At 44.7% G+C, this 72,089-nt stretch overlaps 1 protein-coding gene across 6 annotated transcripts; it reads right to left on the bottom strand.

Annotated features, from left to right (window-relative positions):
* Window positions 1-20,648: 20,648 nt before the first annotated feature.
* LOC124013266 (CMP-N-acetylneuraminate-beta-galactosamide-alpha-2,3-sialyltransferase 4-like) lies at window positions 20,649-69,535 on the bottom strand. 6 transcript variants are annotated; one of them, XM_046327550.1, is made up of 12 exons: window positions 69,364-69,535; window positions 58,409-58,494; window positions 43,482-43,553; window positions 42,666-42,741; window positions 37,383-37,457; window positions 36,626-36,723; window positions 36,144-36,207; window positions 35,834-35,929; window positions 35,520-35,709; window positions 33,787-33,930; window positions 21,696-21,848; window positions 20,649-21,251 (listed from the first exon to the last, which is right to left on the bottom strand). In XM_046327550.1, the coding sequence occupies exons 3-12, from the start codon at window positions 43,501-43,503 to the stop codon at window positions 21,162-21,164; spliced, it is 1,008 nt and encodes a 335-aa protein (XP_046183506.1). In that variant the 5' UTR covers window positions 43,504-43,553; window positions 58,409-58,494; window positions 69,364-69,535; the 3' UTR covers window positions 20,649-21,161. The 6 variants fall into 6 exon arrangements, with proteins under 6 accessions (XP_046183506.1, XP_046183491.1, XP_046183484.1 ...); XM_046327535.1 differs by having other exon boundaries at window positions 43,482-43,581; window positions 69,364-69,534; XM_046327528.1 differs by lacking the exon at window positions 69,364-69,535 and adding an exon at window positions 61,511-61,655 and having other exon boundaries at window positions 43,482-43,581.
* Between the last annotated feature and the right edge of the window lie 2,554 nt (window positions 69,536-72,089).

Below are 72,089 nucleotides of genomic sequence, written 5' to 3'. Positions count from 1 at the left end.
AGGGTATGCAGCCACAACTGGCAGAAATGATGAGGCATCTGGAGAGAGATTCATTCTGCACAACACACACACACACACACACACACACACACACACACACACACACACACACACACACACACACACACACACACACACACACACAGACAGTTAAGACATTATTTAAAATATTAAATTACATTAACAAGGATTCAAACATATTGTAGATCACATACTCTCTTCTTAAACTCTAAACCTATCTTAACCCTTGTAGAGCGATAGCACACAAAGCTATTTTGGTCAACCTATAAACTATTGTATGTCTGGGAAATAAACATGCTGATGAAATGTTACTGAGCTAAAAGGAAGAAGCAAAGCTACATAGCTTTTAATAAAGGTGACAATAACATGTCATTAACAGTCAGCCCTGTACACTCAACATATATCCTTATCACAAGTACAGCCGTAAAGAGAAGCTCACTTTCAAAAAATTGCACCTACTCACACCACTTCCACATCCACACAGGCACTGCCATGGCCATGCCCCTGTGTGGTGCCCAAAGTGCAGTTTTGTAGTCGCAGAATGTGTTTGATAAAGCAGATCAAGCGCCTCTCACATGTATGTGAAAATGATTTATGAATTAATTGAATCAGTGAATTAAGACTTAATTTTAGATCGTCCACTGTGAAGATGTTTGTGGACACAATGGCCAAATCCTGCACTAAAGTCCACTGGGCAAAAACTGGTTGAATCAACGTTGTTTCCACCTCATTTCAACCAAAAAAATTCAATGTGATGACGTTGAATCAATGTGGAAAACTGATTGGATTTGAAAAAGGTCATCAATGAGGTCCTCAAATTTAAATCTAAATCCAATGACATGGTGACAATTTTTTTGTTGAATTCACCTTAGTTGACAGGTGATACCAATCAGACAAAACCAAAGGAACACAGAACAATGGATCGGTGATAGCTAGTAGACCGGCGACGACGACCGCCGAGCGCCACCCGAACAAGAAGGGGAGTCACCTTCGGTAATATTCGTGACACTTAAAGCGTTGTTGGTTAAGGGCTTGTAAGTACGAATTTCACTGTAAGGTGAAATATGACAAAGACATTTTGATTTGATTGGCTCAAACACATTAAGAAGGAAAGAAATTCCACAAATGTACTTTTAACAAGGCACTGCAGTTCATTGAAATAGATTCCAGGTGACTACCTCATGATGCTGATTGAGAGAATGCCAAGAGTGTGCAAAGCTGTCATGAAGGCAAAGGGTGGCTACTTTGAAGAATCTCAAATATAAATATATTTTGATTTGTTTAACACTACACTTACATGATTCCATATGTGTTATTTCATAGTTATGATGTACTTACGCTTACTCTACAATCTAGAAAATAGTAAAAATAAAGAAAAACCCTTGAATGAGTAGGTGTGTCCAAACTTTTGACTGGTGCTGTAAGTAGTACTGCAAGGTTTTACATAGTCAAATGTAACAAAAAACTAAATTTTTAATAAAGAATTGTACAAACGATACATTTGTGACATCAATAGTGTCACAGGCCGGCTCATAGCCTGTGGCAAAAATGAGGGGACACGAACAACAGCCAATCAAAAAGGATCTTTATTATAAACCAAACTATTCACTTTAAACAAAGATAAAGGAATGAGGTGTGAAAGTATCATAATGTAAGGTGTATGTAAAGTGCAGGGATGCGTGAGTCTGTGTGTGTGAATGACTGAGTGAAAACTATGCAAAACTACAAAGGAATAAACAAAACAGGATCATACCTGGAGGAGCAGAGAGAGCGAGAGAGAGACAAGAGTGATTAGTGAAGCTGTCCAAATACCCTGAGCCCAGGTGACTCCAATCACTAACGACCCTCCTCTGCCTGCAGGAGGTACCGCCCCTGCACTGCAGAGGAGGGGCCGTGACAATATTTTGTAAAGAAACTTCAAAAACAATTCAATACAGTAATTTGTGTGTAACATATTTACAGTCCCTTCAGAAAGTATTCAGACCCCTTCACTTTTTCCACATTTTGTTACGTTACAGCCAAATTCTAAAATTTTAAAAACTACACACAATGCCCTATAATGACAAAGCAAAAAAATATTTTTGAAATCTTTGAAAATGTATTAAACTTAAAAACAAAATTATCTTACTGACCTAAGTGTTCAGACCATTTGCTATGAGACTTGAGTGCTATGAGACTTGAGTGCTCAGGTGTATCCTGTTTCCATTGATCATCCTTGAAATGTTTCTACAACTTGATTTCGAGTCCATCTGTGGTAAATTCAATTGGTTTGACATGATTTGGAAAGGCACACACCTGTCTGTATAAGGTCCCACAGTTGACAGTGCATGTAAGAGCAAAAACCAAGCAATGAGGTTGAAGGAATTGTCCGTAGAGCTTTGACACAGGATTGTGTCAAGGCACATATCTGGGGAAGGGTACCAAGAAATGTCTGCAGTATTGAAGGTTCCCAAGAACACAGTCGTCTCCATCAATCTTAAAATGGAAGAAGTGTAGAACCACCAAGACTCTTCCTAGAGCTGGCTGCCCGGCCAAACTGAGCAATCGGGAGAGAAGGGCCTTGCTCAAGGAGGTGACCAAGAACCCGATGGTCACTCTGACAGAGCTCTAGAGTTCCTCTGTGGGGATGTGAGAACCTTCCAGAAGGACCACCATCTGTGCAGCACTCCACCAAACAGGCCTTTATGGTAGAGTGGGTAGACGGAAGCCACTCCTACGTAAAAGGTACATGACAGCTCGCTTGGAGTTTACCAAAAAGCACCTAAAGACTCTCAGAGCATGAGAAACAAGATTCTCTGGTCTGATGAAACCAAGATTGAACTCTTTGGCCTGAATGCCAAGCGTCAAGTCTAGAGGAAACCTGGCACTATCCATACAGGGAAGCATGGTGGTGGAAACATCATGCTGTGGAGATGTTTTTCAGTGGCAGGGACAGGGAGACTAGTTAGGATTGAGACAAAGAGGAATGGAGCAAAGTACAGAGATTTCCTTGATGAAATCCTGCTCCAGAGCGCTCAGGACCTCAGACTGGGGCGAAGGTTCACCTTTCAACAGAACAAAGACCCTAAGCACACAGCCAAGACAACGCAGGAGTGGCTTCAGGACAAGTCTCTGAATGTCCTTGAGTGGCCAAGCTAGAGCCTAGACTTGAACCCGATTGAACATCTCTGGAGACCTGAAAATAGCTGTACAGCGACGCTTCCTATCCAACCTGACAGATCTTGAGAAGATCTGCAGTGAAGAATTGGAGAAACATTCCAAATACAGGTGTGCCAAGATTGTAGCGTCAAACCCAAGAAGACTCAATGCGGTAATCGCTGCCAAAGGTGCTTCAACAAAGTACTGAGTATAGGGTCTCAATAAACTCAGCAAAAAAAAGAAACAGCCTTTTTTAGGACCCTGTCTTTCAAAGATAATTCGTGAAAATCAAAATAATTTCACAGATCTTCATTGTAAAGGGTTTAAACACTGTTTCCCATGCTTGTTCAATGAACCATAAACAATTAATAAACATGCACCTGTGGAACGCTCGTTAAGACACTAACAGCTTACAGATGGTAGGCAATTAGAAAAACTGCTTCAGAGATTCTGAAGGATGCCATGCTTTCAACAGGAAAAAGGCACTTCCATTTCATTTATCTCATTGGGTACATCATGGGCAAATGTAAATAGTTATTTTCAGATTTTTGGTGGAATGACACACAAAGAAAAATGCAGAGGTGCCCTGTGGCTCCATACCTTCCCTGTGTAAAGACACCCTGTGACAGATTAAGCGTACACTGTTGTTTTTGCAGCCAGTTACCTGTACGTTTACAGTAATGTAATGTTAAACCAAAGTTACTTTGTAATTTATGCTAACATACAGTACCTTTTTTACAGTAACTTACAGGTAACTGGCTGCCAGTAATCTACAGTAAAAACTGCTATATTTTGTACAGTGTAGTCCTGGACTTTAAACAAAAAATATCCATTGAACATGCTTCTTATTCCAGGACTAAGCTTAATAAAACTGACCCCTCAAGTTCAAGTACTTTACAGCATGCAGGGTTTTGTTGTGAACATCAATAAGTGCATCCAGAGCAAATGTCAAAGGAACTAACCAAAGTCTCTGCAATTTGCAGTGAGGAGCCATAAACCTATAAAAAATCAGTTCAGCATTTTTCTTTGCTCATTATCACTGACATTCAAATCCTCCAACCTAGTTTGGTTTGATCTGATCACTGAGGCCAGACCCTCACAAGCCTGTGCGGTTAGTCTACACCTCTCCAGTCTTCAGTGAGTGGAGATGAGGAGGGAAAGGATAGAGAGAATTTGAAGTGACAGTGCACATCCAAACAATCAGGGCAGTTCACCTTGAAATGAAAATTCTCTCTGGATACCTTTACCCCTACCCAGTCCATGGATGTTGATTTGAGCATCCACAGACAGTGATTTTTGGTCCAGTCCAGCCTGGAGTTGGCCTAAAAATAGATGTCTATGATTGGTCCCGATTTGGGCCGGAATGGCTTTCATTTGGCCTAAAAATAGACGTCAATGATTGTTTTAGATTTGTTTCGGACCGGCCCAAAAATCAACGTCTGTAGACGTTCAAATCAAAGCAAGGGCAAACCGACCAAATTCGGGCCTTGTTTGGGGGCAGATCTCATCAGAAATATACCCAGTGTGCTTTGCAAGTGTTCGTTTTCACATTTACATTCTGGTAATTTAGCAGACACTTATGCAGAGCGACTTACAGTCTGTGCATTCAACTAAGGTAGATAAACAACCACATATCACAGTCATGGCAAGTCAAATGTTTCCATAACCATTACTGAGAATGTTGTTGTAGATTGTTAAAGTGTTCTGTTGATTGTGTCAAAAGCCCTAGAAAATGATCACTACCAATTCTGAAGGATATGAAATGGCTAACATAAGTATAAGTGATATGTGGGAGCAATTATATATATTTCTTACTTCAATATCTGTTTTGCTCCAATTAGCTTTTTATTTAGTATGTTTTATATTTGACATAATGCTTTCCTCTAACATTATAGGAGTGGCTCTTTTTACTGAATCCTTCGACTCATTCCGTTAATTTGATTCAGTCATGTCCAGAGTACGCAGTATCCATTACCGGCTGAGCAATGAACAAAAATCTCAAAATAATCATGATTCTACCACTCTCTCGTTCACCATCCATGGGCTTATAGGAGCTACCACTTGTGACCGAGACGTATGAAAGTGTGCGTCAAACGATGTAAATTTGTCATTGCTAGGCATACACATAAGATTATTTCCTGATAACGTTGAAATGAGGTCCGTTGCAGCTGCAAAAAGATTAGATTAGATTAGATTGTCAACAATTCTTGGCGGAATGCAATTACTTGACTGCTGCAAGGGAGAATAGCACAATACCGTCAGCGAACTGCAGCGAACTGCAGCAGCCAGCTTCTCGAGTTTGTTGAGCAGAGGTAGGCTGTGTATCCATTGTTTTTAGTTCTACCAGGCTGCGTCCATGTCAATCAATTATATTCAATAATCAATTCATTGCATTAATACTTGCACCATGCGATCAATCAGTTCTAAACATTTAGTTTCCTGTGCATAGGCTACATATGATAGACAGTGGGTGGTCGGAACATGTCTCTGGAGCCGTTGAGCTGGAGGAGCGAATATTGCCAGTAGGATTCATTGCGGCCAGCAGGTCAAATTAACAACTAAAGTGAATGAGTTACTCAGAAAAAAATACATTATGACTCTGGTGTCAGTAAAAATAAATAATCGGTCGCCAGCTAGACAGTGTTTCCTACGACACATTGGTGCATCTGGGTTAAGCAAGCAGTGTGTGAAGAAGCAGTGCGGCTTGGCAGGGTCGTGTTTCGGAGGATGCATGGCTCTTGACCTTCGGCACTCCCGAGTCCGGAGGGGAGTTGGGGGCTGAGTCACTGGCTTACTGGGGCTCTCTCATGCCGTCCCTGCAGGGGGTGCGTCACCTGAGTGGGTTGATTCACTGTTGCGGTCATCCTGTCTGGGTTGGCGCCCCCCCTCCCCTTGGGCTGTGCCGTGGCGGAGATCTTTGTGGGCTATACTCAGCCTTGTCTCAGGATGGTAAGTTGGTGGTTGAAGATATCCCTCTAGTGGTGTGGGGGCTGTGGGTGGGGCAAAGTGGGTGGGGTTATATCCTTCCTGTTTGGCCCTGTCCGGGGGTGTTCTCGGATGGTGCCACAGTGTCTCCTGTCCCCTCCTGTCTCAGCCTCCAGTATTTATGCTGCAGCAGTTTGTGTCGGGGGGCTAGGGTCAGTTTGTTATATCTGGAGTACTTCTCCTGTCCTATTCGGTGTCCTGTGTGAATCTAAGTGTGCGTTCTCTAATTCTCTCCTTCTTTCTTTCTCTCTCTCGGAGGACCTGAGCCCTAGGACCATGCCACAGGACTACCTGACCTGACATGATGACTCCTTGCTGTCCCCAGTCCACCTGGCCATGCTGCTGCTCCAGTTTCAACTGTTCTGCCTTACTATTATTCGACCATGCTGGTCATTTATGAACATTTGAACATCTTGGCCATGTTCTGTTATAATCTCCAACCGGCACAGCCAGAAGAGGACGGGCCACCCCACATATGCTCTCTCTAATTCTCTCTTTCTTTCTCTCTCTCGGAGGATCTGAGCCCTAGGACCGTGCCCCAGGACTACCTGACATGATGACTCCTTGCTGTCCCCGGTCCACCTGACTGTGCTGCTGCTCCAGTTTCAACTGTTCTGCCTTGTTATTATTCGACCATGCTGGTCATTTATGAACATTTGAACATCTTGGCCATGTTCTGTTATAATCTCCACCCGGCACAGCCAGAAGAGGACTGGCCACCCCACATAGCCTGGTTCCTCTCTAGGTTTCTTCCTAGGTTTTGGCCTTTCTAGGGAGTTTTTCCTAGCCACCGTGCTTCTACACCTGCATTGCTTGCTGTTTGGGGTTTTAGACTGGGTTTCTGTACAGCACTTTGAGATATCAGCTGATGTACGAAGGGCTATATAAATAAATTTGATTTGATTTGATTTGAGTTGCAGAGATGGGACAAGACCATAACTACAAATTGGGGAGAAAAAGGTAAAAGTACAAGAAAATTATGAATTGTTTGCGAACTGCACATCACTGACATCTAGATATTATGTGACATTATGTACAGTTGACATTTAAACCATAGAAACGACAAACAAAAAAACTAAACATTTCTTCGTCATTGAAATATGCACTTTATAACATAGGACAAAGACTGATTTTCAACATCAGCAGAGTTGTCTTTTTAATGCCCGTATAAAATATATATTCCATAGAAGTAGGGTTGCACATTTTGGGGCATATTCAGAGGTGGAAACTTTCCGTGGGAATTAAAGGGAATATATGGGAATTAATGGGAATATATGTAAATTCATGAAAATATATGTAAATTAATATTAATACCATTTAAATGCAGATGTTTTTTAAAATTTACAATATCATATGGAGACAGAAACATAAACCTTTTACCTTATCATAAGTAGACATAATTGCAAATTATTAAATCCTTCCAACATAATTTTTTTAACCAATTTAGTTAAAAATTTAACTTGAATTAAATTAGTTGACTCTTCAACATGAGATGATTTCACCCAACAACAAAAGAAAGGGAATATTGAATGATCCCCAAATATCCATAGCATTTCCAAAAAACGTTTTCAACATACATCTGTAAAATGATAGTCTAGAAACTAAAGCTTTGGTTGTCTTCCTCTCAGGTTTCCATGTCTTCTCCCTGGATCTCCTCAATGTCCACCTCTCGAACATCCGATTGTGAGGCCTCATCTTCACTGTTACTTTTCAACCTTGTTGAGGATGGCTTGTTGTCAGGCTCAAAAAGCCTCAGATTTGCCCGGATGGCCACCAATTTTTCAACCCTTGTATTGGTCAGCCTGTTGCGTGCTTTGGTGTGTGTGTTCCCAAACAAGTGCCAGTTGTGCTCTGAGGTGGCTGATGTTGATGGGATTTGGAGGATGATGGAGGCAACAGGGGAAAGAGCCTCAGATCCACAAAGTCCCTTCCTCCAGGTGGCTGATGAGATATGTTGGCACAACTGCCATATTGCATCTCCATCCCAAAGCTCTTTCTTGGAAGTTTACTTCACCAGACTGCCAAGAACTTTGCCCTCATCCAGGCGAAGGTGGCGTGACACGATAGTGATGACACCATAGGCCTTGTTGATCTCTACACCAGACAGGAAGCTCTTGCCAGCATACTTGGGGTCCAACATGTACGCTGCAGCTTGTATGGGCTTCAGACAGAAGTCTTCACGATTCTTTATGTATTTCAGAACTGCAGTTTCCTCTGATTGGAGCAACAGTGAAGTGGGCAGGGAAGTACAGATCTCTTCTCTTACATCTGCAAGCAGAGTCTGAACATCAGACAGGATGGCATTGTTTCCCTCAATCCGTGCAATGACTACTGCTATAGGTTTCAGGCTACTTACCTGTCTCTCCCAAAATACATCATCCAGGAGGATCCTCTTGATGGGGCTGTCCATATCAGCAAATTGGGACACATTTTCAACACACTGGTATTTAGCCATAATTTTATTGATATGGCCATTTCTTTGAGACTCTGCGTCCTCCAGGAGACTGTCAAACAGGATGACAACAGCACCCCAACGTGTGTTGCTGAGCAGCTTCAATGGGGTGCTCTTATTCTTCTCACTTTGCTTGGTGAGGTAGATTGCTGCTATATGACCCTTCACATACCTAACCATTTCCTTGGCTCTCTTGTAGAGTGTATCCATTGTTTTCAGTGCCATGTCCTTGAGGAGCAGATGCAATGCATGAGCAGCACAGCCAATGGGTGTGATGTGAGGATAGGACTCCTTCACTTTAGACCAAGCGGCCTTCATGTTCGCAGCATTGTCTGTCACCAGTGCAAATACCTTCTGTGGTCCAAGGTCATTGATGACTACCTTCAGCTCATCTGCAATGTAGAGACTGGTGTGTCTGTTGTACCTTGTGTCTGCTCTTGTAGAATACTGGTTGAGGGGTGGAGATAATGTAGTTAATTATTCCTTGCCCACGAACATTCGACGACCCATCAGAGATTATTGCAATACAGTCTGCGTTCTCTATGATTTGCTTGACCTTCACTTGAACTCTGTTAAACTCTGCATCCAGCAAATTAGTAGATAAAGCATGTCTGATTGGAGGGGTGTATGCTGGCCGAAGAACATTCAGAAATCTCTCCAATACACATTGCCTGTGAGAATCAGAGGTGAACCAGTTGCATCCACAACTCAAGCCAGACATTCATCAGCATTTATCTGACTACGTCCCTCCATTGAGTCAAAACAACTTCTGATTCCAGGAGGACCATGAGCTGTTGCTATCGATAAGGTGTCTAATTCATCATTTTCACCTCAAATAGAAAATGAGGGACTTTTGTTAGAGGTTGCTTGTTGTGAACACTGAGGGAACTTTATGCACTTGGCCAGATGATTCTGCATCTTTGTTGCATTCTTCACATATGATTTGGCATGGTATTTACAAATGTACACATTTCCTCTATGTTAGCTCCAATGAAATGTTTCCACACATCAGATAGTGGCCGTGGCATTTTCCTGTAAAGATTAGAAAAGGAATTGTATAAAAAAAACAAATACAATTCCAGGTACATATAAATAGTTAAGAAGTTAGATTAAACAACTCCTTTGTAAGATAAATGTTTTAAAATGAAACAGGTTAATTAACACTCCTCAGTTAGCAGGCTCAAGCAAGCTAAAACCCACATGGTAGCAAAATTGTTAACAAGTTAGAAATATTTAAACACACGTTTGTCACATTCTGACCTTAGTTCTGTTATATTGTCATTGTTTTAGTATGGTCAGGGCGTGAGTTGGTTGGGTTGTCTATGTTCGCTTTTCTATAATTTGGGATTTCTGTGTTCGGTCTAGTATGGTTCTCAATCAGAGGCAGCTGTCAATCATTGTCCCTGATTGAGAGTCATACTTAGGTAGCCTGGTTTCACTTTTGAGTTGTGGGTGTTTATTTTCTGTGTTTGTGCCACATGGGACTGTTCCGTTTGTTTCACGTTGTTATTTTCTGGTGTTCAGTTTTTTTAAATATTAAAATGGACACATTTTTTATTTATTTCACCTTTATTTAACCAGATAGGCAAGTTGAGAACAAGTTCTCATTTACAATTGCGACCTGGCCAAGATAAAGCAAAGCAGTTCGACAGATACAACGACACAGAGTTACACATGGAGTAAAGCAAACATACAGTCAATAATACAGTATAAACAAGTCTATATACAATGTGAGCAAATGAGGTGAGAAGGGAGGTAAAGGCAAAAAAGGCCATGGTGGCAAAGTAAATACAATATAGCAAGTAAAACACTGGAATGGTAGTTTTGCAATGGAAGAATGTGCAAAGTAGACATAAAAATAATGGGGTGCAAAGGAGCAAAATAAATAAATAAATTAAATACAGTTGGGAGAGAGGTAGTTGTTTGGGCTAAATTATAGGTGGGCTATGTACAGGTGCAGTAATCTGTAAGATGCTCTGACAGTTGGTGCTTAAAGCTAGTGAGGGAGATAAGTGTTTCCAGTTTCAGAGATTTTTGCAGTTCGTTCCAGTCACTGGCAGCAGAGAACTGGAAGGAGAGGCGGCCAAAGAAAGAATTGGTTTTGGGGGTGACCAGAGAGATATACCTGCTGGAGCGTGTGCTACAGGTGGGAGATGCTATGGTGACCAGCGAGCTGAGATAAGGGGGGACTTTACCTAGCAGGGTCTTGTAGATGACATGGAGCCAGTGGGTTTGGCAACGAGTATGAAGCGAGGACCAGCCAACGAGAGCGTACAGGTCGCAATGGTGGGTAGTATATGGGGCTTTGGTGACAAAACGGATTGCACTGTGATAGACTGCATCCAATTTGTTGAGTAGGGTATTGGAGGCTATTTTGTAAATGACATCGCCAAAGTCGAGGATTGGTAGGATGGTCAGTTTTACAATGGTATGTTTGGCAGCATGAGTGAAGGATGCTTTGTTGCGAAATAGGAAGCCAATTCTAGATTTAACTTTGGATTGGAGATGTTTGATATGGGTCTGGAAGGAGAGTTTACAGTCTAACCAGACACCTAAGTATTTGTAGTTGTCCACGTATTCTAAGTCAGAGCCGTCCAGAGTAGTGATGTTGGACAGGCGGGTAGCGATCGGTTGAAGAGCATGGATTTAGTTTTACTTGTATTTAAGAGCAATTGGAGGCCACGGAAGGAGAGTTGTATGGCATTGAAGCTTGCCTGGAGGGTTGTTAACACAGTGTCCAAAGAAGGGCCGGAAGTATACAGAATGGTGTCGTCTGCGTAGAGGTGGATCAGGGACTCACCAGCAGCAAGAGCGACGTCATTGGTCCAATCTATCTTACTCCTCATCAGAGGAAGACGACGAACATTACGACTTTGCTGTAGGCTACTATTTACTAGTTAACAAAAAATCATGTATGTCTTGTAAAATATATTCACCCCACCCAGTATTGTAATCAAAACTTACCAGAAAGCATGTAGTTCTTGGCTCAGACAGTGTAGTAGTATGGGCTCAATAGCATCTCATTAGTGTGCAAGATTTACAATCAGCTGTACATGTGATATAAGAATGCACTGTGCATGCAGAGGGTTGCAATTCCATTGAATTGGGGATAGTTTAACCAAAATATGCCACAAGACCTATAATTGCCTTGTGTTTATCCCACAAAAAAGGTTCACTGTTATAAGCTAACATTTTTGATGAATTTAATCTAAATTCCCCAAATTCCAGTGCTTAACTTCCCATGGAAGACTTCCAGAAAAATTCCGGAGATTAAACAGAACGTTTCCAACCCTTTGCAACTCTACATAGAACGTCTTTAAAATGTTAACTTTAACATCCGACTTCTTTTCAACATATTTTTAACATAATTTCGCTCACTGGGTATGCCTCTCACTTTCGATCTTTATCCCACACCGTACCTGTCTCTCACTGTCACACTTGATCAGGAAACACTGATGGTCGTATGATGGGTCAACAGTTTGAACTCACCTAAGTGTCTGCAGCATAGAACTTTTATGGTTGACACCATTGCAGAGTAACTTCACTAAGCTAAGGATCCTGGGACTAAACACCTCCCTCTGCAACTGGATCCTGGACTTCCTGGCGGGCCGCTCCCAGGTGGTAGGGAGGTCAGAGACCTGGCCAGGCGGTGCCAGAATAACAACCTATCCCTCAACGTAACCAAGACTAAGAAGATGATTGTGGACTACAGGAAAAGGAGGACCGAGCACGCCCCCATTCTCATCGACGGGGCTGTAGTGGAGCAGGTTGAGAGCTTCAAGTTCCTTGGTGTCCACATCAACAACAAACTAGAATGGTCCAAACACACCAAGACAGTCGTGAAGAGGGCACGACAAAGCCTTTTCCCCCTCAGGAAAGCCTTTTCCCCACTAAAGCCTTTTCCCCACTAAAAATATTTGGCATGGGTCCTGAGATCCTCCAAATGATCTACAGCTGCAACATCGAGAGCATCCTGACTGGTTGCATCACTGCCTGGTACGGCAATGGCTCGGCCTCCAACCGCAAGGCACTACAGAGGGCAGTGCGTACGGCCCAGTACATCACTGGGACTAAGCTGCCTGCCATCCAGGACCTTTACACCAGGCGGTGTCAGAGGAAGGCCCTAAAAATTGTCAAAGACCCCAGCCACAGACTGTTCTCTCTACTACAACATGGCAAGCAGTACCGGAGTGCCAAGTCTAGGACAAAAAGGCTTCTCAACAGTTTTTACTCCCAAACCATGAGACTCCTGAACAGGTAATCAAATGGCTACCCGGACTATGTGCATTGTGTCCTCCCCCCAACCCCTCTTTTATGCTGTTGCTACTCTCTGTTTATCATATATGCATAGTCACTTTAACTGTACATTCATGTTCATACTACCTCAATTGGGCCGACCAACCAGTGCTCCCGCACATTGGTTGGTCGGGCTATCTGTATTGTGTCCCGCCACCCACCACCCGCCAACCCCTCTTTTACGCTACTGCTACTCTCTGTTCATCATATATGCATAGTCACTTTAACCATATCTACATGTACATACTACCTCAATCAGCCTGACTAACCAGTGTCTGTATTTAGCCTCGCTACTTTTATAGCCTCGCTACTGTATATAGCCTGTCTTTTTACTGTTTTATTTCTTACCTATTGTTCACCTAATACATTTTTTGCACTATTGGTTAGAGCCTGTAAGTAAGCATTTCACTGTAAGGTCCACACCTGTTGTATTCGCCGCACGTGACAAAAACTTTGATTTGATTTGATTCATGCTGTCATTTGAGACTGTTGTTGTTACTCAGATCCAGTTCTCTGATTTAGTTATTGGCACACATTAGAGATGATGCCACAGTTTCAAAGCTGTCTGGTTGAATCCGACAGTGGTCCAACCTGAGAAAAGTGTCATTGAGTGTCAACAGAAGCAAATGAGTGGAATATATCTGTTGAAGGAAGTGCAAACTCAGTCCTGTGAATAAATATCAAACAACATTGCTGTATGTGAAAATACTCACAGAATTGTATTGTGTAACTTGATGACTGGCAAGCGGTTTGAGTGGCCATGTTGTTCTGCATTGTAGGCTTTCAAGTCAAAGACGTCTGAAGTTCTATCTGATACAATTAGCACACAGGCCAGGGCTAAGGATTGTGGGGCCATCAGTTCCATCACTGAGTTCAAGGTGGTCAGAACCCCCTCCTGTGAGCATTATCATGCAGCTCAGCCAGACATCATGCAGCTCAGCCAACAACAAATTGTTGTGTCTCTCTGAATTGAAATTTGCATTGCTCTTGTCCATAACATACCCATATCCCTTTTGTGTGAGTATCTTCACGAATCTTGCATTTGACATGCTCAATTGTTTCAATGAGGCGGTCAAAAATCCCATCGACTGTTGTCCATCCGTGCATCATCCGAAACACAACCCAACCAAGCCGCACTGCTTCTTGACACAATGCCCATTTAACCCCGAAGCTAGCCGCACCAATGTGTCAGAGGAAACACTGTGCACCTGGCACTTATCAGTGTGCACTTGGCCGGCCTGCCACAGGAGTCGCTAGTGCGAGATGGGACAAGGACATCCCTGCTGGCCAAACCCTACCCTAACCCCTAAGAAATGTCACCATTCACTCTCCGTATCACAGTTGTGTGCTGATCATATAAACTCAATTGCTCAAATATAGATTTGTCAAATACTCCAACCGCCCTAGTCATAGAATGTTCTCGCTACCTGCACGACGCCGAAGCGCCAAGTACAGGTCCAAAAGGCTTCTTAATAGCTTCTACCCCCAAGCCATAAGATTCCTGAACAGCTAATCAAATGGCTACCCAGACTATTTGCACCCCCCCCCCCCTTCTACGCTGCTGCTACTCTCTGTTTATTATCTATGCATAGTCACTTTAACTCTACCTACATGTACATATTACCTCAACTAACCTGTTCCCCCGCACATTGACTCTGTACCGGTACCCCCTGTTTATAGCCTCGCTACTGTTATATTACTGCTGCTCTTTAAATATTTTTATTTTTTACTTATCTATTTTTTACTTAACACTTCTTTTTCTTAAAACTGCATTGTTGGTTAAGGGCTTGTAAGTAAGCATTTCACTGTAAGGTCTACACCTGTTGTATTCGGTCCATGTGACATACACAATTTGATTTGATTAGACAGAGACGATTGCTCAAACCCAGACAATGAGCATTTGTTTTGTAATTCAAAAAGATCAGCTGACGTGGAAGAAGATCAGATTAGAATAGGGCAGGCACAAATGATCAAATACAGAATAAAAATCTCTTATGATAGAATACTTACATTTGAAAAGGTAATTTCCCTGACAAATCTTAAAACAAACAGAACAAAATATGAGTAAATGGAAGAGGCATGAAAGCACAGCCTCATGCAATTAGAATGATAGAGCTCAATATGCAAAGCAAACAAAGACACCCACATTTAAAAGTGATACTTATGAGAGAAGGAGAGCGTATTGCAACATCCTCTGTGCATTGAGACTGGTCTCTTAAACAATGTACTATACAGTGCCTTGCGAAAGTATTCGGCCCCCTTGAACTTTGCGACCTTTTGCCACATTTCAGGCTTCAAACATAAAGATATAAAACTGTATTTTTTTGTGAAGAATCAACAACAAGTGGGACACAATCATGAAGTGGAACGACATTTATTGGATATTTCAAACTTTTTTAACAAATCAAAAACTGAAAAATTGGGTGTGCAAAATTATTCAGCTGTAGATCAGCTCCGATTTAATGGTACCTCACACCCGAATGAAGGATGGCATAGGACTGGAGTGCTACATATAGAGGTGAATAAGTGGGCTTGGTTCACCATCTTGTTGCTGGTATGATGAACATTTGAATGCATGCACTCACTGTCGCTCTGGATAAGAGCATCTACTACAATAATAAAATGTCAAATGTAAATGTTTTACATACATATTTCATATTGCTGTATTGAATTATCAAAAAAAAAAACCTGATTAGATCGTGAAAAAAAACATTTCTTTAAACAATAAAAGCTAATTTATCAATATTTCTGAAAACTCTTAATTTGCTGTTTGTTCTTGTTTTATCTCAGGAGAAATAGTTGTTGTTTGTTTTTGTTTCTGACTTGATGTTCAAGAGCTGCAAAAAACTCTCAATCACACACTCTTACTGACACTTGTGGGTGCTTCAAGTAATGTGCTGCTACCATGTCATACTGCTGCCATGTTGTGTCACTACCGGGCTGTGTTGTTGTCTTAGGTCTCTCTTTATGTAGTGTTGTTTCTCTTGTCGTTATGTGTGTTTTGTCCTACATTTTAGTTTTTAATCCCAGACCCCATCCTCGCAGGAGGCCTTTTGCCTCTTGGTAGGCCGTCATTGTGCATTCGGAAAGTATTCAGACCCTTTGACCTTTCTTCACATTTTGATATGTTACAGCCTTATTCTAAAAATGGATTTGAAAAAAAATCCCTCATCAATCTAAACAAAATACCCCATAATGACAGATTTTTTTACATTTTTGCAAATGTATTATAAATAAAAAACAGAAATACCTTATTTGCATAAGTATTCAGACTCTTTGATATGAGACACAAAATTGAGCTCAGGTGCATCCTGTTTCCATTGAACATCCTTGAGATGTTTCTACAACTTTATTGGAGTCCACCTGTGGTAAATTCAATTGATTGGACATGATTTAGAAAGGCACACACCTGTCTATATAAGGTCCTACAGTTGACAGTGCATGTCAGAGCAAAAATCAAGCCATGGGGTCGAAGGAATTGTCCATCGAGCGCCGAGACAGAGTTGTGTCAAGGCACAGATCTGGGGAATATTACCCCCAAAAATCTGCAGCAATTAGGGTCCCCAACAACACAGTGGCCTACATCATTCTTAAATGGAAGAAGTTAGGAATCACCAATACTCTTTCTAGAGCTGGCCGCCCGGCCAAACTGAGCAATCAGGGCTTGGTGAGGGAGGTGACCAAGAACCCGATAGTCACTCTGACTGAGCTGGGAGAACCATTCAGAAGGACAACCATCTCTGCAGCACTCCACCAATCAGGCCAGATGGAAGCCACTCATCAGAAAAAAGGCACATTACAGGGCAATTGGAGTTTGCCAAAATGCACCTAAAGCACTCTCAGACCATGAGAAACAAGATTCTCTGGTCAGATGAAACAAAGATTGAACTCTTTGGCCTGAATTCCAAGCGTCACATCTGTAGAAAACCTGGCACCATCCCTATGGTGAAGCATGGTGGCGGTTGCATCATGCTGTGGGGATGTTTTTCAGCGGCAGGGACTGGGAGACTAGTCAGGATCGACGGAAAGAGGAACGGGGCAAAGTACTGAGAGATCCTTGATGAAAACCCGCTCCAGAGTGCTCAGGACCTCAGACTGGGGCGAATGTCCACCTTACAACATTCCAACCAACACAGCAAACAAGCCCTAAGCACACAGCAAAGACAACGCAGGAATGGCTTCGGGACAAGTCTCTGAATGTCCTTCAGTGGCCCAGCCAGAGACCTGAAAATAGCTTTGCAGCGATGCTCCCCATCAAACCTGACAGAGCTCGAGAAGATCTGCAGAGAAGAATGGGAGAAACTCCTCAAATACAGTTGTGCCAGGCTTGTAGCATCATACCCAAAAAGACTCAAGGCTGTAAAATCGCTGAGTAAAGGGTCTGAATACTTATGTAAATGTGATATTCCATATTTTTATTCAGATAAATTTGAGACGTTTCTAAAAGCCTGTTTTTGCTTTGTCATTATCGGGTATTGTGTATAGATTGAAGGGGGGACAAACACATCCATTTTAGATTAATGTAACAAAATGTGGAAAAATCACGGGGTCTGAATACATTCCGAATGAACTGTAAATAAGAATTTGTATTACAACATACATGTTACAATGTCAGAAGTATTACAATGTAAACTTACTGTCTGCATATTTCAAAACATGGAATATGAGGGTGTAGTGAGATACATAACGGGCTGAACGATTCTCATCACTCATCTTGAAAAAAACGTATATTAAAAACTTGGAAGTCAATCAATCCGCCATCATTGACACAATGGAAAATGTTTTATTATTGAAATAGGATGGGCAACCGAGAAAAAAACAAATTGGTACAATTTAAGGCAAAGCGGCAAACAGTAATGCAGGCACTAAGGTTGGGGGTATGAGCATGCGGGTATGAGCAGATGAGATGCAGGCACTAAGGTTGGGGGTGTGAGCATGCGGGTATGAGCAGATGAGATGCAGGCACTAAGGTTGGGGGTGTGAGCATGCGGGTATGAGCAGATGAGATGCAGGCACTAAGGTTGGGGGTGTGAGCATGCGGGTATGAGCAGATGAGATGCAGGCACTAAGGTTGGGGGTGTGAGCATGCGGGTATGAGCAGATGAGATGCAGGCACTAAGGTTGGGGGTGTGAGCATGCAGGTATGAGCAGATGAGATGCAGGCACTAAGGTTGGGGGTGTGAGCATGCGGGTATGAGCAGATGAGATGCAGGCACTAAGGTTGGGGGTGTGAGCATGCGGGTATGAGCAGATGAGATGCAGGCACTAAGGTTGGGGGTGTGAGCATGCGGGTATGAGCAGATGAGATGCAGGCACTAAGGTTGGGGGTGTGAGCATGCGGGTATGAGCAGATGAGATGCAGGCACTAAGGTTGGGGGTGTGAGCATGCGGGTATGAGCAGATGAGATGCAGGCACTAAGGTTGGGGGTGTGAGCATGCGGGTATGAGCAGATGAGATGCAGGCACTAAGGTTGGGGGTGTGAGCATGCGGGTATGAGCAGATGAGATGCAGGCATTGTTTGTCTTTAAGATGTTTTTCGTATGCTTTTGAAGTGCAAAAAAAAGGACTCTAATGAATCTCTCCAACCATAAGTTCATACATTGTGCATCTGGCCTGAGGGGATGGAAGTTCAATGTGTAGCTAGGTTGGCAAATGTTAATTAGCTGGCTAATCGTTGCCCATAAACGGAAGTTAGGCTAGCGAGCAAGCATTTTAGCCAGGTAGCCTAGGATAACAAAACTAAAAGTAAGTACTGTAAGACAACATGAAGAGAGGAGGATGGCATTGGCATTTCTCTACAAGTAGGGTGAGTCAACATGTTTTTTCAACTTACAAACACACACAAAAAAATCAGTTCCATGGACAACTACATGATATTTATCTTATGTTGATTGGACTAAATCGTTTTTGGAATCTTTTAGTTGGCACTGTATTAGACTAAGCAGAGGTTAGTTAAAATGGTCCTGGAATGGTGGAGGCAGTTCCTGTTTCTTTGCAACTTGCGTTAACTCTCCGGTGTTCTAAATCAATAGCTTTTTAGTAGTCCAAAAATGTTGGAAGCATTAACTTGATTAACTATGCTGTAGGTCATGTAATGGTTTGTTACATGCAATATGCTTTGTGGACTTCACCGGACAGATGTTGCTCTCTGGTTTTGTGATGAAAAACAAATGTGGTTGAATTTATTCTGCCACTGTGTCTTCTTATTGTCTCGGCCTTTATATCACAGTGGCAAGGCAAATGAACTAACACTTTATAGAGACAACACCGCAATTACAACAACACACAAGTCGGAAGTTTACATACACTTAGGTTGGAGTCATTAAAACTCGTTTTCCAACCACTCCACACGTTTTTTTTTTCATAAACTATAGTTTTGGCAAGTCGGTTAGGAAATCTACTTTGTGCATGACACAAGTAATTTTTACAACAATTGTTTACAGACAGATTATTTCACTTATAATTCAATGTATCACAATTCCAGTGGGTCAGAAGTTTAAAAACACTAAGTTGACTGTGCCTTTAAACAGCTTGGAAAATTCCAGAAAATGATGTCATGGCTTTAGAAGCTTCTGATAGGCTAATTGACATTATTTGAGTCAATTAGAGGTGTACCTGTGCATGTATTTCAAGGTCTACCTTCAAACTCAGTGCCTCTTTGCTTGACATCATGGGAAAATCAAAAGATATCAGCCAAGTGTTCAGAAAATAAATTGTAGACCTCCACACGTCTGGTTCATCCTTGGGAGCAATTTCCAAACGCCTGAAGGTACCACGTAGCCGCCATACCTCACAGGAAGGAAACGCGTTCTGTCTCCTAGAGATTAATGTACTTTGGTGTGAAAAGTGCAAATCAATCCCAGAACAACAGCCAAGGACCTTGTGAAGATGCTGGAGGAAACAGGTACAAAAGTATCTATATCCACAGTAAAACGAGTCCTATATCGACATAACCTGAAAGGCTGCTCAGCAAGGAAGAAGCCACTGCTCCAAAACCTCTATAAGAAAGCTACAGTTTGCAACTGCACATGGGGACAAAGACTGTTCTTTTTGGAGAAATGTCCTCTGGTCTGATGAAACAAAAATAGAACTGTTTGGCCATAATGACCATCGTTATGTTTGAAGGAAAAAGGGGGAGGCTTGCAAGCCGAAGAACACCATCCCAACCGTGAAACACAAGGGTGGCAGCATCATGTTAGGGGGGTGCTTTGCTGCATGAGGGACTGGTGCATGTCACAAAATAGATAGCATCATGAGGAGAAAAGATTATGTGGATATATTGAAGCAACATCTCAAGAGATCAGTCAGGAAGTTAAAGCTTGGTCGCAAATGGATCTTCCAAATGGACAATGACCCCAAGCATACTTCCAAAGTTGTGGCTTAAGGACAACAAAGTCATGGTATTGGAGTGGCCATCACAAAGCCCTGACCTCAATCCTATAGAACATTTGTGGGCAGAACTGAAAAAGTGTGTGCGAGCAAGGAGGCCTACAAACCTGACTCAGTTACACCAGCTCTGTCAGGAGGAATGGGCCAAGATTCACCCAACTTATTGTGGGAAGATTGTGGAAGGCTACCCAAAATGTTTGACCCAAGTTAAACAATTTAAAGGCAATGCTACCAAGTACTAATTGAGCGTATGTAAACTTCTGACCCACTTGGAATGTGATGAAAGAAATAAAAGCTGGAATAAATCATTCTCTCTACTATTATTCTGACATTTCACATTCTTAAAATGAAGTGGTGATCCTAACTGACCTAAAGCAGGGAATTTTTACTCCGATTAAATCTCAGGAATTGTGAAAAACTGAGTTTAAATGTATTTGGCTAAGGTGTATGTAAACTTCCGACTTCAATTGTAGGTTGTAATATGGCTTTTTTCTCCTGCCTTGGCTCCCCCAGTGATTTTCCCTACCCACTGCTACTGTGTGAAGTGTGCTCCTGGGACAGTCCCAAGATCCCGGATACCCATGTTAATCCCTAAAACACACTGGATGTTTATCAGATTGTGATAAAGGTGTGTAGGAAAGGATAGTCCTTTTTCAGTGTCCCAACTATCTTCCTTCACTGTGGTCCTGTGTAGCTCAGTTGGTACACTAGTCTGGATCGTGTGTTTGATTCCCGCTGGGGCCACCCATATGGAAATGTATGCTAATTTTATACCACGGCGGTCAGCCAATCAGCATTCAGGGCTCGAACCACCCAGTTTATAATATATTATATACAATTGTATCATTCACTTGTGCACTACTCTTAGTGTTGCATTGGTCAGGAGTGAGGGTGTAGGTATACAACAGCACCAGAGTCCTCTAGTCGCTTCAGAGCTTTCACCTCATGGGAGAGGTTGTGGTACGAATTCTGTCAGGAAGAGGAGAAATTTAAAAATCTATTGATTTTCAAATATGTTAACACACCATGCAAAGTGGTTTGAAATTGTTCATGACAACAGAACGCCAAAGTCACTCCTCTGTATCAATACATTTAATTTGATGTGTCTCCACATGTCATATTCAATGTTATTCATATGTGACTTTGCATAGTGTTTTAGACAAGACAACTGATTGTTGATAGTCCAAGGGCTACATCCCAATTATCTTTCCTTCCTCCCAAAGTGTGCTCTCTTTCACTTGCTTTCACTGATTTGAAAGGAAATTACTGGTTTACAGAATTTGGTGGAAACTCCCTCTGGCCCATGCATCCACCAATCCAATGCTTTTAGATTTGTGGGAAGTAGTGAATGAGTGTACACTTCAGAAGAATGTAGATATTGTTGAAGCACCCCATTTCAATTTCCTCCCTCACCTTCATAGACTTCATGGTGTCATAGCCATAGTAATGAATGGGGTGCTTCAGGTCTTTAGACTCTGGGTAGCCAAATCCAGCGATGTGGATCACGTCACAGTAGTTAAGGGCCACGTAGATGGCCAGAATGCCAGTTGTAGGGTGCGCTGGGATCTGTGAGGACAAGCGCAAGAGACACATTAGAGATATTATATTTTATTTCACCAGGAGGTGGCAGCACTAGTGTGTAAAAATAGTAATGAAAGACGATTAGTCTTCTCCATCACTACAACATCAGTTTTAATATAATAATAATATGATATACACCATTTAAAAACGCTTTTATCCAAAGTGATTTGCAGTCATGGGTGCACACGTTTTACATATGGGTGGCCCCAGGTATCGAATCCACAATCCTGGCGTTGCAAGCACCATCGTCTACCAACTGAGCCATAATGCCTAAACACTGTACATACTTACGGCCGGTTTCACACACACAGGTGAAGCCTAGTCCTGGAGGGTGTGGGGGGTGGGGGTTGGGGGGGGGGGGGGTAGATCACCTTTGATATTGCAGATATATTGTAGGTTCTATGAATTTAATTGTTTGCATAATTTCTAATCCCCCTTATTTTAATTTTCTTTATACTTTTTCCCTCCTACCCTACCATCCCTATCCTGAATGGAGTAAACTAACGGACAGTAATACTGCTACTTACAGCTATTTTCGCTCACATCTACGGTACCTGTAGTTAAATAAATACACGTATATTCCTAATATTCTCTTTCTTCAAGTGCTGGATTTAATCTCACAGCGGCCAATCCCCCAATCATTCTGATTTTAACTCAATCCCTCCAATGTCCACAGATGAACCCATTTTTCCAAGTATATTGCTATTTCCTTTTGCAATACATCCCTCCATTTTACTATGATGTCTTATGAGGGTCCAGAACCTCCCTATTTATTACATTTCTAATGATATTGCCCTAAAAATAAATACCTTACCCCAGAGTATAATAATATTTCCCATTAACTGATCGTGGTTTTTCAGATCCCCTAACAATGTTCGCAGGTCAATCTAAACCCTAATATTTTGACATAACAACCGTACCTGGACCTGACTCCAAAAGCAAGCCACAAATGGACAGTACCAGAAAATATGTTAAAATGATTGTTTCCTCAAGACTGACTGTTCAATGCCTTATATATTGAGCATTATTTTTTAGCAAGTATTTTATAAAATAGCTTTAAATTGAAACGAACGAATTGTTTGTTTTATACTGTATGTCAGTTCATAGACCCGATGCCAAGGTATTGGGAAATCAAGAATGGTATTGCTGTCAAAACTTTTTGACTTTAAGCCATCATTTTTGGTGGATTTATAGTACCAATTTTAAGCCATTTATGATTCAATGGTGGTGCTGGTTGGTGGTTTGAAGATATCCCTCTAGTGGTGTGGGGGCTGTGCTTTGGCAAAGTGGGTGGGGTTATATCCTGCCTGGTTGGGGCCACAGTGTCTCCCGACCCCTCCTGTCTCAGCCTCCAGTATTTATGCTGCAATAGTTTGTGTCGGGGGGCTAGGATCTGTCTATTATATATGGAGTATTTCTCCTGTCTTATCCGGTGTCCAGTATGAATTAAAGTATTCTCCCTCTAATTCTCACTCTCTCCCTCCCCTCCCGGAGGACATGAGCCCTTGGACCAAGCCTCAGGACTACCCGGCTTGATGACTCCTTGCTGTCCCCAGTCCACCTGGTCGTGCTGCGGCTCCAGTTTCAACTGTTGTGCCTGCGGCTATGGAACCCTGATCTGTTCACCAGACGTGCTACCTTGTCCCGGACCTGCGGTTTTTGACTCTCTCTACCGCACCTGCGTGCTCTAACTGTGACTGCTTGACTATGAAAAGCCTACTGACATTTACTCCTGAGGCGCTGACCTGTTGCACCCTCTACAACCAATATGATTATTATTATTATTTGACCCTGCTGGTCATCTATGAACGTTTGAACATCTTGACCATGTACTGTTATAATCTCAACCCAACACAGCCAGAAGAGGACTGGCCACCCCTCAGAGCCTGGTTCCTCTCTAGGTTCCTGCCTTTCTAGGGAGTTTTTCCTAGCCATTTTGCTTCTACATCTGCATTTCTTGCTGATGGGGTTTTAGGCTGGCTTCCTGTATACCACTTTGTGTCATCTATTGATCTAAAAAAAGGCTTGATTGGGTGGCAGACAGACCAATTCTTTAATGTATTTTTTACTTCATCTTTAAGTCACTGTCTCTTCCAATTTTGTGGCAGAGCCATGGTGAGTTGGTTCTAATTTTGTGTTGAGTATACACCTCCATACACTGTTGTTAAATGCTTGTGTGACAATGTTACCGTTCTTGTTTACAATGTCCTTCATAAATATTATACCCTTCTCGTAGTTTTCCAAGAAATATACTTTTTTTCTCTATCAGTACATTGTGGAGTTTAGCCATATTATTTGCTGTAATATTAGATCTTCCTTTTCTGGAGGATGAAATTGAAATTGTAGCCAACTCTGTAAGACTTCATTTAAAAAGGAAGATACTTTAAAGAGGGACCCATTGTCAAGGTTTTAATCTGCAAAAAAAGCAGAGCCCACTCTTAAACATAGGATGGGGCTCTCTTATAAGGCTTGCTCGAAAACCAGTTTGGATTTAGATACAATTTCAGTAAAATGGAGGCTTTAGGGGAGATATTTTATGCCTTAATATTTAATTGTTTTAAACCTCCAAACTCAAATATGCTTGTATAACGTTATCTGGTTTTCCATTCCAAATAAAGTGAAATATGTTTTTTTTCGCATGATTTGAAAAAGGATTCTCCTGGAGTCGGTAGAGCAATGAATAAATACACTATATATACAAAAGTATGTGTGGATTCTGCAAAAAAATTGTGGATTCAGCTATTTCAGCCACACCTGTTGCTGATAGGTGTATACAATTCAGCACACAGCCATGCAATGTCCATAGACAAACATTGGCAGTAGAATGTCCTTACTGAAGAGCTCACTGACTTTCAAAGTGGCACCGTCATTTTTTTATTTTACCTTTATTTAACCAGATAGGCTTGTTGAGAACAAGTTCTCATTTACAACTGTGACCTGGCCAAGATTAAGCAAAGCAGTTCGACACATACAACACATACAGTGGGGCAAAAAAGTATTTAGTCAGCCACCAATTGTGCAAGTTCTCCCACTTAAAAAGATTAGAGGCCTGTCATTTTCATCATAGGTAGTACACTTCAACTATGACAGACAAAATCCAGAAAATCACATTGTAGGATTTTTTATTAATTTATTTGCAAATTATTGTGGAAAATAAGTATTTGATCACCTACAAACAAGCAAGATTTCTAGCTCTCACAGACCTGTAACTTCTTCTTTAAGAGGCTCCTCTGTCCTCCACTCGTTACCTGTATTAATGGTACCTGTTTGAACTTGTTATCAGTATAAAAGACACCTGTCCACAACCTCAAACAGTCACACTCCAAACTCTACTACGGCCAAGACCAAAGAGCTGTCAAAGGACATCAGAAACAAAATTGTAGACCTGCACCAGGCTGGGAAGACTGAATCTGCAATAGGTAAGCAGCTTGGTTTGAAGAAATCAACTGTGGGAGCAATTATTAGGAAATGGAAGACATATAAGACCACTGATAATCTCCCTCGATCTGGGGCTCCACGCAAGATCTCACCCCGTCGGGTCAAAATTATCACAAGAACGGTGAGTAAAAATCGCAGAACCACACAGGGGGACCTACTGAATGACCTGCAGAGAGCTGGGACCAAAGTAACAAAGCCTACCATCAGTAACACACTACGCCGCCAGGGACTTAAATACTGCAGTGCCAGACGTGTCCCCCTGCTTAAGCCAGTACATGTCCAGGCCTGTCTGAAGCTAGAGAGCATTTGGATGATCCAGAAGAAGATTGGGAGAATGTCATATGGTCAGATGAAACCAAAATATAACTTTTTGGTAAAAACTCAACTTGTCGTGTTTGGAGGACAAAGAATGCTCAGTTGCATCCAAAGAACACCATACCTACTGTGAAGCATGGGGGTGGAAACATCATGCTTTGGGGCTGTTTTTCTGCAAAGGGACCAGGACGACTGATCCGTGTAAAGGAAAGAATGAGCAAGGGCATTGAAGGGCATTGAAGATGAAACGTGGCTGGGTCTTTCAGCATGACAATGATCCCAAACACACCGCCCGGGCAACAAAGGAGTGGCTTCGTAAGAAGCATTTCAAGATCCTGGAGTGGCCTAGCCAGTCTCCAGATCTCAACCCCATAGAAAATCTTTGGAGGGAGTTGAAAGTCTGTGTTGCCCAGCAACATCCCCAAAGCATCACTGCTCTAGAGGAGATCTGCATGGAGGAATGGGCTAAAATACCAGCAACAGTGTGTGAAAACCTTGTGAAGACTTACAGAAAACTTTTGACGTCTGTCATTGTCAACAAAGGGTATATCACAAAGTATTGAGATAAACTTTTGTTATTGACCAAATACTTATTTTCCACCATAATTTGCAAATTAATTAATTAAAAATCGTACAATGTGATTATCTGGATTTTTCTTCTCATTTTGTCTGTCATAGTTGAAGTGTACCTATGATGAAAATTACATGTAACTGCGTTCTTCGTTGGTCAAAAGAGAGTCGGACCGAAATGCAGCGTGGTGGTTACTCATGTCTTTAATGAAGGAAGAGCGATACATGAAATAACAATACAAATGCAAAACAACAAAACGGAACGTGAGACCTAATTACAGCCTATTTTTTTATAAAAAATAATTTATTATCTTCAATACCATTCATTCTTTACAACTCATAATTTACATACATACACAAATAATGGTATTTTAAATAAACTAATTAACCTAAACATAAACCCCAAACAAAACCTCACGGGAGCATCTTCCCTCCCCTTCACCCTACAAAATACCTTTCCCTATCTCCCCGTCCCTAATCTATCCTCTTACAAATCTAAATGACACCCAGCCCTAAACCCCCCCTTCCACCTCTCCCGAGCAGCATGCTGCCCCCACTTCCTCTCCTCCCTCTTCATCCTCCCCCTCAAATCTCCTTCCACCCTCCTCACTATCCCTTCCACCCCCCAATCTCTCCCTGTCTTCCCATGTTCTGCCTTGCTTCCCACAGCCCCCGTTTAAAGAGACTCATGAGAAGCCAGAGCAGAAACCTGTCCCTATCCGTCCCTCTCGCTCTCCCTACACCCCTCTCTAACCTGGCCCACGTCAATACAAAATCCCCCCTTTACCAAACCTAACAACACCCGTGCCCTAGCCCATACTACTCCGGAAAAGGTACAGTCCCAAAGGACATGGCGCACAGTCTCCTCCCTGCCACAAGAGGATCTTGGACAGGTGGGGGATTGCACCAAATTATACCGGTACAAGATGGAACGTACCGGCAAACACTTATGAAGGCTCAACCAATTCAGGTCCTTGAGCCTGTTGTCCAGACCCCGCGCCTGCACTCCCTCCCAGACCACTTCCGAGATGCCCACTACAGGCGCCGGACTCCCTGCCTTTCTGACCTCCTCGTACAGGTGCCTATGATCTAAACCTACTCGGGCAACTTCAACCTCAGGGTGCGCACGCAGCCACTTGGCCGCATGACCAAAGTGCCACGGCAGCTGTTCCGCCCGAGGACCCGTGTTAGACCACACCATTATGCTTCTCGCCTGATACGAGAAAAACACCCTCAGGAGGTAACCGGACGGGTGTATCACTGGCTGAGCAAGCTCCGTTAACAAGAAAGAAACAAAAATTGTGTCCAGCTTGAGGGGGAAATGTGGTACACCCCTACCTCCCTCCCCGATGGGACAGATCATGCGTGCCCTGGCGACCCACTCGCACCTGCCACTCCACATAAACTGAAACACAAGCCTCACTAGAGGCGTCCTCAGACAAGCCGGCAATGGGTAGATGTATGCCAAATACAAAAGAAACGTTAACACATCCACCTTTAGGACTAGGACTTTGCCCATAAAAGACAAATACCTAGCTTTCCACATTGCTAGCTTCCTCTGTACCACAGCGATACGCATGTTCCAGTTTAGCGTCGCTGAGCCGGAGGTCTCAAATTGGACCCCGAGAATCCTCAGGGTTCTCTCACAGAGAGATAACCCCCCAGGCACATCCGTTCTACCGCGACATCTTCCGAAAAACTTGACGGAAGACTTTGCATGGTTTCCGAACTGCTCCCGATGCTCGGGTGAAATCCCCAAAGATGGCAAGGGACCTTGTCAGGCACGAGTCCTTGCACAACAGCAAGGAAGTGTCGTCGGCATACTGCGTCATCTTAACACGCAGCCCACCACTTCCAGGGATCAGCAAACCTTCCACCCCTGTGTCTGCCCTAATGTCAGCCCCCAGAGGCTCCATGTACAGAAAGAAGAGGAGAGCCGAGAGTGGGCACCCCTGCCTGACCCCAGACGAGAGGTCAAAAACGTCACCCAAGTGACTATTTACACTAACTCGGCACCCCGCTCCGACATATAATGTACGAATCCATCCTATAAACTTCTCCCCAAATCCTAATCGACCTAACACTCTGAATAAAAAGGATCTATTCACGCGATCAAAGGCTTTCGCCTGATCTAGCGCTGCTACCATTAAAGGCAGACCTCTATCTTCAACCCAAGCGATGGAGTCCCTGATTAACTGTAGGTTCCATCTAATAGAGCGGCCCTCTACCCCGCACGTCTGATCCTCATGAACGACATAGGGAAGGGCTGTGCGCAACCGGTCTGCTAAAGCCTTTGCAATTAGCTTGTAATCTACACACAGCATGGTCAACGGCCGCCAGTTGCCATGGTCTGTTGCTTCCCCCTTCTTATATAAAAGTGACAGCACACCAACAGCCATTGATCCCCCCGGGACCCCCGTCTCAAGGATGGCCTTCAAGACTTCGAGGGCCACTGGTCCAAGTATACCCCAAAACTTGAGATAAAACTCAGCCGGTAGCCCATCCATCCCAGGCACCTTCCCTTTTCCCATCCTCCTAAGAGCGCTCTCAACCTCTAGTGAGATCTGGGCCTCCATCACTTCTCTAATGTCCTCCGGCAACCGCCTGGACAAGAGTTCTAAAAACACATTTCCCTGCTCTACATCTATTTCCCTTTCCTTAAATAAACCCTGACCATATCCTCTGGTTCTCTAACTATACTACCATTTTCTTCCCTAACACCATGCATTACCTTCCTACTCTGTCTTGCCCTAACCAACTTAAAGAACATAGCAGAACAAGTCTCATTATGTTCTAGAAAGCCACTATGTGCACGCTCAAGGAAAGCTCGAGCCTTCCGCTCCTGCAACTCCCCGAGCTGCGCCTTTAGGGTTGCGGATCTCTCCCAGTCAAACGACCCGCCGAGGTTGCCTACCTCGTATTCGAGTTCAATTAACCTCTGGATACAATCCACCTCCCTCCTCTCCTCCCTTTTTTTCCTCTTGCAATACCCTATTATAAAAGCCCTAATCCTCACCTTAACTAATTCCCACCACTCTAACACCCCCTCGCACATGGACCGGAGGCCCTCAAGCCTCCAAAAGAAACCATAAAACCCGTCAACAAAAGCCTGCTCCTCCAGCACATCCCGATCTAGCTTCCAGTACCCCCTACCAAAGAGGCAGGCTGGCGACCCCACCTGCAGGAGCACCCCGTCGTGATCCGAAAAGAAAACAGGCAACAGCCGCCCAGACAACTTACCCAAAGACCTGGGTACAAAAATAGTCGAGCCTCCGCTCAACCCCCCTGGAGTTGCGCCATGTAGGACTGTCCATTTTCGGAGTAGTGTGCAGACCACCATCTACCAGAGCATGGCAAGCCATTAGCCTGGCAATGGTGCCCGCACTGCTATCCCCCCTCTTCCTAAATCTGTATTAAAATCCCCCCTATCACTAATTTCCTATTTGTGACACACAGGGGCGTCAGACAGTCCACCATCTCCCTCCTGTCTGCCACCACCTGTGGCCCATACACCACCACTAATCTAAATTTACAATCCCTTATCGTGACATCCACCCCTATAACCCTCCCCTGCATTACCACAAAAGAATCCTCCACTTTTACCTCCCTGTGCCCACACAAAATCCCTACCCCCGATGAGTGCACCCCCCCAACACCCCAAACCGACTCCCCATTGTCCCACTCCCTCTTAAACCTACTAACATCCCCTCCATCCCTCAGGTGAACCTCCTGTAAAAAACAAAAATCAAACCCCACACCCTCCAAATAACTAAAAACCGCCCTCCTCCTAACAAAATCCCTTAAATTTACACTAACAAAAGTTAAATTAGACTCCATGAAAAAAATAAAAACATGTAATACACTCAAATTCTAAACCCAGACAAAAAAAAACATAAACAGGAGACTCACCCGATGCTCCCCTGCTCCATATCTACCGGTGAGAACACCATCCGTAATCCCGACATCCCCCCCTCTTCCTCCATCACACCATCCCAGGATGCAGGAATAGTGTTTGGCTCCGGGGTGCCCTGCACCCTGGGTCTACCCCCACAATCCTCCCCCTCCCCAGTGTTGCAGCTGGTTTGGAAAAAAATTGGGGAAGCTGAGTCCCCAAACAAAAAACTCCCCACCTCCTCTTGTACTCAGTCCTGAGTCTTGTTAGGTGTGTCCCCACCCAACAGAAGTTGAGGGCCTGGGGAAACCAGCAGAAACCCAGAGGTTTCTCCCTCCCCCATCACTCTCTTGGCCATCCCCTCCCCCTTACTGTCAGGCCAATCGCCCCCTCCTCTTCATACTCTTCTTTGGTGATGGCGGCAGTGGAGAGATACCACCCTCCCCCCCCCCGCCAGCTCCTCCACCATACCCCTCATCTCTTCCACCAGGGCACTTTCACCCCAGTCCACTTTCTCTTCCACCGTCTCCTTCTCCACCACTCCTCCCTCGCTTTCTTCTCTCTCATGCTCCTCCACTCGGTTGCCTTCTTCCGCCGCTTTTTCTGGTTCTCCTACTCCCGTGCCTTCCGTTTCCTTCTCTCTTCCATCCGCCGCTTCTGGCTCCTCCTCCTTCCATGTGGCCTTCCCCTCTGGACCTGTACTCTGGTCATGAGGCGTGCTTCCTTCCCCTCCTCTTCTTCCCCCATCCCCCGCTCCTGCCCCCCCCCCAGCCGCAGACACATATGACCTCTGACGGGACGGGCACCCCCGCCACAGGTGTGCTGACGAGCCACACCCATGGCACGTCTTAGGATTGTCACAATCTCTCACCTCGTGATCCTCAGATGCACAAAATCTGCATTTTTGTGTACTGCACGAGGCGAATATGTGACCGTAGGCCATACAGCGCCTGCAAAATGGGGGCTGACGTGCATAAAACAACGTCCCCCTGTCAGCCCATAGGGAGAACATAGCAGGAGGATGGAGGTAGCCACCATGTCCCTTTGGGTCCTCTCTGAGGAGGGCCTGGAAACCTCTCCTCCCATTCCAAAACCCAAGGGAGTCTTTGAGGTGCCTTGCTGAGGAGACGTTATCCATGTATCTCCCCAGAAAAGCCCTCACCTCTTCGTCCTTAACGTAAGGGTTGTAAATGTTGACAGTTACAACCCTAAAGTTATTCTTCGCCAGGCTTGTTATATCGTAGTGGCACATCGGCCTCTCACCTCCCACTGCTCTTGCCCTTCTCAGGATATCATCGTGTTTTTCCTCTGTATATAGTGCCACGTCGTATGCTCCCTCCAACGAGTTGCCTTGGAAACAAAACACGTCCTTCACCGTCAGCTTTAGAATCCCCATCAATATTATCCTTCCAAAAGATTCCCGTCCTAAAGGCTCCAACTCCTTTTCCTTCCAAGCAAACCGAATCATGTTGGCCAGCCCAATCCCAGGGACCGACCGTGTTGATGTATTTAGCACCAACTCCGCAAGGAGAATGGCGCTCGTTCTCTTCTTCCAAAACAAGTAAAAAGAAAAACCAAAGTGACCGAGCCTATCTGGTGAAACTACACAGAGACAGGAACAATCACCCACAAAATACAAAGCGAAACCCAGGCTACCTAAATACAGTTCCCAATCAGAGATAACGAGAATCACCTGACTCTGATTGAGAACCGCCTCAGGTAGCCAAGCCTATACTAGACACACCCCTAATCAACCACAATCCCAATGCCTACAAAAACCCCAATAAGACAATACAATAACCCCATGTCACACCCTGGCCTGAACAAATAATTAAAGAAAACACAAAATACTAAGACCAAGGTGTGACATTACAGGCTCCTCATCTTTTTACGTGGGAAAATTTGCACAATTGGTGGCTGACTAAATACTGTTTTGCCGCCCTGTAGTTACACATGGAATAAACAAACATACAGTCAATGATAAAGTAGAAAAAGTCTATATACAGTGTGTGCAAATGAGTTAAGATAAGGGAGGTAAGGCAATAAATAGGCCATGGTGGCGAAGAAATTACAATATACCAATTAAACACTGGAGTGATAGGTGTGCAGAAGATGAATGTGCAAGTAGAGATACTGGTGTTCAAAGGAGCGAGATCAATAAATAAATACAGTATGGGGATGCCACCTGTCATAGGATGCCACCTTTCCAACAAGTCAGTTTGTACAAGTTCTACCCTGTTAGAGCTGCCCCTGTCACCTGTAAGGGCTGTTATTGTGAAGTGGAAATGTCTAGGAGCAACAACGGCTCAGTGGCGAAAGGGTAGGTCACACAAGCTCATAGAACAGGACTGTGCTGAAGCACGTAGGGAGAAAAAAAAAGGTCTGTTCTCGGTTAAAACACTCACTACCGAGTTCCAAACTGCCTCTGGAAGCAACATCAGCACAATAACTGTTAGTCGGGAGCTTCATGAAATGGTTTTCCATGGCAGAGCAGCCGCACACAATCCTAAAATCACCATATGCAATGCCAAGCGTCGGCTGGAGTGGTGTAAAGCTCGGCGCCATGGAACTCTGGAGCAGTGGAAACGCGTTCTCTGGGGTCATGAATCACACTTCACCATCTGGCAGTCCCACGGATGAATCAGGGTTTAGAGGATGCCAGGCCAGGAGAACATAACATACCCAAATGCATAGTGCCAACGGTAAAGTTTGGTGGAGGAGGAATAATGGTCTGGGGCTGTCTTTCATCGTTCAGGCTAGGCCCCATAGTTCCAGTAAAGGGAAACCTTAAAACTACAGCCTACAATTACATTCTAGATGATTCTGTGCTTCCAACTTAGTGGCAACAGTTTGGGGAAGGACCTTTCCTGTTTCACTATGACAATGTCCCCACGCACAAAGCAAGGTCTCTACATAAATGGTTTGTTGAGATTGGTGTGGAAGAACTTGACTGGCCTGCACAGAGCCCTGACCTCAATCCCATTGAACACCTTTACGATGGATTGGAACGCTGACTGCAAGCAAGGCCTAATCGCCTAACATCAGTGCCTGACCTCACTAATGCTCTTGTGGCTGAATGGAAGTAAGTCCCAGTAGCAATGTTCCAACAGCTAGTGGAACTCTTTCCAGAAGAGTGGAGGCTGTTATAGCAGCAATTGTGGGACCAACTCCATATTAATGTCCATGATTTTGGAATGAGATGTTCGACAAGCAGGTGTCCACATACTTTTGGTCATGTGGTCATGTATGTAAACTGAGATATCACTAGAAAATGAATTAGGGTAATCTTCTCGTAAATGGAGAGGTGTTCTCAGAGAAGTAACTCTTATTTATTATTTTACATAAAGGTTTTTGAACAATACTTTTACCCATCTTAAGTTGAAAAAAACAGGCACTTAAACAGATTCTAGACGTACTGTATCAAATGCTTTCTCAAGATCTGCTATAACGGTTAAACATGGTTTACCTGCATTCTCATAGACAACTACTACAAATAATAGAAAACTAATGTTGTCTCCAATATATCTTCCCTCTAAGAATCCCGTCTGATTGTGATGAATAACGTGAAGCGGTACAATCCGTGAAGCGGTACAAGAGCGCCAATTCTAGGTTCAAGAGGCTTCTATAAACAGCTTCTACCCCCAAGCCATAAGAATCCTGAACAGCTAATTAAATGGCTACCCAGACTATTTGTATTGGAGCTTTCACCTGGTTGGTCTTTGGAGGTGTGTTGAGAGGCAAGCGGAGCAGGCGGCTGGCAGTTTGCTGCAGGAAGTAGGGGTCCAGGATGCGGATGTGGCTGGTTTTACCCAACCAGATCTCAGGGGGGGGTTTCCAGAAGCCCTTTCTGATCTGAAGCCACAGATAGGGTGAATAGAGTGAGTCTAGTTAGAAAGAGTCCTGCTGGTGTGGAACGTAAACCTACTGGTGAAGCTGTTTTAACCAGAAGCCATATGTATCAAGCGTCTCAGATTAAGTGTGCTGATCTAGGATCAGGTCCCCTTGTCCATCTATTCTTATTCATTATGAAGGCAAAACTGATCCTAGATCAGGACTCCACTCTGAGACGCTTGATAAATACGGCTTCTGGTTAAAACAGCTTCACCAGTATGTTTACGTTCCACACCAGCACACTACTTAGTAGGGCCAATATCCACACCAGCACACTACTTAGAATCAGACCTGAGTTCAAGTACTATTTGAAATCATTTCAAATACTTTTGCTTCGTTTTGATTGAGCTCACAAGGCGTAATGGAATTGTTGCAAAAGTGCAAACCCTACCCATCTAGGACTACAGGCAGACTACACCAAACACTAGAAGTATTTGAAAAATGTCAAATTGTATTTTAACCCAGGTTTGCTTAGGATGCAATCCTAATACATTGCTTAATTTTACAGTGCAGTAAAAATGTATTTGCCAACTTTCTGATTTTCTCTATTTTTGATATTGACTGTTATCAGATCTTCAACCAAAACCTAATATTAGATAAAAGCAACCTAAGTTTACAAATAACAAAACAAATTACATTTATTTAATTTATTTAATTAGCAAAGTTATGCAACACCCAATTCCCCTGTGTGAAAAGGTCATTGACCCCATACTCTTATTAACTGGTTGTGCCACCTTTAGCTGCAAGGACTGTAACCAAATGCTTCCTGTAGTTGAATTGGAAATGGCATAACTTTTAAATAAATAAAATAAGTATAATTTTTGGGAGTTATTTGCAAACTCAGCTTCCCTTTATCTAATATTAGGTTTTGGTTTGAAGATCTAATAACATTCAGTATGAAAAATCTAGAAAATCAGAAAGAGGGCAAATACTTTTTCACAGCACTGTATGTGTTAAACTAGCGTGGAAATTACAACAGAGCCTAGATCTAAGTATTAACTCCTGCCCAGTCATTGGTTGCTCACACGTGCCTTCTCATCCCTCTTAGAATTAGACTACTGTGTAAATGTGGGTGGCATGACCCTACACCCCAAGGCCGTTCCTTTCAACATTATTATTAGACACTGCTCCAACACAACCTACTAACAGAGCCTCAGGGTAGGGAGATAGGGTGGGAAATACAATGTTCCAGCAGGTGAGGGTGATCATGTTTAAACGGACAGGGTGTTTTAATGTGGCATTGGGGAGAGAAGAGTGTGTGTATGGATCTATGTGTGTGTGTGTGTGTGTATGAATGAAACAGAAAGAGGTAGACAAGACTAACTAGAAAGAGTAATCAGTTGTATAATCCCCTGTCCTCCATTCATGTTTTTTTTTTACCTCAATATGATACTGTATGTCCTGTAATCAGTTTTAAAGTTACAAGGCACATTTCTGTATAAACAGACAATAAAACCTTACTTAATCTCATCATATGTTGTCTTAAAGGTAGATGGGGAGTAATGGGCATCCCTGTCTTTGTGTTGAAAATATCACATCCAGTATAGTACCCTCTTCTCATTGTACAGGATCTCTTTGAGCCAGCGCACGTCCTGCTGCTTGAAAGGCACGAGGACCATGAGGGTGTCAGGGTCATTGTGGATGCTGGGGTTGTAGGAAGCCGACTCAGGGTAGAAGAGGCGCATGGTAGTCTTGTTCCCCACGTCGGCCTCATACCCCCGAACTGGTGCATCATTCAATCTGGGTATGACCAATAAGACATTGCATGAACCATAGTCACACAGCCTACATACTGCTGTTATAACCATGACATAATGTGAAATAAATGTGACATAGCAAGACATAAAGCACTCAGTCTCTTTACCTGATCACTATGTCATACTTGTTAATGGCACTTCCTAACGAGGTGTTCTTGATCGCGAACCCATTTCCAACCACCATGCAGGTTTTGCAAGGCAAACTGAGGGCAGGAAGAGGACAAAACAGTACAGCTCAACCAAGGTATCATGGTAGACCTTTTAAAAACATGAATTGTCCATCAGGAATGTGTCAACTGTCAGCTGAATAAAATATTAACATCAATAGATTCATAAACTAGATTGTAATCTTATGCAAACAATGACTAGTTTCTACAGTAGCGTCATTGTCAGGGATGAGATGTACTTTGACCTAACTGTTTTATCGTCTCAGGCATGTCATAGCTAGCCATGGCTGCCAATGCTTTCATGAGAAAAAGCTCTGGAAAACAGAAAATTAACATAAGCATCTCACAGAAAAAATTTAAACATGAGACACAGACATGGTTAATGCAGATAACACTAGTAACATTGATGCTTGCAATTACATGTCAGTAATAACACTGTCATAAGAATAACATAACATGCACTAGTCGAGTCCAAAAGCATAATTCAAATGAAAGCACACTGAAAAGCACCTTGAACAGAATATGCATTTTGTATGAAGTACCCAGAGGAGGCTGGTGAAGGGGACGGCTGCTCATAGAAATGGATTGAATGGTGTCAAACACATGTTTGATGTGTTTGATACCGTTCCATGAATTCCGTGCCAGCCATTACAATAAGCCTGCCATTCTATTTAAAATGCCACCAGCCACCACTGGAAATACCCTTTGAAGTGGAGGATGGTGACAACATACCACTGCCCTTAACACCATAAGGCAAGGCCAACGTGGACAAGTAGCGTCGCCAGAAGAAATCCTCCAGCTTCAAGAAAAGTTGAGAATTCCTGCTCACACTGGTAGGACAAAACACAGGTAGAAATACATACACCTGCTGATAAGAAATATTAAATCAATGTGGCATAGACTTACATAGACTCACTTAAAATAACTATGATTTTGGAAGGAAGTTAGATGTTATATACTTGCTTCGAAAGCCTGATTTAGATACGAATTTGTTAAGAATCACACTTGTGTTGAGAAACAAACCCAAACTCATTGTATCATTGCAAAACCAAAGTCGTTTGTTAACGGTCGAAAAAAAGAAAAAAACTTCTGTTACCGTGGCAAAACATGACACACCTAACATTTCCAAGAAACCACAAAGTTCACATTTCCAAGAAACCACAAAGTAAAAAAAAAAAAAACAGAAGAGAAACATGCACATGTTTTGAATGGCCATTTGTGATATTGTTGTCACTACCAAAGTTGCAGATGTATTTTTTTTCCTTCTATGCTATATTTACATTAATTATTCAAATAGAGCCTATGACCCAAATATTTGGCAGTTGAGAAAGAAAAGCTTCATCTTATCTGCAGCGGAGAGTGAGAGAGAGGAAGAAAGGGATAAAGAATGAGAGAATGAGAGTGAAAGAGGGAGAAAGAAAGAATAAAAACAAATCAACTCCCCTCTCCTCTCCTCCATGTTTCTTATCAAGTAGACTTTATTACTCACTTGAAGTTGAGTCTCTCCCACTTCTGAGAGATATTCCAGCTGCCACAGAGGGCCTGACTGAAAGCCCTTTCACTACTGAAAGACACAGAACATGGAAACAAAACAGAAACAGAAACACACAATTGAAATAGAGACTCGACTGAAACACACACAGTAGGGGTCAGTTTCCACTGTGGATATCTGTGGTAGAAATTAGCCACCTGTGGTAAACTGTGGGGTGTTGGGTTGAGCGTGTAGAGATTGACACAGAGACAGAGAGGCTTTAGTCCGCAAAAACAACTTTACTAAAACAAAAATAAATATATCAAAGAAATAACTTTTTGCTCAGTCTTCCTTCTCTCTCTTAACTGGTGTCCGTCTCTCTCCCTTCTCTCCCGCGGTGTGCCATCGTGCTCCTTTTATTTAGCCTCCACAACTGGTTGGCACTTTCCTCTAATTACCTTCACTTAGCTGTCCGTGTCAGGGTGCCCAGCTCACGTATTCCCAGCAGAGGGAGCCAACATCGCCTCAAGTACCTCACTTCTATTACCATCCCCCGGGGCAGACATTTACATTTACATTTAAGTCATTTAGCAGACGCTCTTATCCAGAGCGACTTACAAATCCTCCTGGGATGCCACCCCACCCCCTTGGCCCTGACTATGAAGGAGGCATGCTCAGGGCTAGGTTTGCATCCCTCCTGGATAGGATGTCTGCATTGCCGTGCTGGGCCCCCGACCTGTGGATGACAGAGAAAGAGAATCGCTGTAAGGACAGGAACCAGCGGGTGACAGGGTCATTCGTGTCCTTAAATCGTGCCATCCACATGAAGGGGGCATGGTCAGTAATCAGGGTGAACTTCCTCCCGAGGAGGTAGTGCTTGAGGGTGGTGAGGGCCCACTTCACGGCGAGGCAGTCCTTCTCGACAATTGAGTATTCCTTCTCCCTCGGGAGAAGCTTCCTGCTGACATACATGATGGGGTGCTCCTCGCCTTCCTGCTCTTGGGACAAAAAGGCCCCTACCCCGGTGTCAGACGCATCTGTCTGGACCAGGATTGTTTTGAGAAGTCCGGGGTGACTTGTAACGGGTGCAAACATAGCACATCCTTCAGGGCCTGGAACGCCGCCTCTGTGTCATCCGCCCATCGCACCGTCTGGGGTAGTTGTGCCTTGGATAAATCTGTGAGGGGAGAAGCTATTGTGGCAAAGTTAGGTTCAAATCTACTAGCAAATTGTTTTTCTTGTGGTTTCAAATTTCCCCTCCCGATCTGATATCCCAGATACTCCACTTCGGCGTAGCCCAGCTTGCACTGTTGTGGCCGGGTCCACGTTACGCACAGCGCCTTGCATGGGTGCCATTTCTTCAGTAAATTCACATGGTAAAGCTGGGGGGGGTTTCTCTGCACTGGTTGGCGGACCTTATAATTGACGTCGCCTACCCGCTCAATGATGTCGTAGGGTAATACCACATACAGTGGGGAGAACAAGTATTTGATACACTGCCGATTTTGCAGGTTTTCCTACTTACAAAGAATGTAGAGGTCTGTAATTTTTATCATAGGTACACTTCAACTATGAGAGACGAATCTAAAACAAAAATCCAGAAAATCACATTGTATGATTTTTAAGTAATTAATTAGCATTTTATTGCATGACATATAGCAAATTATGGTGGAAAATAAGTATTTGGTCAATAACAAAAGTTGATCTCAATACTTTGTGATATACCCTTTGTTGGCAATGACAGAGGTCAAACGGCAGTAGTCCTCCACGGCGCACTTGACTCCGGGCCAGTGGACCTGGTTCACGATCTGCTCCCTGGTTTTCTCCATCCCCTGGTGTGCCCCAAACAGGTGGTGTCACGGATCATGAATCCACTGCCTCTCTCTCTCTCTCTCTCTCTCTCTCTCTCTCTCTCTCTCTCTCTCTCTCTCTCTCTCTCTCTCTCTCTCTCTCTCTCTCTCTCTCTCTCTCTCTCTCTCTCTCTCTCTCTCTCTCTCTCTCTCTCTCTCTCTCTCTCCCGTGTTTGTGTGGGCGTGGTTCCCAATCTCGGCCTGATTGCCTGCGCCAGCTGGAACCACTTATCTTCCCTTTATATGTTCTGTAACCAGTGTTTCTTGTTGTCAGATCGTTGTTACTTCCCTGAGGTTGTGTCGTTACTTCCCTGAGGTTGTGTCGTGTGTCCGTGCTCATCTCTCGCCGCCCTTGTGTGGATTATCTGCTGTGCTCCTTCCTACCCATCCGGACACACTCCCCTGGATTTCTCAGCACGCTATCATCGGAAGATGCGCCCTAGTCCGTGGGTCGGATTCCGTCTGAGTACAGTCTGTCTGTCCTGTTGCTGCTGTAAATTGTATTCATTAAACCATCGTTGCTTGCATCTTGCATCCGCCTCTGTATTGTCACAGGTGGATGTGGGCAAGCTGCAACACAGTCCTAACATACTGTCTGGGTATGAGTAACAAGTCTTTTGTCTCCCCATTATGCTTTACTACCTGATACAATAAATTATGCTTGATTGCGAAGTGGGGGTAGCACCAATCACTTACCCCAGGTAACAGTAAGCCATCCACCACAATCACCTGGCCCCTAGCGTTCTGGGGATTTGAGTTTTCTAATTGGGCCATCCCAAACTGACCCGTGAGGATTCCCGTGTCGGGAGGTCCGTCTAGGGCCTCCACCTCCATAAAGTGGAGCCTGAGGGCTTCCTCATGCGGTGGCTCGCTTGCCGGAACGGGGTCGTCTCCCTCCTCTGGGTCCGACTCGGGCCCAGTGGATACCTCTTGTGGCGGGGGTTGGGTTGCACAGGCCACCGTCTTTTTTCGTTTTCTTCCTACCTCAAGTGCTCGCCTCCCCAAGTCCCTCCTCCACAGTGCCTGAGAGGGCAGTCTCGACCGAGGAGAATGGACACGGGTAGGTTAGGAACAGCTCCCACACATATCTGGCACTCCCCCTTTGGGGTGGTTATCCTCACCAGCACCGTTGGGTACCTCTTCGTGTCCCCATGTACACAAGACACTGTCACCTCCTCGTCCCCCGGTTCCTCGTTTCCCTCTCGTGTGAACCACTGCTGGTGGGCCTGGGTCACCATGCTGCTGGAGTCCAGCAGAGCGCTGGTGTCGATGCCATCGATTTGTACCAGAACCATCGGAGGGGCCGTCTCGGTGTGCGCCCAACAGGAAGTGATGTAACTCGCCATCCGGGTTGTCCCAGAGTTGGGGGGTGCAGAGGGCATGGCCTCCTCCCGGACTGGACAGCTCCACGCGAGGTGCCCCGGCTCACCGCACTCATAGCAGAGTCTCTGATCGGGGTCCAGCAGCCGCTGGCGTCGTCGGTTTGAGTCACCCTCCCGCTTCACAGCCTTGGCTGGTTCCGTCCAGGCCCCCTTCAGCTCCTCGCCTCTCTTTGTGTTGGTCGCCCCCCTCGCCGCGTCTCCTTTCTCAGCTCGGGCCCCTCTCAGCAGGTCCTGGGTGTTCTGGTGAATTTCCACCACTGTCAGCAATTCCTCCAGGCTCTGGGGGTTCTGCATGCTCACCATCTTCTTCATCTCGTAGGGCAGAGCCAGAAGGTATTTATCCAGGACAAGTTTGTCGAGCATCGGGAGGGACGGTACTTCCGTCAGTAGCCAACCACACCAGGTCGCTTATCTGCGCACGGGGGGACAGGATGGGGTCAAAGTCCCAGCCGTGGACCAGTTGTGCACAGCGTGCGAGATTGAACCCATAACGGCCTAGTATCTCCCGTTAGAGTTCCTCATAATTCGCGGCCTGGTCAGTGTTCAAATCAAAGTAGGCCTTCTGGGCCTTCCCAGAGGTAGGGTGCCGACAGGCTGGCCCACTGGGATTTGGGCCATCCTTCCCGCTGTGCCGTCCTCTCGAAGGTGCACAGATACGACTCCACGTCATCTTCCTTCCTTAACTGAATCAAGAAGTGATTCGGGCCAGACTCCTGAGCCCTCCCAACCTTCAACTGGGCTACCTCAGCTACCAGTCTGCGGTTTTGTTGGAGCTGCTCCTCCAGCGCTTGCTCCTGGAGAACCTGTTGCTTCTGCTGGCTGAGTATGAACTGAGCCACCAGCTCCTCCATGGTAATCTCCGCACACTCGACCCCACGGCACCCAAATCTATTGAGTTCCCCACATCTCCACCATATGTGGTAAACCGGAAATATATCAAAGAAATAACTTAGGTTTTGCTTCAGTCTTCCTTCCTGTTTGCGCAGGTAGCTAAAAACTAAATTATCATGACATGAGCTGAATTAAATGTAAAAGGCTTTGAAAATAAAAAGCTTGTTTTTGTGAGAAAGGTTTGAAAAAGAACAGGAATTTCTAATTAAAATATTCTACTAAAATATGAAAATACTACATGTCATGTCTCTATGTTGTTTTATGTCCTGTGGATTTGAGACGAAAGATGACAAGTTCAATGGGAAAGTGAGCCTGTCAGGTAAGCCATTAGCCTTAATTCTGGCACAGAATCCAGCCTAGCTGACGCGGTGCAATTTTCCTGATTTTTGACCACTGTTTTTTTCTCTGGTCTCCGTTGATTTAGTCCCCGTAATTCTGCTATCATACAAGGGTAAAAACTCAAATAACCTTTGAACAGATAATGACAGACATGGTTTGGACTACTGGTTTTCTTAGACGATTATCTAGACAATTAACATATAATTTTACCCATTGGTCAAAAGATGCAAATCCTGAACTTGATGGGATGGTCTGGTCGAAGCTATCTGTCATCGATACTGCTCTATTTTTCTCTTATACATACAATTTGTAATGTTCTGTAATTGTTCTGTTTAGATAGCTATACTGAATAAAATGTGCCGCTTATCGAAGTCTAGCAAACCCACTTATCTGACATTTTGGCCAAAAAGATAACGTGCAAAGGAACGTTGTGTTTGCATTTGGCCAACACCTCATGCAAAGAGACTTTGAGCTTCTCCTCTGTCTTTCTCTAACAGTGCCTGGTCAGGGCAGCCCTGAACCAAGCTTAATCTCTCCCCCCAGCTGTGCTAAAGAGTACATGGGTACGTCCCAAATGGCACCCTATTCCCTATATAGTGCACTACATTTGACCAGGGCCCATAGGCACTATTTTTGACCGGAGCCCTATGGGCCCTGGTCAAAAAGTAGCACACTATATAGGGAATAGTGTGCCATTTGAGACGCAGCCTGTATCTCTCTTACAAGCCACACCGTGCTTACATAAACTCTGCCATCCTCTGTAGCACTCAAATCCTGTCAAATGCAGAAGGACCTTGAGGAGGACCAGGTGGCTGAATGAAGACAAAAGGGAGGTTTACCTCTGAAGGAAGAAATGTGAATAGTAGTAGGACACACAGCACAGCAGCAGCACAGGTACAAGTACTCTGGACCATGCTGCAAATTAACACAGGGAGGTGATTTTAATGTACAGATACCCTTTGCACGCTTCACAGCACAGCATGCCATTCTCGCCTGGGTCAAAATCCGTAAAAGAAAGGCAGACACAAAATAATTTCCCTGGTGGTGTTGAAGACACAAAGGCATTTGTTATTTCAATTTAATGCAATAAAATATTTTTCACTAGCCGATTTTGACCCAGGCAAGTGCAACATGCTGTGCAATGCTGTGACACAAATAACAAAAAAAAGACTGGTCAAAGTCAAGCTCTGGGGGCTGTATATATTAATCCAAGATCAGTTTATCCTTTCAGATAATAATATATGAGTCATTGAAAATCTGAACTTTAAGTGAACTGAACTTGAACTTCAAGACAGTGAAAACGTCCTGGAATTTGACTAATGGTAACGGAACTGTTTTTCAACACATTACACATAGCAGAGTAGCAACAAGACAACGTCTGGGGTGCTTATTAACAATAAGGCGTTACAAGCAACACATTTCAATATATTCACAAAGAAAAGCCCTTTTTTTTACTAACCTCCCCTCACATTTGAACTGACTAATGTTAAGGAAAACCCAACAGCAGAATATACAATAACATAATACCATGACTGGTTTAGTCATAACTGACTAAATTACCTGGCATTAGGTTATCTGAAATCTGAAGAATCTGTTAATTCTCAAACTGATAGAATTGGATATAATTAATTGAAATACTGGTTTAAATCACTTACTTTTGGTGTTCTTCAGGGACATCTTCACCTGCTCCTTCTCATGTCTGGAGTGTTTGTGGTGATAGTTTCACCCTGAGTGAGTGAGTGAGTGAGTGAGTGAGTGAGTGAGTGAGTGAGTGAGTGAGTGAGTGAGTGAGTGAGTGAGTGAGTGAGTGAGTGAGTGAGTGAGTGAGTGAGTGAGAGAGAGAGAGAGAGAGAGAGAGAGAGAGAGAGAGAGAGAGAGAGAGAGAGAGAGAACATCCCATTTAATAGATCGCCCAATCAGCTAGCCACCAGTCAGCTGTAACAACTGTCCTTTTCCTCCCTCCCCTCATAGGTTGGTCTACACACACACACACAAAAGCTCTCTCTCTCTCACACACACACACACACACACACAAGCTAGGAATTGCCAGGGTCCTCACAATACAATATTATCACAATACTTAGGTGCCGATACGATATGTATTGCAATTCTACTTCCTTTGCCATTAAATAATGTGATTTTATTGAGATTCCATAGTCCAAACATATTGGGACATGAGAGAGCCATAATAAAATGTTTTGGTCAATCATGGAAATAAAAGTGCTGAAAACAAATTGTCTCCTTATTTAAAAAGATGATGGAGAACAAGCTATGAAGGAAAAATACTGGAGTTTTGGTGCAGGTACAACCAATTAGTGCAAAAATAATACTGCGATATTGTCAAAAAGATATCTTGTCAAAAAGAATATTCCGATATGTAAAAACAATTCAGCATCACTAACACACACAAATCTAATTTTATTTGTCAAATGTGCCGAATACAACAAGTGTAGACCTTACCGTGAAATGCTTACTTACAAGCCCTTACCCATCAATGTTGATTTTTTTTTTAAAGTAAAAAAATATTTGCAAAAATAAATAAACATAAAATAAGCTAAAGTAAGAGTAACAAGGCTATATTCAGGTGGTACCAGTACCTAGTCAATGTGAGGGGGTCAGAGCATCTGAGCGGAGTTGAGCAGTTGGAAATCTCACTCATGGAGCTGTGCTTGCAGACAGCTCCAGCGCTCCATGTGGCATTGAACGTTTTAGCAGGATTCTTTCTCTTCACAACTGGCTACATGATTATTGCAGCTCAATTGGTGTAATTTTGTTGACAATTTTGATACCTTTTGGAAACAAAACATATTTTATAAGGAATATAGGATCCAACCAAATCATTTGGGTTCCTGGATCCTTTCACAGCATTATAAGGCTACGTTGAGACAATGACTTATCAATGCCCCAAGCCCAAATACGTTAATCCCTACCATTGTGTCTCTGAGTCGTCATAATGCTTTAGCAAATGTACATTATACCAGGGGCGTTGGTAGACACAATGTAAGTAACCGGCGCCGACTGAGATGGCCGCCTCGCTTCGAGTTCCTAGGAAACTATGCAGTTTTTTGTTTTTTTACGTGTTATTTCTTACATTAGTACCCCAGGTCATCTTAGGTTTCATTACATACAGTCGAGAAGAACTACTGAATATAAGATCAGCGTCAACTCACCATCAGTACGACCAAGAATATGTTTTCCGCGACGCGGATCCTGTGTTCTGCCTTACAAACAGGACAACGGAATGGATCGCATGCAGCGACCCAAGGAAACGACTCCGAAAAAGAGGGAAACGCGGCGGTGTTCTGGTCAGACTCCGAAAAAGGGCACATCGCGCACCACTTCCCAGCATTCTTCTTGCCAATGTCCAGTCTCTCGACAACAAGGTTGATGAAATCCGAGCAAGGGTGGCATTCCAGAGGGACATCAGAGACTGCAACGTTCTTTGCTTTACGGAGACATGGCTTACTGGGAAAACGCTATCCAGGGCGGTGCAGCCAACGGGTTTCTCCACGCATCGCGCCGACAGAAACAAACATCTATCTGGTAAGAAGAGTGGCGGGGGCGTATGCCTCATGACTAACGGGACATGGTGTGATGAAGGAAACATACAGGAACTCAACTCCTTCTGTTCACCTGATTTAGAATTCCTCACAATCAAATGTAGACCGCATTATCTTCCAAGAGAATTCTCTTCGATTATAATCACAGCCGTATATATCCCCCCTCAAGCAGACACATCGATGGCTCTGAACGAACTTTATTTAACTCTTTGCAAACTGGAAAACATTTATCCGGAGGCTGCATTCATTGTAGCTGGGGATTTTAACAAAGCCAATCTGAAAACAAGACTCCCTAAATTTTATCAGCATATCGATTGCGCAACCAGGGGTGGTAAAACCTTGGATCATTGTTACTCTAACTTCCGCGACGCATATAAGGCCCTGCCCCGCCCCCCTTTCGGAAAAGCTGACCACGACTCCATTTTGCTGATCCCTGCCTACAGGCAGAAATTAAAACAAGAGGCTCCCACGCTGAGGTCTGTCCAACGCTGGTCAGACCAAGCTGACTCTACACTCCAAGACTGCTTCCATCACGCGGACTGGGACATGTTTCGTATTGCGTCAGATGGGAATATTGACGAATACGCTGATTCGGTGTGCGAGTTCATTAGAACGTGCGTCGAAGATGTCGTTCCCATAGCAACGATAAAAACATTCCCTAACCAGAAACCGTGGATTGATTGTCATGTTTTGTCATTTATTATCTTGTCTTGTCCCTGTGCTTCCCATTCTATTCGTTTCCCTCTGCTGGTCTTATTAGGTTCTTTCCCTCTTTCTATCCCTCTCTCTCCCCCTCCCTCTCTCACTCTCTCGCTCTCTCTTCTCTCTATCGTTCCGTTCCTGCTCCCAGCTGTTCCTATTCCCCTAATCAATCATTTAGTCTTCCCACACCTGTTCCCGATCCTTTCCCCTGATTAGAGTCCCTATTTCTTCCTTTGTGTTCCGTTCCTGTCCTGTCGGTTCCTTGTCTAGAATTCACCGTGCTGTGTTTGTGTATCGCCCTGTCGTGTCGTGTTTTCCTCAGATGCTGCGTGGTGAGCAGGTGTCTGAGTCTGTCTGGTTCAAGTGCCTTCCCGAGGCAACCTGCTGTTCACCTGCTGTTCAAGATCGAGTCTCCAGTTTGTCCTCGTCATTTCGAGTGAAAGTTGTGTTTTTTGTTTGTATTTACTTTACTGGATTAAAGACTCTGTTTTCGCCAAGTCGCTTTTGGGTCCTCTTTCACCTGCATGACAGAAGGAACCGACCAAGGAATGGACCCAGCGACTTCAGACGCTCGTTACACTGCCGTCGAGATCCAAGGAGCCATGCTCGGCAGACACGAGCAGGAATTGTCTGCTGCTCGCCATGCCGTGGAGAACCTGGCCGCTCAGGTTTCCGACCTCTCTGGACAGTTCCAGAGTCTACGTCTCGTGCCACCTGTTACTTCCTGGCCTGCCGAGCCTCCAGAACCTAGGGTTAATAACCCACCTTGCTACTCCGGGCAGCCCACTGAGTGCCGCTCCTTTCTCACGCAGTGTGAGATTGTGTTCTCTCTCCAACCCAACACATACTCTAGAGAGAGAGCTCGGGTTGCTTACGTCATTTCACTCCTTACTGGCCGGGCTCGAGAATGGGGCACAGCTATCTGGGAGGCAAGGGCTGATTGCTCTAACAAGTTCCAGAACTTTAAAGAGGAGATGATTCGGGTTTTTGACCGTTCAGTTTTTGGTAGGGAGGCTTCTAGGGCCCTGGCTTCCTTATGCCAAGGTGAACGGTCCATAACGGATTATTCTATTGAGTTTCGCACTCTTGCTGCCTCTAGTGAGTGGAACGAGCCGGCGCTGCTCGCTCGTTTTCTGGAGGGACTCCACGCAGTGGTTAAGGATGAGATTCTCTCCCGGGAGGTTCCTTCAGATGTGGACTCTTTGATTGCTCTCGCCATCCGCATAGAACAACGGGTAGATCTTCGTCACCGGGCTCGTGGAAGAGAGCTCGCATCAACGGTGTTTCCCTGCTCCGCATCGCAACCATCTCCCTCCTCTGGCTCAGGGTCTGAGCCCATGCGGCTGGGAGGGATTCGCATCTCGACTAAGGAGAGGGAACGGAGGATCACCAACCGCCTGTGCCTCTATTGCGGAGTTGCTGGACATTTTGTTAATTCATGTCCAGTAAAAGCCAGAGCTCATCTGTAAGCGGAGGGCTACAGGTGAGCGCAACTACTCAAGTCTCTCCATCAAAATCCTGTACTACTTTGTCGGTCCATCTACGCTGGACCGGTTCGGGTGCTACATGTAGTGCCTTGATAGACTCTGGGGCTGAGGGTTGTTTCATGGACGAAGCATGGGTTCGGAAAGATGACATTCCTTTCAGAGAGTTAGAGAAGCCTACGCCCATGTTCGCCTTAGATGGTAGTCATCTTCCCAGTATCAGATTTGAGACACTACCTTTAACCCTCACAGTATCTGGTAACCACAGTGAGACTATTTCTTTTTTGATTTTTCGTTCACCGTTTACACCTGTTGTTTTGGGTCATCCCTGGCTAGTATGTCATAATCCTTCTATTAATTGGTCTAGTAATTCTATCCTATCCTGGAACGTTTCTTGTCATGTGAAGTGTTTAATGTCTGCCATCCCTCCCGTTTCTTCTGTCCCTACTTCTCAGGAGGAACCTGGCGATTTGACAGGAGTGCCGGAGGAATATCATGATCTGCGCACGGTCTTCAGTCGGTCCCGAGCCAACTCCCTTCCTCCTCACCGGTCGTATGATTGTAGTATTGATCTCCTTCCGGGGACCACTCCTCCTCGGGGTAGACTATACTCTCTGTCGGCTCCCGAACGTAAGGCTCTCGAGGATTATTTGTCTGTGTCTCTTGACGCCGGTACCATAGTGCCTTCTTCCTCTCCGGCCGGGGCGGGGTTCTTTTTGTTAAGAAGAAGGACGGTACTCTGCGCCCCTGCGTGGATTATCGAGGGCTGAATGACATAACGGTTAAGAATCGTTATCCGCTTCCCCTTATGTCATCAGCCTTCGAGATTCTGCAGGGAGCCAGGTGCTTTACTAAGTTGGACCTTCGTAACGCTTACCATCTCGTGCGCATCAGAGAGGGGGACGAGTGGAAAACGGCGTTTAACACTCCGTTAGGGCATTTTGAGTACCGGGTTCTGCCGTTTGGTCTCGCCAATGCGCCAGCTGTTTTTCAGGCTTTAGTTAATGATGTTCTGAGAGACATGCTGAACATCTTTGTTTTTGTCTATCTTGACGATATCCTGATTTTTTCTCCGTCACTCGAGATTCATGTTCAGCACGTTCGACGTGTTCTACAGCGCCTTTTAGAGAATTGTCTCTACGTAAAGTCTGAGAAGTGCTCTTTTCATGTCTCCTCCGTTACTTTTCTCGGTTCCGTTATTTCCGCTGAAGGCATTCAGATGGATTCCGCTAAGGTCCAAGCTGTCAGTGATTGGCCCGTTCCAAGGTCACGTGTCGAGTTGCAGCGCTTTTTAGGTTTCGCTAATTTCTATCGGCGTTTCATTCGTAATTTCGGTCAAGTTGCTGCCCCTCTCACAGCTCTTACTTCTGTCAAGACGTGTTTTAAGTGGTCCGGTTCCACCCAGGGAGCTTTTGATCTTCTAAAAGAACGTTTTACGTCCGCTCCTATCCTCGTTACTCCTGACGTCACTAGACAATTCATTGTCGAGGTTGACGCTTCAGAGGTAGGCGTGGGAGCCATTCTATCCCAGCGCTTCCAGTCTGACGATAAGGTTCATCCTTGCGCTTATTTTTCTCATCGCCTGTCGCCATCTGAGCGCAACTATGATGTGGGTAACCGTGAACTGCTCGCCATCCGCTTAGCCCTAGGCGAATGGCGACAGTGGTTGGAGGGGGCGACCGTTCCTTTTGTCGTTTGGACAGACCATAAGAACCTTGAGTACATCCGTTCTGCCAAACGACTTAATGCCCGTCAAGCTCGTTGGGCGTTGTTTTTCGCTCGTTTCGAGTTTGTGATTTCTTACCGTCCGGGTAGCAAGAACACCAAGCCTGATGCCTTATCCCGTCTGTTTAGTTCTTCTGTGGCTTCTACTGATCCCGAGGGATTCTTCCTTATGGGCGTGTTGTCGGGTTAACAGTCTGGGGAATTGAAAGACAGGTTAAGCAAGCACTCACGCACACTGCGTCGCCGCGCGCTTGTCCTAGTAACCTCCTTTTCGTTCCTGTTTCCACTCGTCTGACTGTTCTTCAGTGGGCTCACTCTGCCAAGTTAGCTGGTCATCCCGGTGTTCGAGGCACTCTTGCGTCTATTCGCCAGCGCTTTTGGTGGCCGACTCAGGAGCGTGACACGCGCCGTTTCGTGGCTGCTTGTTCGGACTGCGCGCAGACTAAGTCGGGTAACTCTCCTCCTGCCGGTCGTCTCAGACCGCTCCCCATTCCTTCTCGACCATGGTCTCACATCGCCCTAGACTTCATTACCGGTCTGCCTTTGTCTGCGGGGAAGACTGTGATTCTTACGGTTGTCGATAGGTTCTCTAAGGCGGCACATTTCATTCCCCTCGCTAAACTTCCTTCCGCTAAGGAGACGGCACAAATCATTATCGAGAATGTATTCAGAATTCATGGCCTCCCGTTAGACGCCGTTTCAGACAGAGGCCCGCAATTCACGTCACAGTTTTGGAGGGAGTTCTGTCGTTTGATTGGTGCGTCCGTCAGTCTCTCTTCCGGGTTTCATCCCCAGTCTAACGGTCAAGCAGAGAGGGCCAATCAGACGATTGGTCGCATACTACGCAGCCTTTCTTTCAGAAACCCTGCGTCTTGGGCAGAACAGCTCCCCTGGGCAGAATACGCTCACAATTCGCTTCCTTCGTCTGCTACCGGGTTATCTCCGTTTCAGAGTAGTCTGGGTTACCAGCCTCCTCTGTTCTCATCCCAGCTTGCCGAGTCCAGCGTTCCCTCCGCTCAAGCGTTTGTCCAACGTTGTGAGCGCACCTGGAGGAGGGTGAGGTCTGCACTTTGCCGTTACAGGGCACAGACTGTGAGAGCCGCCAATAAACGCAGGATTAAGAGTCCAAGGTATTGTTGCGGCCAGAGAGTGTGGCTTTCCACTCGCAACCTTCCTCTTACGACAGCTTCTCGTAAGTTGACTCCGCGGTTCATTGGTCCGTTCCGTGTCTCCCAGGTCGTCAATCCTGTCGCTGTGCGACTGCTTCTTCCGCGACATCTTCGTCGCGTCCATCCTGTCTTCCATGTCTCCTGTGTCAAGCCCTTTCTTCGCACCCCGTTCGTCTTCCCTCCCCCCTCCCGTCCTTGTCGAGAGCGCACCTATTTACAAGGTACATAAGATCATGGACATGCGTTCTCGGGGACGGGGTCACCAATACTTAGTGGATTGGGAGGGTTACGGTCCTGAGGAGAGGAGTTGGGTTCCGTCTCGGGACGTGCTGGACCGTTCACTCATTGATGATTTCCTCCGTTGCCGCCAGGATTCCTCCTCGAGTGCGCCAGGAGGCGCTCGGTGAGTGGGGGGGTACTGTCATGTTTTGTCATTTATTATCTTGTCTTGTCCCTGTGCTTCCCATTCTATTCGTTTCCCTCTGCTGGTCTTATTAGGTTCTTTCCCTCTTTCTATCCCTCTCTCTCCCCCTCCCTCTCTCACTCTCTCGCTCTCTCTTCTCTCTATCGTTCCGTTCCTGCTCCCAGCTGTTCCTATTCCCCTAATCAATCATTTAGTCTTCCCACACCTGTTCCCGATCCTTTCCCCTGATTAGAGTCCCTATTTCTTCCTTTGTGTTCCGTTCCTGTCCTGTCGGTTCCTTGTCTAGAATTCACCGTGCTGTGTTTGTGTATCGCCCTGTCGTGTCGTGTTTTCCTCAGATGCTGCGTGGTGAGCAGGTGTCTGAGTCTGTCTGGTTCAAGTGCCTTCCCGAGGCAACCTGCTGTTCACCTGCTGTTCAAGATCGAGTCTCCAGTTTGTCCTCGTCATTTCGAGTGAAAGTTGTGTTTTTTGTTTGTATTTACTTTACTGGATTAAAGACTCTGTTTTCGCCAAGTCGCTTTTGGGTCCTCTTTCACCTGCATGACATTGATGGCAGCATTCGCGTGAAACTGAAAGCGCGAACCACTGCTTTTAATCAGGGCAAGGTGTCTGGCAACATGACTGAATACAAACAGTGCAGCTATTCCCTCCGTAAGGCTATTAAACAAGCTAAGCGTCAGTACAGAGACAAAGTGGAATCTCAATTCAATGGCTCAGACACAAGAGGCATGTGGCAGGGTCTACAGTCAATCACGGACTACAAGATGAAATCCAGCCCAGTCACGGACCAGGATGTCTTGCTCCCAGGCAGACTAAATAACTTTTTTGCCCGCTTTGAGGACAATACAGTGCCACTGACACGGCCTGCAACGGAAACATGCGGTCTCTCCTTCACTGCAGCCGAGGTGAGTAAGACATTTAAACGTGTTAACCCTCGCAAGGCTGCAGGCCCAGACGGCATCCGCAGCCGCGCCCTCAGAGCATGCGCAGACCAGCTGGCCGGTGTGTTTACGGACATATTCAATCAATCCCTATACCAGTCTGCTGTTCCCACATGCTTCAAGAGGGCCACCATTGTTCCTGTTCCCAAGAAAGCTAAGGTAACTGAGCTAAACGACTACCGCCCCGTAGCACTCACTTCCGTCATCATGAAGTGCTTTGAGAGACTAGTCAAGGACCATATCACCTCCACCCTACCTGACACCCTAGACCCACTCCAATTTGCTTACCGCCCAAATAGGTCCACAGACGATGCAATCTCAACCACACTGCACACTGCCCTAACCCACCTGGACAAGAGGAATACCTATGTGAGAATGCTGTTCATCGACTACAGCTCGGCATTCAACACCATAGTACCCTCCAAGCTCGTCATCAAGCTCGAGACCCTGGGTCTCGACCCCGCCCTGTGCAACTGGGTACTGGACTTCCTGACGGGCCGCCCCCAGGTGGTGAGGGTAGGCAACAACATCTCCTCCCCGCTGATCCTCAACACGGGGGCCCCACAAGGGTGCGTTCTGAGCCCTCTCCTGTACTCCCTGTTCACCCACGACTGCGTGGCCACGCACGCCTCCAACTCAATCATCAAGTTTGCGGACGACACAACAGTGGTAGGCTTGATTACCAACAACGACGAGACGGCCTACAGGGAGGAGGTGAGGGCCCTCGGAGTGTGGTGTCAGGAAAATAACCTCACACTCAACGTCAACAAAACTAAGGAGATGATTGTGGACTTCAGGAAACAGCAGAGGGAACACCCCCCTATCCACATTGATGGAACAGTAGTGGAGAGGGTAGCTAGTTTTAAGTTCCTCGGCATACACATCACAGACAAACTGAATTGGTCCACTCACACTGACAGCGTCGTGAAGAAGGCGCAGCAGCGCCTACTCAACCTCAGGAGGCTGAAGAAATTCGGCTTGTCACCAAAAGCACTCACAAACTTCTACAGATGCACAATCGAGAGCATCCTGGCGGGCTGTATCACCGCCTGGTACGGCAACTGCTCCGCCCTCAACCGTAAGGCTCTCCAGAGGGTAGTGAGGACTGCACAACGCATCACCGGGGGCAAACTACCTGCCCTCCAGGACACCTACACCACCCGTTGTTACAGGAAGGCCATAAAGATCATCAAGGACATCAACCACCCGAACCACTGCCTGTTCACCCCGCTATCATCCAGAAGGCGAGGTCAGTACAGGTGCATCAAAGCTGGGACCGAGAGACTGAAAAACAGCTTCTATCTCAAGGCCATCAGACTGTTAAACAGCCACCACTAACACTGAGTGGCTGCTGCCAACACACTGTCATTGACACTGACCCAACTCCAGCCATTTTAATAATGGGAATTGATGGGAAATGATGTAAATATATCACTAGCCACTTTAAACAATGCTACCTTATATAATGTTACTTACCCTACATTATTCATCTCATATGCATATGTATATACTGTACTCTACATCATCGACTGCATCCTTATGTAACACATGTATCACTAGCCACTTTAACTATGCCACTTTGTTTACTTTGTCTACACACTCATCTCATATGTATATACTGTACTCGATACCATCTACTGTATGCTGCTCTGTACCATCACTCATTCATATATCCTTATGTACATGTTCCTTATCCCCTTACACTGTGTATAAGACAGTAGTTTTGGAATTGTTAGTTAGATTACTTGTTGGTTATCACTGCATTGTCGGAACTAGAAGCACAAGCATTTCGCTACACTCGCATTAACATCTGCTAACCATGTGTATGTGACAAATAAAATTTGATTTGATTTGATTTGAATTTATGTCCCTCTAACTGCCCTGAATGCCTCTGCTGATCCTACAGCTATTGTATGCAGCAATCATGTGCCTCTGAACCAGATTTATGCTGTTTGTACTAGGTGGTGTGCCCTAGTAGGAAGGCCACTGTGTGCAGCTCACCCTGCACTAACATAAATAACATGAGCATATCTACTTCTGCTAAGCTTCCCAGTAAAAGCAATGAAAAGCATCACAGAACAGAGCTCAAAACAGCCCATGTTAACATATGTAGCTTAAGAAACATGGTTCATGAAATGAATAACTGGCTAGTAACAGATGACATTCATATTCTGACTATCTCTGAAACTCACTTAGATAATACATTTGATGATACAGTGGTAGCAATACAACGTTATAACATTTACAGAAAATGTGCCTAAAATCAGTATCCAGATCCATCGGATGTAGTGATCACAATATAGTAATCATATATAGGAAAACCAAAGTTCCAAAGGCTGGGTCTAATATAGTGTATAAGAGGACATTCAATTAATGTTTTAGTGATTCCTATGTTATTGATGTAAATAATATTTGTTGGTCTGTGGTGTGTCATGAGATGCAAACAAACGCTGCACTTAACACATTTGCAAAATTGCTTATCCCAATTACTAATAGGCATGCACCCAATAAGAAAATGACTAAAACTATTCAATCATCGTGATTGATAAGGAAGCGAAAAATTATGGTTGAGAGGGATGAGGCAAAAGTAATGGCAAATAAGTCTGGCTGCACAACCGACTGGCAAAAATACTGCAAGTTGAGAAATCATGTCACTAAACTGAATCAAAAGTAGAAACTACATGATGAAACAAAGATAAATGACATAAAGAATGATAGTACAAAGCCTTAGAGCACCTTGAATTAATTTTTAAAAAGGCAAACGCTTATTCATCACAAAACCGACAGATATTGCCAACTACTTGATTAACTAATTATTTTTTTCATTGGCAAGATTAGCAAACTTAGGCATATGACATGCCAACAACAACCGCTGATACGACAAATCCAAGTATATCGGAACAAATTATGAAAGACAAACCTGTTACCAACCCTAAGTAAAGTTTTGAAAAAAATGTGTTTGACCAGATACAATGCTATTTTACAGTAAACAATTTGACAACAGACTTTCATCACCCTTGTAGGGAAGGACATTCAACAAGCACAGCACTTACACAAATGACTGATGATTGGCTGAGAGAAACTGATGATAAAAAGATTGTGAGGATGTTATGTTAGACTTCAGTGCAGCTTTTGACATTACCCATCATAGTCTGCTGCTGGAAAAACATATATGTTATGGTTTTACATCGCCTGCTATATTGTGGATAAAGAGTCACCTGTCTAACAGAATACAGAAGGTGTTCTGCAAGAAGCACCAGTGACACGGTCTATAAAAAAATGGTCAGATGAAGAAGATGCTAAACTACAGGACTGCTTTGCTATCACAGACTGGAACATGTTCCAGGATTCTTCCGATGACATTGAGGAGTACACCACATCAGTCACTTGCTTTATCAATAAGTGCATTGACGACGTCGTCCCCACAGTGACTGTACGTACATACCCTAACCAGAAGCCATGGATTACAGGCAACATTCATACTGAACTAAAGGGTAGAGCTGCCACTTTCAAGGTGTGGGACACTAACCCGGAAGCTTACAAGAAATCCCGCTATGCCCTGCGACGAACCATCAAACTGGCAAAGCGTCAATACAGGGTCAAGATTGAATCATACTACACTGGCTCCAACGCTCGTCCGATGTGGCAGGGCTTGCAAACTATTACAGACTACAAAGGGAAGCACAGCAGCAAGCTGCCCAGTGACACGAGCCTACCAGACGAGCTAAATCACTTCTATGGTCTACGTTTTGATCGTCCTTTAACCCTTTGTTACCCTTGTGCTCTGACACTTTGTGTGGATCGGGTGCAGGAACGTAGCGAACAGGTTGATTGTAGCGGTAGTCATTTCGATGGTGACGTACTTTACAGTTATTTTGACCGCGGAGGTTATTGGAATCGTGGTTTCGTGGTAGAAACCGTTGTTGAAACCGTCAACGCTCCAATACCTAATAATGCACCCTCTAACTGGAGTGAGTGCTCATGGTCAAACTTCAAAACCGAGTGGTCAGGGCTCTTAGCGTTGTGAAATTTTGATGCCTCAAAAGCTGTGCTTGCAATCTCTCTGAGTTGTAAGATAGGCAAGCCAACGTGGGCTGCAGGGCCCAAGTAGGTAATGACGGTGGGATACATGTTTGATAGAATCATTTGTTTGAATGGTAACAGCTCTTCCATTCCTGTTTCAGTGAGTAGGCCAAAGTAAGCTGAACGAAGCCTATGATAATAAGCTTGTGGGTGTTTGTTCCGAGCTTGTTTGACGATGTTAGCCAGTTAGCTATCATGTTTGCGAGACGCAAAACCACTGAATTCTAATTTCAAAGCTATGGCAAGTTTAACGTAGTCATTTAGCACGTGTTGATTGAACCCCGTCACGTGTCTATTTGATTTCGCTTCAACAGGTAAACTCTGTCAGAACCCGTAGCATCCGGTTAGCCATCCAATGCGTCCTCTATGTCAGCTAGGAACGTCTCAGTATCGGTTGGCTGACTTGGAACAGCATCAAAGGTGGGGAAATTCTTTACCAGTTTGTCAAGGTATTCTGAGACAAGCGGGCGGAGAGGTTTGGCTTCCTCCCGTGGGAAAATTGGGGCCGAAAGGCCAAGAGGAGAAGCCAAGCTTTGGCTTTGTTGGCAAAGAGGCACCATATTACTCAGTGTCGAATGGTCAAGAGGAGAAGACTGAGGGACACATGAGGGAGGCAGTTCCAGAGATAGCAGAATTTTGTGTGAGGGGGAACCCACAATCTATACCCAGAAAAGGCCACGTCATGACAACACCTTGCTATATTGTTAGCTAGCTAACTACAGCTACTGACACAGATTGTAATTTTGCTATGTTTTGGGCTTAATTTCATACAAGCATATCTTCGTCCACATTACCTCACCTCGCTGCCACTCCACGATTACTTTTGGCGTTTTTAAAAAGGAGGCAAGAGAGGACGGAGGACAGGACACAGGATTTTAGCAAATTCAACTGCGAAAAGGCCTGTGTACCAAACCACCACCATTCTCAATGTGTTCCTCCCTCTGAGGTCCTACCGTAGTAGTGTTGTCGTGTTTGGGAGTCTAGACACTACAGCTTGCCAGCAGGCCTTGGTCAACCCGCAGAGGGAAGGAGAGGGAGCGACTGTGATAGTACTGGGAGTCTGCCTGGAGGTTCTGGATCAAGTCCGAAAGCAGGTGGGCATGCTCCACCCCACAGCCCGGGGCCTTGTAGCTCAGGGCGGTGAAGTGGATGTGGAAGTGGTAGTAGGAACAACTGGTAGTGGAGGTGCACCTTCAGCTTACTGGCTGCCAAATAAACAGTCAGTAGTCCTAGGAAAAGTAAGTCCCATCCCTCTAACAATCGCAATACGCTCAACAAGCAAGGTATAAATATATCCTATAAATCACATTGGCTACGGATGCCTGTCTGCATCAAACTTTAAACATTTCATCAACTATTAACTTAGGTCCGCCTGAAGCTTGAGCTAGTGAACTTGCAACATTGTATAAAATATTCTGGGCTCTCAGAGTTTCCTGCACCAGTGAGCTTGGGACAGACACATCTGTAGGCTATTTGCGCAAGGGATAAGAAACAGTGCTTGACTTGGGCAGGAGTTCACCAGAGCTGAGTACCGGCACCTCAATTGTTCTACTGCTTGAGCTCTTGTTCCTCCTATAGAATATTAGCTCAAAGGTAATGTGGAGCTCCTGCACCTACATATGAACAGTACCAGCACCCAAAATGAGTACCGGAATCTATTTCAGTCCAAGTCAAGCACTGATAAGAAGTAATCAGGTAGGCCTATTTTATGACGTTTCCTCTGGATCAGAACATTACATTTTCACATTTCACGCTGAGTGGTTATCGAGTGGTTATCGAAAGGGAGAGGTGGAAAGATTTTTCAAATACATTGAGGAACTATTGTAATTCTAAATAATGTTCAAACATACTATGTTTGCTTGCTGTTTGAGGTGAAGTAAACATTACTTTGAGAAGCTCCACAGGTGGTGGTATGTTAAGCCAATCAGAAATACTATCAGATCCCCAAATGGGCACATTTATATGCCTCCATTTGCGCACAGGCCAGGTAGCCTATAGGCCTACCTCTATGCTTGCGTGTTCTTACTAAACATTGACAGGAGCGCTCCAAACAAAAGACAATGACTAATCGACAAAACATAAAGTTGAGTGAGCTAGGACGAAAATAGTTAATATAACTATTTGTTCAGCACTTTTGAAATGTACAGCGACAGAATTCAGAAGAAGGGGCCAGTCTTACAGTATTCTCCCTGTACACCAAGTCAGAAACGCAAGATAAATAAAGGGGGCATATAGGCAGACAATGAAAGCTCTTTCAATATTCAATGATTACATTTCTCTAAAACAGGCTATAGGCTACATGTGCACCACTAAGTCAGAACAGTAGATTAAGTTATGAGGGGGAAAGGACCACATTATTAGGGTGAGGCACGTAGGCTACTAACAGCTAACTACACAACATACACTTAGTATCACTTTCTTAGCTACAGTATGCATATCTCCCTGTCATATTACATAATTTATGCAGCAGCATACAATATTTGTTTTGACTCACCTTGTTGTGCTGTCCTCACTTGAAAAGAAAGGTGGTGCGGCCGTCCTTCTTGCGGGCAAACGCTGGTATCAAAGAGAGCCTTAAACCTAAATTTGAACAACACATCCACTCCACTGAATAGCAGTGATTGCTTTCCAACGTATGCAGTTAGCCAATGATTCCTTCCAAATCACTCATTTTTTAATTTGCCATTTCCAAATAGTTGTGTAATATTTATGTCCAATGAGCACCAATACGTTTTTTCTATAATTTCTCTTCATATGACAAGGATTTAAAAGGATTTGCCAGTAGATTGTGGACTTGATTCATGATGATGACTGCTAGTCTATCTTGCTAGCTAAGATTTTGAAAGTATGATGTTGACATCAGTCCAATCAAAGCTACGGTAGATATAATGTGATTTGACGTCATTTTATCTGCGACCTTCTTGGATGGGCACTTTGAATGTAACTCTATGGTAGCACCCAAGGGGCTTGGAATTGTTGTCCCCATGAGTGACATAACACTGAGTCAATCACGGTGCAACTAGAGATCATTACCAACCCCGACACTCTGTATATTCCCGCTGGCTGACTCACCACCACAGAAAGCAATGAGCAACCTGCATGTTGGAGGTGCCTTACTCAAGAAAGCAAAAAAGAGACCATTTTCGTATGCGGCAAAGCTGTCATAAAGGCAAATGGTGGCAACTTTGAAGGATCTCAATTATAAAATATATATTTATTTGTTTAACACTTTTTTTGTTGCTACATGATTCCATATCTGTCATTTCATATTCACTATTTATTCTACAATGTGGAAAATAGTACAAATAAAGAAAAACCTTGGAATGAGTCGGTGTCCCCAAACATTTGACTGGTACTGTATATATTTGTTTCTGCTCGACTAAAACAATTTGAGTCGACTAACAGCATAACAACCAAACAATCTACTAGTCGACTAATTGGGGTTAGCCTTATTATTTATGCAAAGAAAGATTCTACAAGAGAACATTGTGAGAGCTATTCATTTTATGGTCCTGCCAACCATCCTACGCATATAGAGTGCCTTGCGAAGGTATTCGGCCCCTTTGAACTTTGCGACCTTTTGACACATTTCAGGCTTCAAACATAAAGATATAAAACTGTATTTTTTTGTGAAGAATCAACAACAAGTGGGACACAATCATGAATTGCAACGACATTTATTGGATATTTCAAACTTTTTTAACAAATCAAAAACTGAAAAATTGGGCGTGCAAAATTATTCAGCCCCTTTACTTTCAGTGCAGCAAACTCTCTCCAGAAGTTCAGTGAGGATCTCTGAATGATCCAATGTTGACCTAAATGACTAATGATGATAAATACAATCCACCTGTGTGTAATCAAGTCTCCGTATAAATGCACCTGCACTGTGATAGTCTCAGAGGTCCGTTAAAAGAGCAGAGAGCATCATGAAGAACAGGGAACACACCAGGCAGGTCCGAGATACTGTTGTGAAGAAGTTTAAAGCCAGATTTGGATACAAAAAGATTTCCCAAGCTTTAAACATCCCAAGGAGCACTGTGCAAGCGATAATATTGAAATGGAAGGAGTATCAGACCACTGCAAATCTACCAAGACCTGGCCGTCCCTCTAAACTTTCAGCTCATACAAGGAGAAGACTGATCAGAGATGCAGCCAAGAGGCCTATGATCACTCTGGATGAACTGCAGAGATCTACAGCTGAGGTGGGAGACTCTGTCCATAGGACAACAATCAGTCGTATATTGCACAAATATGGCCTTTATGGAAGAGTGGCAAGAAGAAAGCCATTTCTTAAAGATATCCATAAAAAGTGTCATTTAAAGTTTGCCACAAGCCACCTGGGAGACACACCAAACATGTGGAAGAAGGTGATCTGGTCAGATGAAACCAAAATTGAACTTTTTGGCAACAATGCAAAATGTTATGTTTGGCGTAAAAGCAACACAGCTCATCACCCTGAACACACCATCCCCACTGTCAAACATGGTGGTGGCAGCATCATGGTTTGGGCCTGCTTTTCTTCAGCAGGGACAGGGAAGATGGTTAAAATTGATGGGAAGATGGATGGAGCCAAATACAGGAACATTCTGGAAGAAAACCTGATGGAATCTGCAAAAGACCTGAGACTGGGACGGAGATTTGTCTTCCAACAAGACAATGATCCAAAACATAAAGCAACATCTACAATGGAATGGTTCAAAAATAAACATATCCAGGTGTTAGAATGGCCAAGTCAAAGTCCAGACCTGAATCCAATCGAGAATCTGTGGAAAGAACTGAAAACTGCTGTTCACAAATGCTCTCCATCCAACCTCACTGAGCTCGAGCTGTTTTGCAAGGAGGAATGGGAAGAAATGTCAGTCTCTCGATGTGCAAAACTGATAGAGACATACCCCAAGCGACTTACAGCTGTAATCGCAGCAAAAGGTGGCGCTACAAAGTATTAACTTAAGGGGGCTGAATAATTTTGCACGCCCAATTTTTCAGTTTTTGATTTGTTAAAAAAGTGTGAAATATCCAATAAATGCCGTTCCACTTCATGATTGTGTCCCATTTGTTGTTGATTCTTCACAAAGAAATACAGTTTTATATGTTTATGTTTGAAGCCTGGAATGTGGCAAAAGGTCGCAAAGTTCAAGGGGGCCAAATACTTTCGCAAGGCACTGTATATATTTTTTTTAACTTTATTTAACTAGGTAAGTCAGTTAATAAGAACAATGCTTTGCGGGTCCAATGCTTTGCGTTTCTGCTTCGGACGGCCTATGTTAAGATTGAAGATTAGTTTGGATTAATAATGGCATTGACGTCACACGTGGCAGTTGGTATCGTACAGAACACCGTTTGGGATTGAATATTAGGCTATATCGTCCATTCACTGTCATTTCTACAGACAGTAAAGCACAAAGCCAATAAAACAACAAAAAATACAAAAACAAAGCGAAATAGAATGAATGTTGTGTGGTACCCTAAATGAACACATAACTGTTGTACTTGTTGTTATTGCACTTAATAGCACCATCGCCAATTTCGCTAATAACTGCTGCTTTTTAGGAAGATTTTACTTGCAATAACTGTGATATGTAGTTGTTTTACCTACCTTATCTGAATGCACTGACTGTAAATCACTCTGGTATACACTAAATGACCAAAATGGAAATGAATGTCACACTCCTGAAAATAACAAATGACCCGTATAAGAAGAAAGAAACACAAGAAACTATTGCCGTGTCAGTTGGATGTGAAACATTGACTAAACAGGAAATCACACAGAGGAAAACAGCACCAAGACCACACTTGACTCTGTAAAAAACAGCATTTTTCTCTATCTAGTATAAGTTCTCTCTCTCATAAGTTCTCTCTCATAAGTGATTTATCTCGCTATCTCGCTAAATCACCCATTAAGGTCAGGGGTTGAGCTTTCCAGAATAATTTTCATACCATTGATTGAAATATGGTCATTACTGTGGATCTGTAGTTGTTCCACTCACAAGGTAGTGAAACTCTCACATGGAAGTGAATTTGAGAGTGGTTACATTACATACATACTTTCCCAGCCCCACCACTCAGCTTTCTACCAAACAGAAAACATTGGTTAACTGCTTGCGATGGTGGCAGAGGTGGTAAGAGATGCCAAAGCAAATTCCAGGTAAATATATAGTCCCAGCACACTCATCTGAAAGTTGCACATCCTACGTTGTTTGTGACACATTTGTAAACAAAATATGACCCCAATCTTAATGGTGTCTGTAGGCTGCAGTACCACTGCAATTTGAAATATATTTGAGAGTACTCACGTACATACACACAGACATGTCTAAATTAGAGTAATGGTGAAGCAATTCAAGGTTGCAGTGGGAAAGATGTGCTACCATTGGCTGTATAATACACCAATTGCCATTATACACACTCACCACTCATTGCCCAGACCAGCACAATCTTAGCAGGATCTACATCATCATTATGAAACTTTCCCAGACATTACTGTGTAACCAATAGACCTGCCCCAACAGGACAGAAACAGACCATTTTAGTGAACAATGCTTTCATTTTAGTGAACAATGCTTTTTTTCAGAACTTGGCATCAAGCACATGGCTCCCCACTGGAAAACGGGGTTCATTTCCTGTCTCCACCCTTCCTCCTGTGTCTCCCTCATTTCTATCTCCCCATATGTGTCCATTAACAAAGCCTGATAAAAATACCTTAAAGTAGAGTGGATATTCCACTCTTTAAAAAACAAACAAAGGTCACTTAAAGGTAAAGTAAAAGACGCAAAAACTAAACTTAAGAACAGGAAGCATATAAATAACGCACATAGAACAGATCTACCTCTTCTTAGACTTGCTTTCAATGAGAACGACAGATCTATAACTAAACATTTCTATGTGAAATTGATCAGGTTGATTGTGTTTCACAGAGAAGACAAACACTGCACCTCGAATTTGTATCTCTACATCAGATAAGCATTTTGAAATAGTAGCCTGTAGTCACTCCCTATCAGTTTCTTGAGAAGCACCTGCATCAAGGATAAGATGACTTCAATGTGACTGTTCACAAACAGCCTAAAAAACGTTGTCACTTAGTTGACTGAAATTCACCCCAGTTGACGAGTCAGAATTGCTCAGTCTCACTTTATGTGATTAGTCACATTTCTACATTCATAACATCTTTAGGATTATGAAAAAATGTGATTCCTCAGGATATATCAAATGTTATGGTGTTCATTATTGTTTTGAAAAATTAAGTACATTAATAAAAGGGGTCTTCTATTAAGTTCTTTTTCACACGAAAGGTTAAGGTTAGGATTGAGGGAGGGAGGGGAAGCTGATCCTAGAGCTGTACCTAGGGAAACTTCACCTCGGAAACCAATAGCAGCAGACCCAATGCCTTTCAGAGGACTGTAGCAGTGAAATCCTGGATGAAGATCCATAAAATGTTTGCGGCATGGAACTAACCCATTGTGACAGAGCACACATCAACAAGATTAGGCTTTAAGGCCTGCTCTGTGATCAGTTATTTTGACCAAGGCCCAGTGCACTAATTTATAGGGAATAGGCCATTTGGGACAGAGTCGATGTATCATTTCAAAACAAAATGAATACAAAACAATGTTGCAAAAGTAACCTCTTTAGCATCTATCTGGCTGCTATAGGCCTACGCACCATATTTAATGTTTCCTCTATTCTACTTGACATGTAATTATCTGGTGCTATTACTACTATAAAACACCCAATCAACATGGTTCTGTGTCTTGATAGTGTCATGTTTGTCATTTATTATCATGTCTTGTCCCTGTGCTCCCCATGCTATTCGTTTCCCTCTGCTGGTCTTATTTGGTTCTTTCCCTCCTTCTATCCCTCTCTCTCCCCCTCCCTCTCTCACTCTCTCGCTCTCTCTTCTCTCTATCGTTCCGTTCCTGCTCCCAGCTGTTCCTATTCCCCTAATCATCATTTAGTCTTCCCACACCTGTTCCCGATCCTTTCCCCTGATTAGAGTCCCTATTTATTCCTTTGTGATCCGTTCCTGTCCCGTCGGTTCCTTGTATTGTATTCACCATGCTGTGATTGCGTTTCGCCCTGTCCTGTCGTGTTTTTGCTGTGATTGTGTATCGCCCTGTCCTGTCGTGTTTTTTTGCCTTCATCAGATGCTGCGTGTGAGCAGGTGTCTCTGTCGACTACGGCCTGCGCCTACCCGAAGCGACCTGCAGTCTGTGGCCGCTTCTCCAGTTATTTCCCCTCTACAAGTCTAGAGGATTTCTGTTATTCCCTGTTTGGACTAAAATAAACTCTGTTTCTGTTAAGTCGCTTTTGGGTCCTCTTTCACCTGCATGACAGAAGGAACCGACCAAGGAATGGACCCAGCGACTTCAGACGCTCGTTACACTGCCGTCGAGATCCAAGGAGCCATGCTCGGCAGACACGAGCAGGAATTGTCCGCTGCTCGCCATGCCGTGGAGAACCTGGCCGCTCAGGTTTCCGACCTCTCTGGACAGTTCCAGAGTCTACGTCTCGTGCCACCTGTTACTTCCTGGCCTGCCGAGCCTCCAGAACCTAGGGTTAATAACCCACCTTGCTACTCCGGGCAGCCCACTGAATGCCGCTCCTTTCTCACGCAGTGTGAGATTGTGTTCTCTCTCCAACCCAACACATACTCTAGAGAGAGAGCTCGGGTTGCTTACGTCATTTCACTCCTTACTGGCCGGGCTCGAGAATGGGGCACAGCTATCTGGGAGGCAAGGGCTGATTGCTCTAACAAATTCCAGAACTTTAAAGAGGAGATGATTCGGGTTTTTGACCGTTCAGTTTTTGGTGGGGAGGCTTCTAGGGCCCTGGCTTCCTTATGCCAAGGTGAACGGTCCATAACGGATTATTCCATTGAGTTTCGCACTCTTGCTGCCTCTAGTGAGTGGAACGAGCCGGCGCTGCTCGCTCGTTTTCTGGAGGGACTCCACGCAGTGGTTAAGGATGAGATTCTCTCCCGGGAGGTTCCTTCAGATGTGGACTCTTTGATTGCTCTCGCCATCCGCATAGAACGACGGGTAGATCTTCGTCACCGGGCTCGTGGAAGAGAGCTCGCATCAACGGTGTTTCCCTGCTCCGCATCGCAACCATCTCCCTCCTCTGGCTTTGAGACTGAGCCCATGCAGCTGGGAGGGATTCGCATCTCGAATAAGGAGAGGGAACGGAGGATCACCAACCGCCTGTGCCTCTATTGCGGAGTTGCTGGACATTTTGTTAATTCATGTCCAGTAAAAGCCAGAGCTCATCTGTAAGCGGAGGGCTACAGGTGAGCGCAACTACTCAAGTCTCTCCATCAAGGTCCTGTACTACTTTGTCGGTCCACCTACGCTGGACCGGTTCGGGTGCTACATGTAGTGCCTTGATAGACTCTGGGGCTGAGGGTTGTTTCATGGACGAAGCATGGGTTCGGAAACATGACATTCCTTTCAGAGAGTTAGATAAGCCTACGCCCATGTTCGCCTTAGATGGTAGTCATCTTCCCAGTATCAGATTTGAGACACTACCTTTAACCCTCACAGTATCTGGTAACCACAGTGAGACTATTTCTTTTTGATTTTCCGTTCACCGTTTACACCTGTTGTTTTGGGTCATCCCTGGCTAGTATGTCATAATCCTTCTATTAATTGGTCTAGTAATTCTATCCTATCCTGGAACGTTTCTTGTCATGTGAAGTGTTTAATGTCTGCCATCCCTCCCGTTTCTTCTGTCCCTACTTCTCAGGAGGAACCTGGCGATTTGACAGGAGTGCCGGAGGAATATCATGATCTGCGCACGGTCTTCAGTCGGTCCCGAGCCAACTCCCTTCCTCCTCACCGGTCGTATGATTGTAGTATTGATCTCCTTCCGGGGACCACTCCTCCTCGAGGTAGACTATACTCTCTGTCGGCTCCCGAACGTAAGGCTCTCGAGGATTATTTGTCTGTGTCTCTTGACGCCGGTACCATAGTGCCTTCTTCTTCTCCGGCCGGGGCGGGGTTCTTTTTTGTTAAGAAGAAGGACGGTACTCTGCGCCCCTGCGTGGATTATCGAGGGCTGAATGACATAACGGTTAAGAATCGTTATCCGCTTCCCCTTATGTCATCAGCCTTCGAGATTCTGCAGGGAGCCAGGTGCTTTACTAAGTTGGACCTTCGTAACGCTTACCATCTCGTGCGCATCAGAGAGGGGGACGAGTGGAAAACGGCGTTTAACACTCCGTTAGGGCATTTTGAGTACCGGGTTCTGCCGTTCGGTCTCGCCAATGCGCCAGCTGTTTTTCAGGCATTAGTTAATGATGTTCTGAGAGACATGCTGAACATTTTTGTTTTTGTCTATCTTGACGATATCCTGATTTTTTCTCCGTCACTCGAGATTCATGTTCAGCACGTTCGACGTGTTCTACAGCGCCTTTTAGAGAATTGTCTCTACGTAAAGGCTGAGAAGTGCTCTTTTCATGTCTCCTCCGTTACTTTTCTCGGTTCCGTTATTTCCGCTGAAGGCATTCAGATGGATTCCGCTAAGGTCCAAGCTGTCAGTGATTGGCCCGTTCCAAGGTCACGTGTCGAGTTGCAGCGCTTTTTAGGTTTCGCTAATTTCTATCGGCGTTTCATTCGTAATTTCGGTCAAGTTGCTGCCCCTCTCACAGCTCTTACTTCTGTCAAGACGTGTTTTAAGTGGTCCGGTTCCGCCCAGGGAGCTTTTGATCTTCTAAAAGAACGTTTTACGTCCGCTCCTATCCTCGTTACTCCTGACGTCACTAGACAATTCATTGTCGAGGTTGACGCTTCAGAGGTAGGCGTGGGAGCCATTCTATCCCAGCGCTTCCAGTCTGACGATAAGGTTCATCCTTGCGCTTATTTTTCTCATCGCCTGTCGCCATCTGAGCGCAACTATGATGTGGGTAACCGTGAACTGCTCGCCATCCGCTTAGCCCTAGGCGAATGGCGACAGTGGTTGGAGGGGGCGACCGTTCCTTTGTCGTTTGGACAGACCATAAGAACCTTGAGTACATCCGTTCTGCCAAACGACTTAATGCCCGTCAAGCTCGTTGGGCGTTGTTTTTCGCTCGTTTCGAGTTTGTGATTTCTTACCGTCCGGGTAGCAAGAACACCAAGCCTGATGCCTTATCCCGTCTGTTTAGTTCTTCTGTGGCTTCTACTGATCCCGAGGGGATTCTTCCTTATGGGCGTGTTGTCGGGTTAACAGTCTGGGGAATTGAAAGACAGGTTAAGCAAGCACTCACGCACACTGCGTCGCCGCGCGCTTGTCCTAGTAACCTCCTTTTCGTTCCTGTTTCCACTCGTCTGGCTGTTCTTCAGTGGGCTCACTCTGCCAAGTTAGCTGGTCATCCCGGTGTTCGAGGCACTCTTGCGTCTATTCGCCAGCGCTTTTGGTGGCCGACTCAGGAGCGTGACACGCGCCGTTTCGTGGCTGCTTGTTCGGACTGCGCGCAGACTAAGTCGGGTAACTCTCCTCCTGCCGGTCGTCTCAGACCGCTCCCCATTCCTTCTCGACCATGGTCTCACATTGCCTTAGACTTCATTACCGGTCTGCCTTTGTCTGCGGGGAAGACTGTGATTCTGACGGTTGTCGATAGGTTCTCTAAGGCGGCACATTTCATTCCCCTCGCTAAACTTCCTTCCGCTAAGGAGACGGCACAAATCATTATTGAGAATGTATTCAGAATTCATGGCCTCCCGTTAGACGCCGTTTCAGACAGAGGCCCGCAATTCACGTCACAGTTTTGGAGGGAGTTCTGTCGTTTGATTGGTGCGTCCGTCAGTCTCTCTTCCGGGTTTCATCCCCAGTCTAACGGTCAAGCAGAGAGGGCCAATCAGACGATTGGTCGCATACTACGCAGCCTTTCTTTCAGAAACCCTGCGTCTTGGGCAGAACAGCTCCCCTGGGCAGAATACGCTCACAATTCGCTTCCTTCGTCTGCTACCGGGTTATCTCCGTTTCAGAGTAGTCTGGGTTACCAGCCTCCTCTGTTCTCATCCCAGCTTGCCGAGTCCAGCGTTCCCTCCGCTCAAGCGTTTGTCCAACGTTGTGAGCGCACCTGGAGGAGGGTGAGGTCTGCACTTTGCCGTTACAGGGCACAGACGGTGAGAGCCGCCAATAAACGCAGGATTAAGAGTCCAAGGTATTGTTGCGGCCAGAGAGTGTGGCTTTCCACTCGCAACCTTCCTCTTACGACAGCTTCTCGTAAGTTGACTCCGCGGTTCATTGGTCCGTTCCGTGTCTCCCAGGTCGTCAATCCTGTCGCTGTGCGACTGCTTCTTCCGCGACATCTTCGTCGCGTCCATCCTGTCTTCCATGTCTCCTGTGTTAAGCCCTTTCTTCGCACCCCGTTCGTCTTCCCTCCCCCCTCCCGTCCTTGTCGAGAGCGCACCTATTTACAAGGTACATAAGATCATGGACATGCGTTCTCGGGGACGGGGTCACCAATACCTAGTGGATTGGGAGGGTTACGGTCCTGAGGAGAGGAGTTGGGTTCCGTCTCGGGACGTGCTGGACCGTTCACTCATCGATGATTTCCTCCGTTGCCGCCAGGATTCCTCCTCGAGTGCGCCAGGAGGCGCTCGGTGAGTGGGGGGTACTGTCATGTTTGTCATTTATTATCATGTCTTGTCCCTGTGCTCCCCATGCTATTCGTTTCCCTCTGCTGGTCTTATTTGGTTCTTTCCCTCCTTCTATCCCTCTCTCTCCCCCTCCCTCTCTCACTCTCTCGCTCTCTCTTCTCTCTATCGTTCCGTTCCTGCTCCCAGCTGTTCCTATTCCCCTAATCATCATTTAGTCTTCCCACACCTGTTCCCGATCCTTTCCCCTGATTAGAGTCCCTATTTATTCCTTTGTGATCCGTTCCTGTCCCGTCGGTTCCTTGTATTGTATTCACCATGCTGTGATTGCGTTTCGCCCTGTCCTGTCGTGTTTTTGCTGTGATTGTGTATCGCCCTGTCCTGTCGTGTTTTTTTGCCTTCATCAGATGCTGCGTGTGAGCAGGTGTCTCTGTCGACTACGGCCTGCGCCTACCCGAAGCGACCTGCAGTCTGTGGCCGCTTCTCCAGTTATTTCCCCTCTACAAGTCTAGAGGATTTCTGTTATTCCCTGTTTGGACTAAAATAAACTCTGTTTCTGTTAAGTCGCTTTTGGGTCCTCTTTCACCTGCATGACAGATAGTCTGTAATGGGTTGGTGTGTTTGCAATGAATCACACTATTCTTCAAAAACTGCATGAATTCAATAAATTATACACAAAATACACATTATTCAGTGATGCCATGTGTTTTTGCAACTCGCATTGTTATTCATGCCAAAGATTCAGAATTTTACCAACAGTCCACAACTTGTTACATGTAATAAACATGTATTATTACTAATGAATGTCTTACCATAAATAGATTTAGAAAATAGTAAATACATTAAAAAAAACGAAGAAAAGCAGAGAACTTACCCTGTAGAACCCCAAATATTGTTCCCTGTAGCTGTCAACTGAAGGTAGGTCTCTACAGTGGATAAATGCATACAAGACTGAGGGATGGTGGCTATGCGTCTCACTATTCTTTAGGGTCAAATATGACACAATTCAGAAAGATAACAATATTTGAAGACGATGTATACAAAAGTACACCATTTGAAACGCTGTTGTCAAGAAACAACTGCTTTTACGCACGATATTGGACAAATACCCGATGACTTCTAGGCTACACTTAAACGCATGCGCCATGCACTGTAAATTTGTCACTGCAGAATAATCTTTCGGTTTTTACCAACTGTACAATGCGAATGGCGTTGACGGGGATGGCTGCCATTTTACGATCCCGTAACTAATTGTGCTATTGTGTATGTTTTTTCGCGTTATTTGAAACCTATTTTGTATGTGTTTTATGACCGAAAGGAGCTTCTAGATATCAGGACAGAGATTACTCACCCCGTACTGGAGAGTCGGGCGGGAATGATTTACTTTAGACGCCCGAAAATGCCCTCATCCCCGTCACTCGCAGGAGAAAGAGACGGAGGTATCAGGGACGAGGGACCGGGTGCCTTGTAAGGATCCGACGCGAGAGCGAAATCTACCTTTACCATCCAGCATACCACCCTGCATACCACTGCTGGCTTGCTTCTGAAGCTAATCAGGATTGGTCCTGGTCAGTCCCCTGGATGGGAGACCAGATGCTGCTGGAAGTGGTGTAGGAGGCACTCTTTCTTCTGGTCTAAAAAATATCCCAAAGCCCCAGGGCAGTGATTGGGGACATTGTGCTGTGTAGGGTAAGGTCTTTCAGACGGGATGTTAAATGGTGCCCTGACTCTCTGAGGACATTAAAGAGCCCATGGCACTTATCATAAGGGTGTTAACCCTGGTGACCTGGCTAAATTCCCAATCTGTCCCTCAAACCATCATGATCACTTAATAATCCACCATTTACAATTGGCTCATTCATCCCCTGTAACTATTCCCCAGGTCGTTGCTGTAAATGAGAATGTGTTCTCTGTCAATTTACCTGGTAAAATAATGGATAAATAAATAAAATATTAGCCAATGTACAATCAATCAATAATAAAATAGACAAACTATGACAACGTCCACTACAGTTGAAAAGTTTGGGGTCACTTAGAAATGTCCTTATTTTTGAAAGAAAAGCACATTTTTTTGTCCATTAAAATAACTTCAAATTGATCAGAAACACAGTGTAGACATTGTAAATGACTATTTTAGCTGGAAACGGCAGATTATAATGGAATATTGTTGGGGTTGCGTCAATTCGAATCTGGTATCAGGATAAATATGACATTGAGTCACCGATTGTATACTATGTATTATTTACGGAGTACCACTCTCCATATTGTTTGAGTTGCTGAGTTAGTTTTGACATAAATCTGCTTGAAAATCTATGGCAAGACTTAAAATGGTTGTCAAGCAATGATCAACAACCAATTTGACAGAGCTTGAAGAATTCTGAAAAGAATAATAGGCAAATATTGTACGATCCAGGTGTGCAAAGCCCTTCGAAACGTACCAAGAAAGCTCACATCTGCAATTGCTGCCAAAGGTGATTCTAACATGTATTGTCTCAGGGTATGTAAATGATATATCTGTATTTAATTTTCAATATATTAGCAAAAATGTTTTTATTTAATGTATTTTTTACATGTTTTTACTTTGTCATTATGGGCTATTGTGTGTAGATGGGTGAGAATTGTTACATTTACATTTAAGTCATTTAGCAGACGCTCTTATCCAGAGCGACTTACAAATTGGTGCATTCACCTTATGACATCCAGTGGAACAGTCACTTTACAATAGTGCATCTAAATCTTAAAGGGGGGTGAGAGGGAATACTTATCCTATCCTAGGTATTCCTTAAAGAGGTGGGGTTTCAGGTGTCTCCGGAAGGTGGTGATTGACTCCACTGTCCTGGCGTCGTGAGGGAGTTTGTTCCACCATTGGGGGGCCAGAGCAGCGAACAGTTTTGACTGGGCTGAGCGGGAGCTGTACTTCCTCAGTGGTAGGGAGGCGAGCAGGCCAGAGGTGGATGAACGCAGTGCCCTTGTTTGGGTGTAGGGCCTGATCAGAGCCTGGAGGTACTGAGGTGCCGTTCCCCTCACAGCTCCGTAGGCAAGCACCATGGTCTTGTAGCGGATGCGAGCTTCAACTGGAAGCCAGTGGAGAGAACGGAGGAGCGGGGTGACGTGAGAGAACTTGGGAAGGTTGAACACCAGACGGGCTGCGGCGTTCTGGATGAGTTGAAGGGGTTTAATGGCACAGGCAGGGAGCCCAGCCAACAGCGAATTGCAGTAATCCAGACGGGAGATGACAAGTGCCTGGATTAGGACCTGTGCCGCTTCCTGTGTGAGGCAGAGTCGTACTCTGCGGATGTTGTAGAGCATGAACCTACAGGAACGGGCCACCGCCTTGATGTTGGTTGAGAACGACAGGGTGTTGTCCAGGATCACACCAAGGTTCTTAGCGCTCTGGGAGGAGGACACAATGGAGTTGTCAACCGTGATGGCGAGATCATGGAACGGGCAGTCCTTCCCCGGGAGGAAGAGCAGCTCCGTCTTGCCGAGGTTCAGCTTGAGGTGGTGATCCGTCATCCACACTGATATGTCTGCCAGACATGCAGAGATGCGATTCGCCACCTGGTCATCAGAAGGGGGAAAGGAGAAGATTAGTTGTGT

Source organism: Oncorhynchus gorbuscha, linkage group LG02 (genome assembly GCF_021184085.1).
Source record: "Oncorhynchus gorbuscha isolate QuinsamMale2020 ecotype Even-year linkage group LG02, OgorEven_v1.0, whole genome shotgun sequence".
NCBI lineage: Eukaryota > Metazoa > Chordata > Actinopteri > Salmoniformes > Salmonidae > Oncorhynchus > Oncorhynchus gorbuscha.
This window is presented reverse-complemented; position numbering and strand designations above follow the sequence as displayed.

Bases quoted from the DNA above. Each gene is read 5' to 3' on its own strand.
- LOC124013266 (XM_046327550.1), bottom strand. From the start codon at position 43,503: ATGTCCCTGAAGAACACCAAAA. The intron at 36,208-36,625 runs GTATGTTGTCAC...TCTGTTTTCCAG, and splicing joins TTATGGTGTTAAGGGCAGTG to AGCTTTTTCTCATGAAAGCA. The intron at 33,931-35,519 runs GTACTATACTGG...CTGTGGCTTCAG, and splicing joins TCCTGTACAATGAGAAGAGG to ATCAGAAAGGGCTTCTGGAA.